General features: G+C 44.6%; 2 protein-coding genes across 3 annotated transcripts in view; both read right to left on the reverse strand.

Annotated features, from left to right (window-relative positions):
- Positions 1–328: 328 nt before the first annotated feature.
- Positions 329–49355, reverse strand: KAT2A (lysine acetyltransferase 2A). The gene is made up of 18 exons (XM_061589591.1): positions 49068–49355; positions 46045–46168; positions 43002–43147; positions 41586–41675; positions 38697–38878; positions 36932–37123; positions 34715–34821; positions 33289–33399; positions 26517–26653; positions 21866–22074; positions 20129–20255; positions 11435–11545; positions 10096–10239; positions 9776–9890; positions 6805–6841; positions 5947–6010; positions 4791–4875; positions 329–3753 (listed from the first exon to the last, which is right to left on the reverse strand). Exons 1-18 carry the CDS (start codon positions 49311–49313, stop codon positions 3560–3562), a joined length of 2421 nt encoding a protein of 806 aa, XP_061445575.1. The 5' UTR covers positions 49314–49355; the 3' UTR covers positions 329–3559.
- Positions 49356–54516: 5161 nt separating this feature from the next.
- The window catches only part of RAB5C (RAB5C, member RAS oncogene family), a 19422-nt gene continuing 1849 nt past the window's right edge, over positions 54517–72089 (reverse strand). For both annotated transcript variants that reach the window (XM_061589054.1, XM_061589055.1), the window contains exons 2-6: positions 66266–66496; positions 63180–63331; positions 60973–61095; positions 56559–56652; positions 54517–55931 (exon numbers count right to left, since the gene is read on the reverse strand). In XM_061589054.1, coding sequence (XP_061445038.1) covers positions 55816–55931; positions 56559–56652; positions 60973–61095; positions 63180–63331; positions 66266–66431 — 651 coding nt within the window. In that variant the 5' untranslated portion in view covers positions 66432–66496 and the 3' untranslated portion in view covers positions 54517–55815. The remainder of the gene's footprint in view (positions 55932–56558; positions 56653–60972; positions 61096–63179; positions 63332–66265; positions 66497–72089) is intronic.

Below are 72089 nucleotides of genomic sequence, written 5' to 3' on the forward strand. Positions count from 1 at the left end.
TTTCCCCTTGGCCCAGAGTGGGTGACCAAGTTTAAGGGGTGGTGGCAGTACCTTACAGGGTGGTTGTTGGCTTAACTCAACCCTGGTAAGTAAAGCACAGGTTGTGCCTGGCCAGGATCAAGTGCTCTGGGATTAGGAGTTGACCCCAGTGGGAACTTGAGAGTTCTTGACAGTATATGTGAGAGATAGTAAAATAATGGAACAGATAAAACTGGAAAAAACACAGCTTATGTAAACACAATTACTAAGCTACAAAAATATAGTATTGTTCCACAAAGTCTGCAATAGTTGGTCTGAAAGAAAGCAGCACATCTTTTCTATTTCAGACATATCATTTATTATTATTTTTCCCTTTATGTATTAAAAAATGGAATGGCAACATTATTGAAAGGCCCAGAGTGGTACAGTCAGGCCCTGCAATTGTACAGGTTAAGCACACAAATGTGGTGGACGTAAGGCAACCGTCACTTAAGAAAAGGCAAGTGGATCGTCACTCAAATGCTTCCCTTCCTCTCTCCGCTCACCTTTTGTAAGGTTTCTTGAAGGCATAAAGAACTCCCTTGTAATTGAGAGGAAAGGGAATGAGAGGATGAGCATGCACAAGGTTGGAAGAAAAGACTGGGCTGAAGTGGACAAAAGTGTCTGACCTACTTCCCACAGCAACTTTATTCTGGCTTTGCAGTGGAGGCAAAATGCTCAGCATTGACAAGAGCTGACAGATGGCTGAGAAGCAACAGGCTGTTACATTTTGCATTGGATAGTCCTTGCAAGGTGTTAAGCAGACACATGCAGCCCCAAATCAAATAATGATTTCTACAGCAAGTACTTAAAACACAGCATGTTCTGTTGGGCTGGTGACCAGTAGACATTACTGTCTCTAGTAGTTTTCCATGAAGCCTGCAAGTGTGAAGACGTAACTGTGGTTAAGGGGGAGGTATGTCTATGTCCTGTCTGGGAACGGACGGCCAGGGCCGTTGCTATGGTAGCCATCTGATAACAGCTGGGAAAGTTGTAACAGAGTCTATGTGAGTTGTTGCTCTTCTGAATTATGCCTCTGAGCTGAGAGGCTGTCTTTTGTGTTTATCTATGGAGAGAGATGTACCAGAAGGGGGGGTGACTGAAGAATCTCTACATGTATTTACTCTTAAGCCTCTGGCCTTAATGTCTTTCAATAAAGACTCTTAACATGCTCTGAAGAAGTTTCTTGCTCAACTTAACTCCAACGTAATGTATGCTGTTTCACACAACAACGCACACAAGCCAACATGTTCCACCTGGACAGACCATCTATGAGCGGGTTGGACAGCTGAGTGCCTGCCTGTTTCTCCCCACCCCCAAACCTACCAACCCTCCTTTCCCATCCCCTCATACCTACCAAACTGGCTTTCTGGAATCAAGGGAAAAGGAGCAAGAAGCTCTTCAGTTCCTGGCACTCATTTGCCCAAGCTGATAGATCAGGTGTGGGGAGCCTTTGGCCCTCCAGATGTTGCTGAACTACAACTCCCAACAACCACAGCAAGCACGGCCAATGGCCAGGGTGGATGGGAGTTGTAGTTCAGTAACATCTAGAGGGCCAAAGGTTCCCCACACCTGCGCTAGAAAGAAAAAAGGAGTGGGTGGGTATTTCACATACCCCGTTTAATACAAGCTACCAATAAAATGCCATTACCATCTAGCTGTTTCACACATTCATTTTTCTCATCACAAGGTCCCAGAAATTCTTGCTACAAAGACTTGTGATTCTTAGCGAAGGGATGAAGAGGCTCTCCAGGTGTTGTTCAACTGTAACTCCCATCATTCCTGACTTTTGGCTGTGCCGGCTGGGGCTGATGGATATTAAAAGTCCAAAGAAGTGTGGAGGGTCACAGGTTCCCATCACTGGCTTAGGGAGTTAATGTTCTTATAAATTTACTCCCATGTAATGCAAGAGAGAAAAACTGCTACAAGCCGTTGGTTTTTCAACAGGAAAACAATCGGGCTATACCTTTGTTATACCACGTGGTGGAGCAAATATTAACCACTACAAAAATTACAGGAATTTCAGGAGAGTGGCTGGGGTGTATGGATCTATATCAGCTTGGCAATTAACCGTAAGTCATCAGACAGCATGGCCATTTTAAAGTGCCTGGGTAATAGTAAAAGTGACTGCCCCTATATGGGGGGGGGGAAGGAAGCCTTCACATACCTGTCTAAATCAAGGCATGAGAAATAATCAGTACGGCAAACACTCACAGATAAGTGCATGTTGAGGACTTGGTGGTAAGATAGGGATACAATCACTGACACCACTTAAACAGTCAGAGCTGTATGCCTGATTGCTTTCACCACCAAAGATGAAAGGACCAGCTTGGCTAATCTTGACTTCTGTGCGCAAAAGTTGCAAGTGCGGAATTGATCAAACTCAGTTGCAGCTGACTAAATGCTGCTGACCAAATTTTGGGGGTGGGGTGTCCAGTAAGTGCAGAGGGGAAAATATTCAGGAATGGATCAGAAGTTGTAGAGAAGAACATACAGCCAGGCAGGGTGTCCGGCAGGGTGGGAAGGGGGCACAAACCTGCCAACTCTGGTCCGAAATCTGAGCCATTATGTCGGAGATTGTAATGTTCCAATCTGGTGTCAGGCTGTTTGTAGATTTGGAGTGGACAAAAGCTGGCACGTGAATAGCCCAGTGAGGAGGGAAAAAGAGCAAGGGGGGTTATCTTCCCTTCCTTCCTACCCACTGTTGGCTTGCCTGCCTCCTGCAACCAGATGTAATTTAGCCTGAGGCTCAAACGATTTCTTTCCTCTGCAGGAAAGGCCATCTGCATTCAAATAGTGGGCCAGCAAAGAGCTGTGAACTGCCCACCCACCCCAAAAAGGGGGGGGGGAAGAAAGGGGATTCAGGTATAAGCCCATCAAAGGCTCTTGGGAAAGAGCCAGGAAAAACTCTCTGTTGCTGAGTTTGTAATAAAGTCCCCACCCTCCCGGTCCTCTGGAAACAAACAAACCCTGTTCCTCTTTCACTCAAGTGCTCTTTTTCTACATTCACATGTCAAGAAGAAATGGCTAAATCTTAAAACAAGGATGGAGTGCAAGCAGGTGAAAACTCTCCCAAAATGTGGAAGTAAAGAAAACCCACAGACATAGAAGGAAAATGGGGTGGGGGGGTGGGGAGAGGGTTTAAACATGTGCCCTCATTACATCTTCAGATGCAAAACATGATGATTCATAATCTTTCCTGGGTAATCTCCCAGACTACTCCCACGTTACTTTCTTCCGTAAAGGAAGATCCAATGGATGGAGTGATGAGGCTCAGGAATTTAAGAGGGCTGATAGCAGTTCCAAGTCCGTTAAGGGGTAGAGAGGCGTGCAGCAGAGATGCTATCTGTGCAGCCATCCCCTCCACCACCCCCATCACACAAAAGGAAGCCTCTTATGTCCTGCCAACCCCACATCTGGTCTGTGCGTGAGACACGGCAAAAGGCAGCAGAGAAATGTCCAGCTGTTCACAAGCCAGAAGAGAGTTTCAACAAGATGGAAGGACGGAAGTGAAAGAGGCCCACGTGGCCGGCAGCTGCTCCTACTTGTCAATGAGCCCCCCTTCCTTCAGCTTGAAGTAGAAGAACTTCTCCAGAGTGTTGGCGCACTTGCAGTAATCGCTCTCAGGCGGGTTGTATTCGCGGCAGTTGGTGATGATGCGCTGCAAGTCGGCAATGAACAGCTTCTTGGTGACATAGTAGCGGTTCTTGAGCCGTTCTGTCATCGTCTTGAGGTCTGCCGAGACAGGGGAAGAGACAAGGGGATGGGGTGGGGGAAGAAGGGGACTTCAGTTGTGCAAAGCAACTTCAAAGGGGGGGAAGATTCCAGCATGAAAGTGCTTACTACAATTGGCCAGGAAATTCAATACTGTTGCCTATGGCATGAATCAAGATTGTGGGTGCTATTACACTACATGGCATCCATTAGCCTACCAGTATCAGGATGTTTGTGGTATCACCCACACTGTCTTGTCAATTATCACTGTAACCTTTTATGTATAATCATCACTGTTTAGGATTTTGGGTTGTTGAGTTTTTTTGCATCCCCCCCCTCTGATTTCACTCCTCAACACCACCAACCAGCCACATGTGTATATGTCTACCAGTTTTAGATTACAGTTCACTCATTTGATAAAGTGGACTCCGGTCCATGAAACTCTTAAGGGGCTAATGCCCCTACCACCATCTTGGTTGATGGCAGGCATGTGCATGCACGTAGCATACTGTGCATGCGTGCCATCAACCAAGGTGGTGGCGGGGGCATTAGCCCCTTAGAGAAGCCTCCGCCATCTTGGTTGATGGCAACCCTGCACTCACAGCAGCAGAACACAGGAGAGATGTAGGTGGCAGGAGCCGTGCGAACGGGCAGGCTAGTGCCCAAGGGCCCAGTCATGCCTTGTGCTGGCCCTGCATACACATAGTGCGTCTACAAGAATTTTTCTCCCTACTATTCCGGAAGTAAACTCTCTGAAGAATTTCTTTGAAAACTCTTAACCCTAAGGAGAATTATAACAGGATCAATAAATATGTAATGAACAATATTTTCCACCTCTCCTTGGCCACAGATAAACAAACGCAGCCAGAAAAGTGTCAGGAATATGAAAACCACATTCCTCAATCTCTACAGATTTTGATCCTGAGGTAAACTAGTCTCCATGAATTCAGCCATCTGAAATGTTTTCACATCCACCACATGGACTCCACCTTACCTCCCTCTTAAGATTTAGAAAAGCCAATCAATCCTCCAAGCAATGGCCAGACCCAGCTACCTACCGATGGGGAAACGGATAATCTCATAGTAGTCAGGGGCCTCAGATTTCTTCACTGGTTCCATGAACGGCCAGGCGCTGGGATGGGTCTGATCAAGGGGAGAAAGATAGCCAGTTAGCAAGTAAAGTAACACCACCTCTCCAAACAGGGAGGTTAAATAAGTTTATTAGAACAAAACAAGATTCACAACATGGTGTACAAGGCTTTTGAGTGACACAGAACTGTTCCTCTGGCTAGAAGTAAAAATAATAAATTAAATGTGGAAGATCATGTTGCTGGCAGAGGACAGGCCTCAAACAGACATTTTTACCTTTTTAAACATCCAGCCAGAGAAAGAGTTCTGTGTAATTCAAGATGTGCAGACATTATGAATCTTAGTCCTAACCAAGGTATAGCTTTACTCTCCACGTTTGGACTTTCTCACCTCTAATGGCTACCGGCTCACAATCTATTTTGGAAACAGTATTCACTCCATACTGTGTCACTGTTGCATAAAAAAAATTCTGTATGCTAAACAAGGTGCTAAACTCCTTAGGGCAGAGGGAGAGGAAAATCAGTAATAAGGGTGGGACTTGCAAATTCATCCAGTTTATGTTTGTTAACAAAACTCAGTACTTTTCTTAGTGCATCTTGGATACCTTGTAGGAGTTAAAAATAATCACCACTACCCAGAATCTGCCTCCATTCAGAACACCAGTGGTGAGGAATCCCCAGGACATGGGTCTAATTGGAGTCCAAATGGAGCATTTAACCCTTTGCAGCGGAAGTGGTTTTGATTCAAACACCTTCCTCCAAGTGGAACATTTTTTCCTTTGCAGACCCTGATTGGTGACCTCCTTTGAACTTTGACAGGTGTTAATCATCTGATGTCATGATAATGTTATGTGACTGGCAGGTGGGCAATCCCACCCATCTGTTAAAGTTGGCCTGTGGGGTAGGGGAGATTAGGGATCCGGCCTGCTGGCCAGATTCAGTTCTCCACCCCTTTTACACACAAACCAAATATATGCTGAAGATGGCTAACTTGCCCCACTGAGTCCGGCTTGGGAAATGCTGAGAAAGTAGAACCTCAATGTGACTTTTGCACTGCTATGCCAGCTGAAGAAATCTTTTTGTTTACTGCCCTCCCCCTTCAAAAATTATCACCCAGACACGTCACCTTGATCTGTGCTAGGAGGTTTTTCAAGGTTGTGTACAACTGGTCTGGATCCTTGAGCTCCTTCCTAGAAGAGAAATTTATAGTCCACAACATCAGCTGCTATGAAAGGTTTGCCATCTTGCATCCTGCTTGCATAAACGTTTACCCCGTTAGCTGCACCTCCGCACACGTACAATAAAATCTAAAGAGTTTTTTTTAAAAAGTGTGTGTGTGGGGAGAATATTGCCAATTGCCTTTTTAAAAAAATCCCCAATGTAGCCTACTAAGACAAATGTGGATGATCCAAAAAGTAGCAATAAATCATCATAATCAGAGATGGGCTTGTTGGGAGAGCTAGAAAGTAAAAATTAAGAGATGTTACACCTTTCACAATGCACCAAGGCCGCAGTATTTTAATAAACGGCTACCCTTTAAGGAAGACTTGGAAAGATCTTATTTTGATAAACTGGTGTGTCCTTCATTGAGGGTTTTCAGTCTTATTCCACTCCAGTTCTTTTAAATACCAAAAACGGTGTAACAACTTAGCACACATATAGTGTTTTAGAATGTTTAACTACCTTTCCATGCAGTAAGTAAGCCTCGCATACACCATACATTTAAAGTACATTCCCTGTCCCCCAAAAGAATCCTGGGAACTGTAGTTTGTGAAGGGTGCTGGGAATTATAGCTCTGTGAGGGGTAAACTACAGCTACCAGAATTATTTTGGGGAAACCGTGTGCTTTAAATGTATGGTGTGTATGTTGCCTTAGTCAATAATCCTCAGAATGACTCTCTTACGGTAAGACTCAAGATCTTGCTGCAGGCAGAGATGAAGTACTAGCAGTGGGAAAACATGAAATGCCACTCTACTGACTTACCCTTTCTCCTTTCCCAAGGGCTTCCATCCTGTCTCCCCTGGAAGAGAAAAAGAAGAGCCCTGTATCACTGCAAAAGAAACAAATGATCCCGTGCCAACTCAAAAGAAAAAGGCAGTTCTTGTAGTCTGGGTGCTGACTTGTAAAAAGAGAGGTGCTGGAGTTTGTATCTCTCTGTGCTTTACATCTTCTGACATGGGCATTCTTCCTCTCCTAACCCTAGATGAGTGGGCGCTAGTTGTGGTTTGCCTTGTTTTTGTTGTTGCAGTTTCACAGCTATTCCCTGGATGAACACACCTCTAGCACTGAGCCCTGACACCAAGAGAAGTTCTGGGACTTAGCTCACGACTAGATGAAGCTCAAGTAAACACAGAAAGAAAATCTAATCCCCCCTCCCATGTCCAAAGAGAAGTGGGGTGGGGTGGGGTTGGGAGAGGGCGAGAAGGTAGACCCAAGATGGCATGCAACTTTGGAGAAAAACAAACCAAGAAACCAGTCTGTTGTTCAAAAACATCAAGTAAAATTGAAGACGGTGTTAGAGCTCCTCAGAAGCCCTGCTACTACGGAGAAGGCAAGTCAGAAACTAGAGAGGGGCATGACTTCCCAGGAGGATCCCTCCGCCTGTGCAGCTCTGAGACGGGCTCCCGTCTTGGATGAAACTTTTTCAGCCTTAAATCCAGTCAGAAGGGTTTTTTTTGACTGGGGATAATTTATTCCGGATAAGGAAGAAACGTGAGATTTCCCACACAGCTTTGTTGTGGTTGTGGGAGACTGGAATTTGTCAGAATCGTCTGTGAAAGAAGGTCTTCCAGCAGCTCGGACAGAGCGAGGATTTATAGCCAGCTCAGCTGAATAAGTGACCCGTTTTTTTTTCCTTTTTTAAAAAAACGGACTAACAGGCAAGCATCCTCCTGTCTATGCTTATCACTTTCTTATCTATACAGCTAAAGAGATTTGTCAAAGGATCGGCAATTAAGAGAACCTGGGTGAGCCAAAACTTTCCTTCTTTTTTACTCACGGAACTAAAGAGGAGGAAAATAAAAATAGCCTATCTTTTTCCTATTGCAAAAAGCTGACATGGAAAATGGCACTGTAAAGATTACAACGGATGAGGGGTTTCTGATTGGAAGAGAAAAGAAAAATCTTTTTGATTTATAAGACTTTTGTGTAATATATGTCTGGAACTATTTTTTCTGATCTACTTTTTTTTTTTTTTTTTGACGAATCTGCTCATTCTCGTTGCTACTAGTCATTAGGACGCTGTGAACTAAAGCTGTTTTTGCACTTCTGGGCATATAAGAGATAAGGGCTGTCTAGAGTGTGACGCCAGTTGGTTTGAAAGATTAACTCCTTTATAACTGGATAAAGAAATAAACTGCTCTTTGCTTGGGACATTGAAAATTGAAGGAGTTTAGTTCCTTTGGCTTTAAGAATGACAATTAAGAAGATCATGGATGTACAAGAAGGGACTTTATCTTTAGACGTGTTTCAGAAAATAATGAATGGGATTAAGTCAATAAAACAAGAATTGAGAAATAATAGACAAGCGTGGAGAATTGAATTTGATGAAATGAGACAGGAGCTGAAAGAAATTCAGGATTCTATGAGAAAGGAGAATAAAGATAGATCTGGAAAATCAAAAAAGGATGAAAGAGAAATTAAAAGCAAGGTTCAAACTATGGAGATTGGATTAAATATGGACATGGAAAAAGATTTGGATTTCCTGGTTGTGATGGATCCTGGAGACAAATATTATGGTTTGGAAATCAGTGCTGTCCCTGAAGGAATTGAAGAGATTGGAGATAAAGATATTATCGGTTCAAAAAAATTCCTGGACTGGAAGGATTTGATGGAACTTCAAATGGAGAAAGTTAACAGAATTAATCCGTTTTGTGTTAATGGAAAAATCTTCAAGAGATGTGCTAGTGTATCATGTAAAAAAGAGGAACAGAGATGCGGCTTTGCAACAATACTTCAGTGATACGTTCGGAATTGATGGCAAGAAAATATCTGTGATAAAGGAAATTCCTATCAGACTTTTATTATATGACTATGACAGCAAGATTATTGGGTGCGTAAAGATGGAAGATGGAACCAATATGGATAATGGAAGAAGAGCGATTTGAAATTACTGGACTTAGTAGACTTGATGAGTTGGATTAATTGACATGTTTATTTAGAAAAAAAATTGATGGACATATATCTCAAAGATTGGAAACTTCTCTTTGACTTTTTGTGGAAGAATGAAATGATATGATGTTAATGAGATTTGAAACCAATTAAGATAACCGCTGGAGGAAGGTGATTTTATAATCTATTAAGAGACAGGCTTGTTATACATTATAGATTTATAGCTGAACTACGACAAATCGGAAGTCAATATTTTTATTTTTATTTTTTTTATTGTATTAGTTATTTGTGTTTTTTTTTCTTTTTGTATCGTTTTGGTTTTGAAAATCTGAATAAAAATTAATTGGAAAAAAAAAAAAGAAACTAGAGAGGGGCGTCAAGGACCAAGACTCTAAATCTGTTCTGCAAAATCCTTGCCTGTTCAAGCAAGTGGGAAGAGTTACCTACTCCAGGATACCATCCACCGCTGACAGAGAATAAAGAAACTTCACAGTGCATCCTAGCCATGTCTTCGCAGAAGTAAATCCTACTGAATTCAGACATTACATTTATCATTTGATTATCTATTCTGGGGTTGTTTTTCTTGAAAATAATAGCACTGGAGTGTGTGTGAGTGTGTGTGTGTGAGTGTAAGTGAGAGAGAGAGAGAGAGAGAGAGAGAGAGAGAGAGAGAGAGAGAGATCTGGAGTCCAAAACACCTGGAGGGCCACAGTTGGGGGGGAGCTGCCCAAGATCATGCAAGGTTTCTTCCATCCTGTGGCTGAAAGCGCTATTCATGTTTACTTGATACATTGCCTTTTGCTCTCCCCCAAAGACTGCCAAGCTACAGCCCTGCTACACTCACGGATGCCTGGTATGCTTTCGATAGGGATGTGGCGAACACCTTCCTTGAAGCAAGTGAGGCCAGGGTAGACTTTGCGGATCTGGGCTTGCTTCCTCTCTATCAATTTCTTGATAATCTGTGGAAAGAAAAGAGCAACTGATGTGACTTGCACTTCCATCTCCAACACACCCGAGCCCAACCACAGGTTCCCATTCCTGTACTAAGTTCCTTAACAACAACAAGATTGCCAAATTTGCCCACTGATGCATCTGGCTGACTGAAGAGCCATTGATGGGGGAGGTACAATTAATATTTCCTCCTCCTCTGTTCCCACCCCTCACCTCCTTCTGCTTCTTGATGATATGCGAGAGCTCCGTGTAGGGAATCCGGGGATTCAGTTCACACTCCATCAAGGTGGCCCCCTCGTAATCCTTGATATAGCCAAGGTACCGGCTCTTGGGGACTTTGATGTCTTTGGAGAAGCCCTAGAGGCCAGAGATGAGAGGCTCATTAATTTTCCAGAAACAAATAGTTCAAAATGTAGCAACGGGAAACATAACCTATTTGTGCTGTGTGATGGTGCCCTTCTCTCTCCCTCGAGGCTTTGACCCTGCTCTATCTCATTCTCCCCGTCACACTGAAGTATCTAGTCTCTATTAGAACCCGGCGAGGGAGGGGGCAGGAAGGAAGCATGCCCATTCAAAGCAAAGCTCCAGCATGCTCAATTAACTCTGTGTAAAACGATAGCTGTATTCTGCAATTCCCCACTGGAAAAGTCTCTCACACATGCTTTTTTATTTTAAATTATACACACACACTGTCTCTGACATTGAGAAAGTCACTGCCAGCCTGGTACATACTGAGCACATCAAAATGCCAAACTATTTGCAGGAGATCTGCAGGCTCAGAGTGAAGGACTTGCTTTTAAAAACTATTCAGTGCCCCCCCCCATCAACTGTCCTCTATCTGTCTTCAGGTATTACCAATCTTCATTCTGGTCTCATCCTTCTGTTCTAGGTTGAAAGTCCTCTGGGGAGCAACTCTGATCCTTCTACTTTTCTATATATCAGTGTGATCGCTCGGGGGGGGGGAAGGGTTCCCCAATCCCACAAGGCAGCCATGAAAGGCACAGGTGGGAATGTCTCATTTCATTTAATATTGTTCACCTGCTTCTCTTTCCCAAAAGGAAACCAAAAGCAAGTAATAGCAAAGACCATTAACGCAGCGTAGTCAGAACAGCCAACAGAATGATGGGCTGGATCCAGACTAAGTCAGTTGCACATTACTTTGGTGCTACTGAAATGGATGGGGCAAATTAGTCATGACTTAAGCCCCACTGATTTAAATGGAAACCAAAGGCAACTAATTAAGTCTGGATCCACCCCAATATATAAAACAATAAAAAATAAAAAATTAAGATAGCCATACCAAATGAGTATCAAAATAGTATCATACACCTACCAACATTTATGAGGAATCGCATAAACAGCAATTCAGTTCAGCAAAAGAACAAACAAGATTCCAACACTTGTTACAAATTCATCTTCTTCCCAAATCAAGGGCTGACATACTTTGCCAGCCCCCCAATGGATGGAGGAGACACTTCTGTGGCGCCCTGAATGCCATACACCTAAATGGAAAGTGTACTCTAGATAATCTTCAGCAGTGACAGGGCGGTACCTGCTTCTTGAAGTAGCCAATGGCATATTCATCAGCATAGGTGAGGAAGTAGAGGATGCTGTGTTTGATGTGGTATTCTTTCAGGTGATTCATCAGGTGGGTCCCATAGCCCTGCAAGGAGACATGAGCATGAGAGAGGAAAAAATGATTGTGGGGAATCCCCCTGAAAAAACCTCCCGATGACTGAGGATTCATGAAGGAAAATCCAGAATGCCATTAAGCATGAATAAAGTAAATGATATGCATTTGAAATTGATGCTGAGGTAAATAATGATCAGTAGAAAAAGTCTGAGGAAATCAATACACCAATCAGATGAATTTAAAAAAATAGTATTTAAAATAGTATTTTTTTAAAAAAGGGAGAGCATGAGCCACAAATGAGACCCTTCTCTAAAAAGATGCCCAGAGGAGTCCAAAATCACTTCCAGATGTCTCATGGCGTGCAAGAGGAATTGTGCCCTTTTACTTGTCTGTGTTGAGAAATGGGTGAGTGGATCACTTGTTCATCTACCTGTTCACTGTATAGGATTTGAAATTGTTTTTATATATGCAGTTGTTTAACTGTTTTTATAGATGCATATATATAGCTTTGAGATGCTTCATAGGAAACAATTCATAAATGAAATAAAAAAAGAATACTTTCCACACTTCTAGCACCATGCGCAGGAGGGGGAGGAACTTGTGCATCTCTTGAACTGTGAGTTATATGAACCACTTCCAAGATGTTTCATGGCTGGGAGGGAATGTGCAAGTTCCCACCTCCACCCTCCCCTTCCGTCTCACAACTCCACTGCTTTTCTCCCCTCCCCCAACATTTCTAATAATAGCCTTGCTGTAATGTTTGATTCCTCAACTTTGCTTTTCTCCGCACTCCCACTCTCTTGAAAAACCATCATCATCACACTTTTTTCTTTTAATTCATCCTTCTCTCTCCTCTGAGGCTACTAAAGCTCTCACCCATTCAGTTCTCCCTCACACATTAACTTCTGTAATGATTTTTCACCTCTTTAAACATTGACTCCATGGACAAGACTGCAAATTTTGAACATAACTGGTGAGCTTGCAAAGACATAAGGATGTTGTGGGCTAAGGGGACCTCTGCAACAGAAAACACCACTGGGTATAAATTACCAAGGAACCTTAAGGTCCTTTAATTGGGTAGGTTGGATGGACTTGATATCGCTTAAGAGCAGGGACAGTGGCCCTTCACATGTTGTTGGACTCCAATTCCCTCAGCCGCAGCTAGCATGGCCAATGGTCAGGAATGATGGGTACTGTAGTCCACAAGTTCCCCAACCCTGCCTAAGAGCTAAAAAGTAATGTTAGTTTCTGCTTGGATACTGGTGACTAAAAACTGGAAAAAAAATGAGAACTTCCATATTTAAGGGAACGGAAAAGTAACTTGTGGCTCAGAGTGTTAATTCATCAAATACTATATGAAGCTACAGGAGAAGGGTGTTAACAAAATGTTTCATTAGATCAGCAGGACACGTTTTGTCCCGCAGTGGAATTAGAAAACTAAATAGAATGTTGGAAATGACGTGTTCTGTTTCAAAACAGAAACAGATTACTATTGGGTTATATTAGTGATAATTAGAAGATGCTTGTCTATACTTTGATTATTAAAGTCAACTGATTTGATGTTTTTAACCCCTCTGCTTTGGATGTGCTCATTGCTGTTTTTAAAATCAGTCTAATAAAAATTATACTTTTTTTTTAAAAAAGCACACAAAAATTCACTTTGATTTCAAATTTCTTCCTATATCCTCTTCTTCTTGAAGTTCTTGTTTTTCTTTTAAATGTCTTCACTCTGTTGCTCATCTTCTTGTTTCTCTTCATGCATCCCCCTCCCCAGCCATGTCCTCTGGCTTTCGTCTGTTTTCTGGTAGCCCCCTTGGTACATTCCTTGTCCATAGACAAGTTAGAGCGGGTTCAGAAGAGGGCGGCGAGGACGATAGCCGGTATGGAGAACAAGTCTTATGAGGAAAGGTTGAAGGAACTTGGCATGTTCAGTCTGGTGAAGAGAAGGCTGAGGGGCGACATGATTGCACTCTTTAAGTACCTGAAGGGCTGTCACATAGAGGAGGGTACAGATTTGTTCACTGCTGCCCCAGAGGGTAGGACTAGGTCTAATGGTTTTAAGTTGCAGGAGCGTAGATTCAGATTGGACATTAGAAGGAACTTCTTGACAGTAAGGGCAGTTTGGCAATGGAACCGACTGCCTAGGGAGGTGGTGGGATCCCCTTCGCTGGATGTCTTCAAGCAGAGGCTGGACAGCTATCTGCGGGAGATGCTCTAGCTGTGGATTTCCTGCTGTGAGCAGGGGGTTGGACTCGATGGCCTACAAGGCCCCTTCCAACTCTATGATTCTATGATCCTCTTTCTCTCTCTTGTTGCTCCCTATCACTGGAACTCCCTGCCCGCCCCATGATGATGATGATGATTTCTTCCATTTATAGACCCCTTACCATCTAAAAGATCTCAAAGAGGTTTACAATAGAATACACAAGGTACAATAAAAATATCAAATTAATTTACAAAGCAAAATACATAAACAATATCCATATACATAAACACAGGATAAAAGTCAGAGTTCACCACGGGAAGCCCATAAGCTGCCCTCCCCATGTGATGTTCCTGTATTAATGTATATATGGTAAGTGCTGTTTGTATAGAAGATACATGGTAAGTGGAATGAAAGAGGAGGGGGGAGTAAATGAGCAGTAGAATGCTGGATGATAGGCTGAGTGTTTGGATGGCTGAGAGTATAAATGGAAGGATGACAGTTGAATCTGAGTGGACGTGAGTGGGTTGTTTTGGTGGAGTTTGGAGGTGGGTGTGAGTTGGTGTATGTCAGGAGAGTGTGGAGAAAGAGGGAGGTGGAGTTCGGATTAGTAATAAGTCAAATATCACAGTAATAGATGAAACCATAAGCTTGTAGATCATAATCAAAGTTATCTTGTTATTAATGTTATTTAATAAATACTATTTTGGTTTACCGAAGGCCTGATCCTTGGCTGGGGTTTCACAGACCAGAAGGGAGGGTAAGGTAATAACCAAGGCTGAAGGGAAACAGTAACAAATGGTGGCAGCAGTGAAGAGGAGAAGATAACATTATAAGTATCCAGAGCAACCCCGAGTTATGAGTTATCTGCATTGATACAAGGGGGTTGGGAACAGCATAGGCACGCAGTCACGAATGTAACTGGATAGAGAGACTCAGGCAAGGTCTCTGGGAACATTGGTTGTAGAACGTGACTGGTGGTGCTGCCTAGCAGGGGGATCTATTGAGATCTGTGCTAGAGCGGAGAGAGAAACCATAAAAAAGGACAGTCCGGACTGGTGGAGTCCCTGGTGGTGCCTAGTGAAAGGCAGTAGCCACGAGCAGGTAGGAACCTGACAGGGAGAGCCAGGGAAGGGCGTCACACCCCGCTCTATGAAGGTGTCAGAAAACTGAAATTATGTTAACCATGGAGTAGGGCGACAAGCAGGTAAAAGGTTATTGCTCCCCTGGTGCGGCTTGCCGCCATTTCTCTTGCCTCCCCTTCCTCCCGGGGGGTGGGAGCGCCCGGTGGCTGTGAGGTTCCAGGACTCAAGCCTCGGCGGGCCTGTCAGCAGGAGGCCTGCACAACCGCAGCATCCCCCCCCCAAGAGACTGAAGCGGATGTGGGCCCTGCTCTCGTTCTCTGCGATGGTGAAGCAGTTGAGCAGGTTGAAGTGGCCCATGCAGAAGCAATACGAGTCCTGGTGCTGGTTCACCAGCCACTCCCAATGGCCTGTCCTTTGTGCCTGAGTCCATCCTCCAGCACGTCCTGCATTTCCCAGTCGGGGAGCCCTGGCTGGGCAGAGGTGGGTCTTATTGGAAGAGCAGGGGATGGGGAGCTTCTCCACTGCTGGGCAGCCCGTGGAAGCTGTTGTGCAGCAGCCAAGCACGCAGCGAGAAGAAAAGACTATACTGGGCAGCAGCCCTGCTATGGGTGAATCCGAAGTAGTTGCCGGTGGCCATTTTGGCATCTTCCCCAGCCGGCTGAGCACATAGGTGTAAGAGACTACCGGGCATATGGGAACCATGAGTCTGGGCTTGGCCAGCAACTAGTCTTTAGCCAGAATAGCTGCAATGATTCTTGGCCCACTTTCTTCCTCATTTGAGGGCACATATCCTCCAAGCTAATTTTTGTCCCTACTTTAAGCCACAGGCTGGCTGAAGAGAAGGAAGTGGCTTCAGCCTAATGCCCAACTAGGACCAGCAGAGAGCTTATTCCTGTAAAATGGTCTGTGCTGCCAATGTCTGAAGGCAGTATCTTTCCTGCCAGTAGCAGCTGGTGGCTCCATGTCAGTGGGGCAGTGGAATCCGCTCCGGGTTTTAGTCAAACTTTCAAGGAGCTGTCCAAGCAGCACCTTAGACAGCTCCTTGAAATTTCAGACTATAAGCTGGAGCAGATTCTGCTACCTCACCAACATGGAACCACTAGTCACCACCGATTCCTTCTCTTTCCGATGTTCAGGCTGTGAGTGCTGTTGCTTATGTAGCCAAAATGGCACCATCTGCACAGCAGAGGGCGCTATCATAATAATAAATAATAATAATAAATTTAATTTATGTGTCACCTATCTGGCCAGTGGCCACTCTAGGCGATGTACATACAATAAATATGGCAGAATACAATATAAAAATACAGTGAAATATATAAATTGTAAGAGCAAACAATACATAATAGGAGGCATTTAAAACAGAAGAATATTAAGCCTCCCCAGAAGTCCCGAAAGCCTGCTGAAAAAGCCAGGTCTTTAAGGCCTTGCGGAACATATTCAGGGAAGAGATGTGCCGAAGATCTTGTGGGAGGGAGTTCCAGAGGGTGGGGGCCGCCACTGAAAAGGCCTTCTCTCTAGTGCCCGCCAACCAAAGCAGCTAGGTTGGCGGGACTGAGAGAAGGCCTTGTGTGGCCGATCTTGTCAGGCGGCATAATTGGTGGCGTTGTAGGCGCTCCTTTAGATAAACTGGGCCGAGACCGTGTAGGGATTTAAAGGTTAAAACCAACACCTTGAATTGGGCCCGGAAAACAACTGGAAGCCAGTGTAGATCGAACAACACTGGCGTGATGTGGTCCCGGCGACGACTGTTTGTGAGTAATCAAGCCGCCGCATTTTGAATAAGTTGTAGTTTCTGGACCGTTTTCAAGGGTAACCCCACGTAGAGCGCATTACAGTAATCTAATCGAGAGGTGACCAGGGCATGTACTACCAGTGGGAGCTGATGAACAGGAAGGTAGGGTTGCAGCCTACGTATAAGGCGTAGTTGGTACCAAGCTGCCCGGCTCACAGCCGAAATCTGAGCCTCCATGGACAGCTTGGAATCAAGTACAACCCCGAGGTTGCGGACCTGGTCCTTTAGGGGTAAACTCACCCCATTGAACTTCAGGTCAACGGTTCCCAACCTTCTCTTGTCCCCCACGAGCAGTACCTTGGTCTTGTCAGGGTTCAGTTTCAGCCTATTCCTTCCCATCCATCCACTCACGGACTCCAGGCACTTGGACACGGTCTCCACAGCCAACTCTGGTGAAGATTTAAATGAGAGATAGAGCTGAGTGTCATCTGCATATTGGTGACACTGCAGCCCAAATCTCCTGATGATTGCCCCCAGCGGCTTCATATAGATGTTAAATAGCATGGGAGAGAGGATAGAGCCCTGTGGCACACCACAATTGAGAGGCCAAGGGTCTGAAACCTCCTCCCCCAATGCCACCTGTTGGTACCTATCAGAGAGAAAGGAGTGGAACCACCGTAATACAGTGCCTCCTATTCCCAATCCCTCTAGGCGATATAAAAGGATACTGTGGTCGACAGTATCAAAAGCCGCTGAGAGATCGAGGAGGACAAGGAAGGTAAATTCTCCCCTATCTAATGCCCTCCTCATATCATCTACCAGAGCGACCAAGGCTGTTTCAGTTCCGTGACCAGTCCTGAAGCCCGATTGGTATGGATCTAAGTAATCCGTTTTATCCAAGTGTGTCGACAACTGATTGGCCACCACTCGCTCAATGACCTTGCCCAAGAATGGTAAATTCGAAATTGGGCGAAAGTTATTAAAAACTTGGGGATCCAAGGAGGGCTTCTTTAAGATGGGCTTTACAATTGCCTCCTTGAGGGCTGATGGCATCATACCCTCTTTCAAGGATGCGTTTACCACCGCCTTGATCTCCTCACCCAACTTCTCTCTGCATCTCATGATGAGCCACGATGGGCAAGGGTCAGTTAGACAGGTGGTAGGCCTTACAGTCGAGAGCACCTTGTCCACATCCTCAGAAGAGAGAGGCTGAAAATGATCCCAGCATACCGGCATGCAACCGGTCAACTCTGATTCATTCACTGTATCCATGGCGCACGGGATCGAGCTCCGTATGTGTTCGATTTTATCAGCAAAGTGCTTAGCCAAAGTATCACAGGAGGCTTTTGACTGTTCCAAGGGTTCCTGAGCAACTGGACCGACCAGGCTTCGGACCACTTGGAACAACCTCCTGGGACAGCACTCTGCAGACGCAATAGAGGCAGTAAAGAAAGCCTTCTTTTCTGTCCTTATTGCCACTTGGTAGGCAGTTACTGCTGCTCTAACTTGTGTCCGGACACCTTCGGAGCGGGATTTCCGCCACCGGCGTTCTAGTTGTCTCACCTCCTGTCTCAGAATACGCAGCCGTGGTGTATACCACGGTGCTAACTGAGTTCTATTCAGGGGGAGAGGACGTTTCGGAGCCACCCGGTCTAACGCCCCGGTGATCTTTCCATTCCACTCCATCACCAGGGTTTCAACCGGGCAACCTTCTGCAGGTTCCAGTTCCCCTAGCGCAGTCAGGAATCCATTAGGATCCATCAGGCGCCTGGGGCAGACCATTCTAATAGGTCCATCACCCCTGCGGAGAGGGTGTGGCAGCGTGAAGTCCATGTTTACCAGGTGGTGATCTGACCATGACACAGGAGTGGAAAGAACCACTCCCAACTTCAGAGCACTTTTCTCCTCTCCCAGGACAAGCACAAGGTCGAGAGCATGACCGGCTACATGGGTGGGCCCAGTATTACTGAGGTGCAGTTCCCAGGAAGCCATGGTTTCCAGGAAATCCCGAGGGGCTCCAGTGAGAGTGGTCCCGGCGTGCACGTTGAAGTCACCCAGCACTAACAATTCTGGGGACAACGCCCGTACAGCTGAGACCACCTCCAGCACCTCGGCCAGGGAGTCTGCTGTGCAGCGGGGTGGGCGGTACACCAGCAGGATCCCTAAACTGCCCTTCGGGCCCAACCTCCAGTACATGCAGTCAACAAACTTGGTCTTATGGAGAGGAGATCTGGCAAAAACCAAGGACTCCCGGTAAATGACTGCCACACCCCCTCCCCGCCTGCCCACCCTCGGCTGCTGTGCGCAGCGGAAACCCGGCGGACACATGGCCTCGAGAATGGGTGCAGAGGCCTCATCCAGCCAAGTCTCCGTAATACATGCCAGGTCTGCACACTCATCCAAGATCATGTCGTGGATGAGTGAAGTTTTTTGTACCACAGACCTGGCATTGCACAACAGCAGACGAAGGTCGGTAGGAACCTTGCGTCCCCCAGTTATCGTCTGGTTTTGGGCAGACCCGGAACAGGGGATGGGTATAATGCATCTACCCCCTCTTCCTCTATGCTGGCGTGGTCTGCCTACAGCACCTTTCCAGCGCCTGCCGCCCAGTCTTTCAGCAGGTTTAAGCAAATCCAAAGGTTTAAAGAAATACAGGGGCGGAGGAACAAAACCCTAATGGAGGAGGGACCACAAAACAGTTCAATGTGGACTGAGTGGCGTTAGAGGCCATGGAACACTGTCTGATTATTGGGGGGAAATAAACAGAAAACGAGGAACGGAGAAGGAGTGGAATCCTGAACAGCAGAATGCCACACTGCAATATTAAGCTGCAGGTCCCACTTGTAAAGGTATGCAAGGGCAGCATCCATACATGTGTAGTCTGGCTTGCACCATCACCACAGACACAGCATTTTTCTTTATATTTCAGGGATCCCCTAGTAAGTAGGAACCCATTTCTGGCCTGTCCTTTACCGCATTTCCAGCATGTCTATTTAGTGGAGGCTGGTCCATTAGGGTGAGCAGGGCATGCCCCCACCAACCTCAGCTAAGCCCCACCCGCCTAGCTTCCCCCTTACAACTGGTCCAGGGGTGGCTATATCTGTCGGCTTCCTCCTGCATCTTAGTCTCAGAGCTGCCCTTGTAGAAGAGGACGGGGACAAAACCAGAATTAGTCATTGGCTCTGGCTCCACCTACTGTCTGGGCTCCCAGCCTTCCGCCACAGCAGTCCCAACGGGCACCAGCCACCACTGTGTCCATCCATGTTCAGAGCACCCGTGTTATCAGCAGAGGGTTGTACTCAATGTACAGCTAAGCAAATCATTCTTGAGTAACCAGAATGTTCTCTCCCCCCCCCCCCCCGGCAAATCTGTCCTGGGAGAGGAGGGGAAGTCTCATTGCGCTAGAGCTAATCCTTATGCTAGGGCAATTATTTTGTTGAATACAGCCCAGAAGCAGGAATATATTTAGAAGAATCCCAAATGTTAAGTTTAGAGCTCAATTCTCTCTCTTGGCGATCACCCTTCCAGTCCAGATACCGTCTCACACGCAAGTCCTACATGATAACACAAACAACCGCCAACCACCCCACCTTGACTTGCTCATTGGATGTCACAGCACAGAAGACAATCTCCGTGAACCCCTGTGTCGGGAACATTCGAAAGCAGATGCCTCCAATCACTCGGCCATCCTTGATCAGCGCCAGAGTCTTGTGTTTGCTGTGAAGGAGACAAACAAAATGAAGTGTTGGGACTGGAGAAGGGTGGAGCATCTGCACTGCATGCAGAAGGTCCCAGGTTCAATCCCTGGGAGCTCCAGGCAGGGCTGGGAGAGACTCCTGCCTGAAATGCTGGAGAGCTGCTGCCAATCAGTGTGAACAATACTGAGCTACATGGACTAATGTTCTGACTCAGTATAAGGCAGCTTCCTATTATCATTGTTGTTATTCAATTTATATCCCACCCAGGGCGGCAAATACACTAACAACAAAACCTTTTAACTGCAACAACCTATGTTCCTATGAGAGTCGGGAGAGGAACATTAAACATCATATTCTTGTCCCGCTCTCTACTTTTTTTGGACTGAGTTAAACAGATGAATACAACAGTGACTGCTCCCATCTACACTACAAACATGCATTTTTGTTTGTTTGTCTGATAGCATTTTTAGAGGTCAGTGCTTCCCCCTTAGAATCCTGGAAACTTTTGAGGATTTTTAGTTTAGTTACGTTAGAAATCCCTGCTCCCTCACAAATGCACAATTTCCAGAGTTCCCTGGGAAGAAATGATTACATCAACTTAGGCCCCTACGTGGATAAACCCTCTGTACTTCAATTAGAATCAACAGGAGATGCACTACTAGGCAAGCTACCTCCACCTAAAACCCATTAGTTGAGCTGCTGCAGAATGTCCACAAACACTCTAACACAGGGATGGGAAACCTGTGACCCTCCAGAAGGTTTTTGAGTACAACTCCCAGCAACTCTCTATACTCAAAGAGAGTTTCTGGGAGCAACTCTCTACTTAGCTACTCTCTCTGATCACTGGCCAGACTGATTCCCCATCCCTGCCCTAATATCTGAGGACACCTAGAAATAGAGGGTTGTTTTTTTAAAAAAAAAAACACAACACTAATGACAGGTATTACGCTATATTGCCCCAAACACTAGAATAAAGGAACTGTGTACTATTTTCTCTTCTGTTCAAGCATTAGTTTCTTCTGTCAATCAGGTAACTTTGAAGCTAGAAGGGACAATCATAGAATACTGTGGCAGTGTGGCCTCTGTGAAAGGTCAATATAGTTACAAAAGATACTGCATAGTTGGGGGGGAAGAGACTATGTTCTTGATCAGATGTTGTATGGGGGCTCAGTTTCATATACTAATATGGTTGAACATCTTTTGTTGGTAATTTGTTCAGGAAATAAGCCCTTCAGTTCATATTCACGAGCTTTTACTTGATAAATCTGCACTGATTTGCAAGTTTCCCAATTTCAGTGACTCAGGATTTGGGGTTTATTTATTTATTTATTTGATTTACATCCCACCCTTCCTCCCAGCAGGAGCCCAGGGCAGCAAACAAAAGCACTAAAAACACTTTAAAACATCATAAAAACATATATTAACATACATTAAAACAAAACAACTTTAAAAACATTTTTGTAAAAAGCTCTGAAGATTTTTTTTAAAAAAAGGTTAAAAAACATATTGGGTTTTTTTTTTAAAGGCTAGCACTATGGTCTTAATGCAGCTCCTCCTTTATGGGCATGCCCATTTCTATCACTACCCTTTATGATCCAGGATGGGCCACAGAACCACTCCTCAACCTACGGATCAAAAACCAGGCGGGTGATATACTCCTTGGGCATTCGAGGCAGCTGGTGTGAAAAAACATTCTGCAGCCCAACCAGCCACATGAGAATCTTCTTGTTTGATTTCTGCGACAGGGAGTTGCCGATGACGTGGAATTCGATGATACCACGGCGCTCCTCTAGGCGGGCCGTCTCATCCCGGGCTGCATTGGCTGAGAGCAGACTGGTCTGCAGGTGAAGGAAAACAAAACTCCGGTGGAACTCATTAATGTTAACGTGCAAGGTTTGGAGTGGTATGTTGTGAAGGAAATGGAATGTTATAAAAAAATTAAAATCCTTGATGTGGTCTTTTTGGGGATTATGGGGTTAACTTGTGGCCAGACTCATGGCTTTGTCTATCTGGAAAAAATAACTTGGAAGGTGTCACAAATTAATTAAGGGAAGATAAGCTTTGCCTACCATAGGTTAGGAGAGTTCAGAGTTGTACGACACACACAATAAGAACACGGAATGTAAGAAGCATGAACCAGGGAAAGTTAGAAATTGTCAAGAAAGAAATGGAATGCATCAACATTACAATACTTGGCGTGAGTGAATTAAAATGGACGGGAATGGGACATTTTCGATCAGGCAACTACAAAATATTTTATGCAGGAAGTGAGAAAATAAGAAGAAATGGGGTTGCTTTAATAGTGAGAAGTGATGTAACAAAAGCAATTAGGAGCTACAATGCAAGGTCTGAGAGAGTGATATCAATGAGATTAAATGGGAAACCTATTAACATAACCATCATCCAAGTCTATGCTCCAACGGCAAACACAGTAAAAGAGGAATTGGAAAGATTTTACACAGAAGTACAGGAGGAAATTGATCACACACCAAAACAAGATGTGCTGATAATCATGGGGGACTGGAGTGCAAAAGTAGGGAACAGAAGAGAACTAGAAGGTGTGAGGAAATGGGGCTTAGGAGACAGAAACGAAGCAGGAGAAAGACTTATTGAATTCTGTGAAGCCAATAATTTGTTTCTTGCAAACACATTTTTTGAGCAACCGAAAAGATGACTGTACATGTGGACATCACCAAATGGTCAGTATAGGAATCTAATTGATTATATAACTGGTAGCAGAAGATGGAGAAGTTCCATACTTTCTGCAAAAACAAGACCAGGAGCAGACTGCGGTACAGATCATGAACTGGTCGTATCGGAAATCAGAGTAAAGCTAAAGAAGAACAAAGCAATCATAATGCCAAAATACAATTTAAATAACATCCCAGAAGAATATAAAGATAAAATAAGGAACAGATTTGAGGCTTTAAACGTAGTTGACACAGAACCAGAAGAACTATGGACTGAAGTCAGAGACATTATCAGGGAAGAATGTAAAAAGACAATACCTCTCGTTAAAAAGAAAGACCTCAAAGGGTGACTGAAGAAACTCTTAAAATGGTTAAAGAGAGAAGGAAAGCAAAAGCAAGAGGAGATAGAAACACAGTCAGAACCCTAAATGCAACAATACAGCGACTAGTATGTAGGGACAAAGAGAACTATTACAATAGTTATTGTATAGAAATACAAGAGGTCAACAAAAAGGGAAGAACAAGAGCCCTATTCCAAAAGATTAGAGAAATGAAAGGGAAATTTAAACCAAGAGTAGGGATGTTGAATAATCAACAGGGGACATTGACTGACCAAGATGAAATAAAAGATGGAAGCAATACATTGAAGAACTCTATAAAAGAGATGCAAGGATGATAGATTCATTCATGGAGGAGCTGTATGATGAAGAACCAGAAATTTTAGAATGTGAGGTGAATGCTGCTCTTAAAATACTTGGAAGAAACAATTCACCAGGAACAGATGGCATACCAAAAGAGTTGCTACAAGTTACTGAGACTGAATCTGTCCAAATTTTGACAAAAATTTGTCAAGAAATATGGAAAACTAAACAATGGCCCACAGACTAGAAGCATTCAATATATATCCCAATTCCAAAGAAAGGGGATCCCAGTGAATGCAGTAATTATCAAACTATTGCCTTAATATCCCATGCAAGTAAAGTAATGCTCAAGATTCTACAACAAAGGCTCTTACCATATATGGAGCGAGAAATGCCGGATGTCCAAGATGGATTTAGAAAAGGAAGAGGCACCAGAGATCATATCGCAAACATATGTTGGATAATGGAACAGACCAAGGAATTTCAGAAGAAAATCATCCTGTGCTTTATAGATTACAGCAAAGCCTTTGACTGTGTGGATCATGAAAAACTATGGAATGCTTTAAAAGAAATGTGGGTGCCACAGCATCTGATTGTGCTGATCTGGCAACCTATACTCTGGACAAGAGGCTACTGTAAGAACAGAATATGGAGAAACCGATTGGTCCCCAATCTGACAGGGTATGAGACAGGGGTGTATTTTATCACCCTATTTGTTTAATCTATATGCAGAACGTATCATACGACAAGCGGGATTGGACCAAGATGAAGGAGGAGTGAAAACTGGAGGGAAAAATATCAATAATTTAAGATATGCAGACGATACCATACTACTAGCAGAAACCAGTAATGATTTGAAATGAATGCTGATGAAAGTTCAAGAGGAAAGCACAAAAGCAGGACTACAGCTGAACGTCAAAACGACTAAAGTAATGACAACAGAAGATTTATGTAACTTTAAAGTTGGCACTGAGGACATTGAACTTGTCAAGGATTATCAATACCTTGGCACAATCATTAACCAAAAGGGAGACAATAGTCAAGAAATCAGAAGAAGGCTAGGACTGGGGAGGGCAGCTATGGGAGAACTAGAAAAGGTCCTCAAATGCAACAATGTATCACTGAACACTAAAGTCAGGATCATTCAGACCATGGTATTCCCAATCTCTATGTATGGATGTCAAGTTGGACAGTGAAAAAGGCGGATAAGAGAAAAATCAACTCATTTGAAATGTGGTATTGGAGGAGAGCTTTGAGCATACCATCGACTGCGAAAAAGACAAATAATTGGGTGTTAGAACAAATTAAACCAGAACTGTCACTAGAAACTAAAATGATGAAACTGAGGGTATAGTTTGGACACATAATGAGAAGACATGATTCACTAGAAAAGGCAATAATGCTGGGGAAAAACAGAAGGGAGTAGAAAGAGGAAGGCCAAACAAGAGATGGATTGATTCCATAAAGGAAGCCACAGACCTGAACTTACAAGATCTGAACAGGCTGGTTCATGACAGATGCTCTTGGAGGTTGCTGATTCATAGTGTCGCCATAAGTCGTAATCAACTTGAAGGCACATAACCACCACCACCACCATAGGTTAGAGGCAATTGTTTTCTTTGACGCCTTTGAAATGTATGTGGATTAGAATGCAAATCAAAGGTAACTCAAGGATATGAGCTAGGGACTTCTTTTGTCACTGAGATCAAGGAAGGATCTCACAAATTGGGTTGAGAAAGAGATCTAGTAAGTTTTTAATGGGTAGAGACCATTTAGTTTGAGAGAACCCTTTTATCCTGCTTTTATGTTGCTGTATTCTGTGTGGTGTAGTGGTTAAGGTGTTGGACTACGAGCTGGGAGATCAGGGTTCGAATCCCCAGACAGCCATGAAGCTCACTGGGTGACTTTGGGCCAGTCACTGCCTCTCAGCCTCAGAGGAAGGCAATGGTAAACCCCCTCTGAATACTGCTTACCATGAAAACCCTATTCATAGGGTCACCATAAGACGGAATCAACTTGAAGGCAGTCCATTCTGCTCCATTTGGGATTGCTTTGTGTGCATGTAACCATTCTTACATTTAAACCATTTCACTAAGAACAATCTTTTTGAAAATGTAAATGCCTTCAAGTAGATTCTGACTTATGGCGACCCCATGAATAGGGTTTTCATGAGGCTGAGAGGCAGTGACTGGCCCAAGGTCACCCAATGAGCTTCATGGCTGTGTGGGGATTCGAACCCTGGTCTCCCAGGCCGTAGTCCCAACACCTTAACCACTACTGGCTCTCCTTTTTGAGAGAGCTTTTTGAAAACCTTTTGAACCTTTTAGTAAACTTTTAATCTTGTTTCATAAAAGCTTCGTGGTCTCCATTAATCAATATACCACCCCATGTCTAAGTGCCATGTTCTCGCGGAGACATAACAAAGTTTTTGGCTATTTGATGAAAGGCAGGCTGGGAATAAATACAATCGTTCAAAGGCAGCAGTGAGAGTCTAACAGGAAGGTTGGGAAAACAGAGGGAGAGGCTGTTTGGCCGTATCTCCCTTCCCCTCAGTCTGGGATCCATGACAAACCTAAAGGTTATGGGGCCCAAATGTTGCTCTCCAGGCCTTCTTATCAGGACTCTCCTTAGGCCACACCCCTTGCTGGCCCTGCTTGTGCCCTTGTTGACTGTTTTCGCCTGACTGGAATGTGTTACTGAGTGCCTCTCGCTTGCCTGGATGGAGGGCAGAGATGGTTGCATGAGTATGACTAGAAACTAGCCAACTGTATAAAGGTTAAATTGACGTTCATTGCTCTGCTCACTTTTGCCTCTGGTCCTGCCCACCACTGGCCTGTGGCCTCTGGAATGTTGCTCTGAAGGCAGCCAGGCCCTCGATCTGAAAAAGGATTCCCCCACTGCTAAAGATGGAGAAGCAGCGCTCAGTTATGCCCCTCCTGCTTACCATACCTCAGGCCCCAGCATGGCTGCTGGATCTGTGATAGTCAACATCACTTCATTGACAAGCTCCATCGGGATGTCGCCCAGCACACGGATCCGCTTGGCATCCTCAAGCGTCAAGCTCTCTGGAAGCTTCCTCTTTTCACCTGTGTGTGAAAGAAAAGGAAAGAGGCCTAAGGTTCAATATCTATGCCAAATCTTTTGTGCTACCGAAACTAGGCTAAAGTGATGGATGTAACTCCCAGAGACATAAGCTTTTCTCACTTTTGGGATATAAAATATACATAATCCAATTCTGGATTTTACTTCTACATGACAGGCGACTTTGAACTTTAGGTTCAGGCGCAAAGTTAAGATGCAGTTAAATATTGCTTATGAATTAATTGTCAGTGAAACAACACCTTTGCAGGTGGGATTCCCAACCTAGCCCCCATGGGCACCATTGCTGTCTCAGACACCCCCACTGGTTCTCGCCAAGCTCCCCCCCCCAACGTTTAATTTAAAGAGATTCTTTTGGTTGGTTGGCTGTGGGGGTTTCATGTTGCCTGCCTTTTGGGGGGTGACTTTTATTCATTTGGGGTGTGTTGGTATTTTGCCTGTTGTTGGAGGAGGGGTAGGTTCTGAGCATCACCAGTTTTTCTTCTGTGAAATAGGAATTTCATTGTATCTATGACTAGCCATGATGGTTATTGTTCTCCCTCCCCTGTCAGAGTCAGTATGTGTCAGGATGTATGGTTGGGATTCTGATGTTTCTGAGAATGAGCTAGGAGAGGGGAGCAGTTGGGCTGAGTCGTCTGGAGGGGAGGAGGAGGCTTCCCAGATAGAGGGGGAAAACCTTGAACAGGCAACAGAATCGTTTCCCACGTACTCCCCCCCTAGGAATGTGAAGGAGTTACAGACAGAGGGGGAGGAGGAGGGAGACCAAGGCCCTTCGGCTGCAGAGAAGGGTAGAGAGAAATCGCCTGAAGTGTCGGGCCAACCCCCACCACTCCCTACCATCCTTTCCGAATCAGAAGGGGAGGAGGTAGCTGCCCCCCCATCGCCCCGCACCCGAAGACAGTTAAAAAGGCGCCAAAGAAAAGAGGAGGGAAGGGGCGTAGATGTGGGCAATTTGAGGCGGAGCGAGAGAATTCGCGCCCGAAAGACCCCTTGATAAGGGACAGGGAATGTTTGATACTCTGTTCTATCAACTCTCTTCCGTGTTGCGGGTTTTGGTTCATGTTAAGAGTTCATGAGGCGGAGAAGCCTATGTCTGGAAATTACTCTAATAAAAACTGATTTGCTTTCATCAAGTGATTCTGTTCTTGAGTCCCAACCCGGGCACAACAGTTTGATAGAACCAACTACTCAACCCTCCTTGCTCCCGCCACTTGAACGTGACAAGATGGAAAAGGGAGCTGCTGGGGGGATAAACCCCACTTCTGAGACGGAAGAAGTGAAGCTACTGAGGTCGAGCGTGGCAGACCTACAGTCGGACGTTCAAAGCCTGTTAGCAACTGTGAGAACCTTGAAATTGGACAATCAGAGCCTGAAATCCACAATAGATCGAATGCAGGCAGCCCCTGCAGCCGCCGTGGCCAAGATCCCAGTTGGACTACCACCCAAGTATGTGGGACAGAGCGACCAGCTCTCCACTTTCGTGGCCCAATGTGAGATGTACCTGGACATTAAGGATGCAGAATTCCCCAATGATGCTGCCAAAGTGGCCTTTGTGATCAGTCTATTGGAAGGGGAAGCTGCGAAGTGGGTCACCCCCTATCTAATCAGAAAGGATGCCATCCTGGGCAGGTATGGAGGATTTATACAAGCCCTGACCGAAATGTTTCAGGATCCCCAAAGAGCCGAGACGGTGGCTAGGCAATTGAGTGCCCTGAAGCAGGGAAAAGGAGCTGTGCTGGAATATACCAATGCCTTTAAGATCTTATCTCAAGAGACTGGATACAATGACTCAGCACTGATGTTTATGTACCGAAGTGGACTGAATGCTGAGATATTGGATGAGCTGGCCAGAGTTGCACCTCCAACTGATTTGTCTGGACTAATCCAGCTGTGCCTACAAACTGATCACCAACTGGAAGGAAGACATTTAGAGAGAAAACAAGAGGTGCAAAAATACTCAGCCTCAGTATCCCGCAGTAAAATCCCTTTGACCCCCGGGACGTCAGGCAACGTGGGGGACGGCTCTGGAGGGGCCCGGACGAAGCTGTCGGAGGAGGAAAGAGACAGACGTCGCAGAGAACGTCTCTGCTTTATTTGTTCCAAGCCAGGCCATCTGGCTAGGGACTGTGAACTGAAAGGAGACAGAACAGGGTCGTCGGGAAACGGAAGCACCCAGTCCTAGTGCAGGCCGGAGGACTGGGGGCAGCGCTGTGCAAAGGGCCTCCGTTAACTCATCCCCCCCTAAAAGGGGTTCTGGTATTACCCATTAGGATTACAACTTCCACAGGAGTGCAGTTCAACTCAACAGCGTTGATCGACAGTGGAGCCTCTACAAACTTCATTGATACCGCCCTAGTCAAACGCCACCACATCCCGCATCAGAAACTAGAAGCCCCCTTATCAGTGGAGACGATAGATGGCAGACCACTAAAGTCCGGGGAGGTCACTAGAGCCACTGAGGATTTGAAGCTAGAAATCCTGGGGCACGAAGAGTTCATTTCCTTGTGTGTATCGGACCTGTCTAATTTTGAGGTGATTCTGGGAATGCCATGGTTGATAAAGCATGACGCAAAAATAGCCTGGAGAGAAGCAGTCGTGTGGTTTACGTCCCAGTATTGTCACAAAAATTGTCAGCCAGAGAAAGCAATAAAAGCCCTAGCAGGAGCTGTGCAGGAGGTCAAGGAGGTGACCCTCCCCTCGAAATACCTGGACTTTGAGGATGTGTTTAGTGAAACTGAAGCTGAGACTGTACCCCCCCCATCGGCCGTATGACTGCGCTATCAATTTGGTGCCAGGAGCGAGCATTCCAGCAGGCAAAATCTACTCCCTCACAGAACAAGAGAGAGTAGCTCTGAAAGAATTTTTGGAAAAGAACTTGAAGCAGGGATTTATTCGTCCCTCGCAGTCGCCTGCAGGAGCCCCCCTACTCTTCGTGAAGAAAAAAGGAGGTGAGCTATGACCTTGAAATGATTATCGAGCCCTCAACCAAATTACCATCCCGAACAGCTACCCCCTGCCCCTAATTCCAGAGTTATTAGATCGACTGCGTTCTGCCACGATTTTCACAAAGTTGGATCTGCGGGGGGCATATAATTTGGTCCGAATGAAGGAGGGACATGAATGGAAGACGAGTTTCAACACCTCTTATGGTCAATTTGAGTACCTGGTCATGCCATTCGGATTAAGTGGCAGTGCAGGGGTGTTCCAGAAGTTCATGAACGAAGTGTTTAGGGACCTCTTGGACCAGTACGTGGTTTGTTATCTGGATGACATTCTGATATTTTCAAGGAGTCAGTCAGAGCATGACCAACACGTGAGAACTGTGCTGAGAAGGCTGAGAGAGAATCACCTATATGCCAAGCTGGAAAAGTGTGGCTTTGACCTGTCTTCCCTGGACTTCCTTGGATACCGAATTTCAGCAGGGGGAGTGGATATGGATCCCAGAAAGGTGAGCTGTGTGTTAGATTGGGGACAACTGACCACCAAGAAAGACGTGCAACGTTTCTTGGGCTTCGCCAACTACTACAGAAAATTCATCCCGGGCTTCTCCAAACTAACCGCCCCCCTCACAGACTGTTTAAGGGGAAAAGGGAAGTTTCAATGGACAGACCAGGCAACAAGAGCGTTTGAAGACCTGAAAGAGAAATTCGCCTCCGAACCTATCCTATGCTTTGCTGACCCGACCCGGCCTTTCGTCGTGGAAGCTGACGCCTCGGACCGGGCGATCGGGGGGGTTCTCTTGCAGCCTGACAGGGGTGGGAAGGAACTACACCCGTGTGCATACTACTCTAGAAAGCTCAAAGATGCTGAAAAAAACTATACTGTGTGGGAAAATGAGCTTTTAGCTATCAAAGACGCATTCGAAAACTGGAGGCAATATTTGGAGGGGGCTCAACATCAGATAGAAGTACGATCCGATCATAAGAACCTCGAGAGCCTACAGACTGCTCGGAAATTGAACCAGAGACAGATACGCTGGTCACAGTTTTTTGCCAGGTTTAACTTCAAAATAAAGTACCACTCCCATACAAAAAATCAGAGGGCGGATGCCCTATCCAGACAACCCCAATACAAAGACGAAAAGGCTGACACCCCCCTCCAACACATCATCCCACTGAAAAAACTCACGTTAGGAGCCTGTCAGCCGTCCTGGGAAGAAGAGCTCAAGAGGGCCCAGCAGGGGGATCCAGACATACAACATTACATCCAGGAAATGGAGCAGAGCACGGACTCAGAAGTAAGTTTCCACTGGAGGGATGGGTTGTTGTGGTTTAAAACTGCCAGATATGTGCCAAAAGGGGACTTCAGACTCAGAGTATTGCGTCAATGCCATGACAATGTCACAGCTGGACACTTCGGCATTTTTAAAACCATTCAAAATGCAGCTAAGGATTTTTGGTGGCCTCAAATGCGCAGAGATGTTGAGAACTATGTAAAATCCTGCGCCGTGTGTTTAAGGGCAAAGGCAAGCACAGGGAGGCCTGCAGGGTTGTTGGAACCTCTAGCCACTCCGAAGGGGCCGTGGCAGGATCTCTCCATGGATTTTATAACCGATCTACCAAGGTCACAAGGAATGACTGCTATTTTGGTGATTGTGGATTCATTGACTAAAATGGCCCACTTCCTCCCTTGCTCTGGTGCCTTGGACGCCAAAGAAACGGCAAAGGTGTTCATCAAAGAGATTTACAGATTGCATGGGTTGCCAGACAGCCTCGTCTCAGATAGAGGCACCCACTTCACAGCTAAATTTTGGAAGGCTGTTTGGAAGCAGTTGAAAATGGAGCTAAGGCTCTCCTCCTCTCACCACCCTCAGACTGATGGGCAAACTGAGAAACTTAACGCAGTTTTAGAGAGGTACCTGCGTTGTTACGTATCTTACCAGCAAAATGACTGGATTTCCTATTTACATGTTGCAGAATTCGCCTACAATAACTCCGTGCACACCAGCACTGGGCAAACACCCTTCTTTGCTAATTATGGATTTCATCCCAAAGCTTTTCCCAGCAGCACAGGTGGCGGGCCTGTGCCAGCGGCAGAGGAATTCCTACAGGAATTACAGGCAGCACAGAAAGTGTTGAAACAACAATTAGACAAAGCCAAAAGGGAATACAAAAGAGTTGCTGATCAACGTCGGTGTGAGGGGGTCCCCCTCCAGGTGGGCGATCAAGTATGGCTGTCAACCCGCTTTTTTAACATGCCGGGTAAGTGGAGGAAGTTGCAGGATAGGAGAGTGGGACCCTTCGAGATCCAGGCTCAAATAAATCCAGTGGCTTTTCGTTCAAAGTTGCCAGAGACTTTTAAAATGCACCCAGTATTCCATCGTTCCTTGCTAACGAAGGCCGCCCCCCCCAGTGAGTTGAGGCCGATAGAATCTCCAGGGGCACCGATATTGGTGGGGGAACAAACAAAGTTTGAAGTGGAACAGATCCTGGACTCCAGGAGAAGGAGAAATCAGCTGCAATATCTAATTCATTGGAAGAATTATGGGCCAGTCGACAGATCCTGGGAAAAAGCAGAAAACGTTCACGTCCCCATTTTAGTGAGAGACTTTCATGAGAAATTCCCTCATCGCCCCAAACCAACAGGGTGGGAGGGAGCACAGCATGGAGAAGGGGATGATGTCAGGATGTATGGTTGGGATTCTGATGTTTCTGAGAATGACCTAGGACAGGGGGGCAGTTGGGCTGAGTCGTCTGGAGGGGAGGAGGAGGCTTCCCAGATAGAAGGGGAAAACCTTGAACAGGCAACAGACTCGTTTCCCACGCACTCCCTCCCCAGGAATGTGAAGCAGTTACAGACAGAGGGGGAGGAGAAGGGAGACCAAGGCCCTTCGGCTGCAGAGAAGGGTAGAGAGAAATCGCCTGAAGTGTCGGGCCAACCCCCACCACTCCCTACCATCCTTTCCGAATCAGAAGGGGAGGAGGTAGCCGCCCCCCCATCGCCCCGCACCCGAAGACAGTTAAAAAGGCGCCAAAGAAAAGAGGAGGGAAGGGGCGTAGATGTGGGCAATTTGAGGCGGAGCGAGAGAATTCGCGCCCGAAAGACCCCTTGATAAGGGACAGGGAATGTTTGATACTCTGTTCTATCAACTCTCTTCCGTGTTGCGGGTTTTGGTTCATGTTAAGAGTTCATGAGGCGGAGAAGCCTATGTCTGGAAATTACTCTAATAAAAACTGATTTGCTTTCATCAAGTGATTCTGTTCTTGAGTCCCAACCCGGGCACGACAGTATGCCTCTGAATGCCTGCTGTTGGGAATCACAAGTGGACAGAGTGCTGTTGCACTCATGTCCTGTTTTGGGGCTTCCTATAGGCATCTGGTTGGCCACTGTGAGAACAGGAAGCTAGACAAGATGGGCCTTTGGCCTGATCCAGCAGGAGCTCTTTTTATGTTCTTGTGTTTCTTGGATTTCCAAATGTGGTCCCAGGCCCAAAAAGTTTGGGGACTAACCAATTGTTTTCAGTTCAGTACACAGTTTTTTGAGTTTCACAAACCTCTTGGCTGTTCAAAAAGAAACACTTTTGAAAGGAGAAAAACAGATGTCTCTCTGTAAGGGCTGCATATTAAGCCCTTTGCTGCAGATGTTTTGGTCTGACATTCCCCGTTTCCCCTATGGACCTTACCTGGCACAGAATCCAGTGAGCTACCATCCAGGTTAATAGAAGCCAAGGAGGAGCTGCAGCTCAGAGATTTGCTGAAGAGTGGTGTGCTGGTTGCAGGAACAGTGCTGATAGCTGCATGGGTGGGGTGGGGGAAAACCACAACAATATGTAACCCTGTTAAAATGTAAAGCACCAGCAACAGAAAATGCAGGAGGAATCATACGAGACACTGCCACAACTAGCAACCAATGTACACCTTAATATTTTTAACCTGCTTTTTTCCATTTTAAGAAGCTCAGGATGGCATGCATGGGCTTCTCCCATTTTACCGCTGTTTAGTTATTGCCTACCCACGAGTGATGAACAGCAACTATCTTCAATTACAGCACCTCCTGGAGTCTATTTATGAACCATCACCTTTGAGTGCTTCGGGAGCCCCTATACTGCTGGAGGGAACAACTGGATCTTTACAGAAAACTAAAACCATAATGGTGGTTTCTATTGGAATGCTGTAAAGTGGATGCTCAGGATCTTAAGAGTGTTCCATACAACGCAATAAATGGAAAGTTGCCTTAGAATCTATATGTAATGTTTCTTCCAATTTAAAATGGAGATTGATTCAACAAAAATTAATGTTTTTAGTATATGCTTTGCCACCATGGGCTTCTTTTAGGAGGAAGGGTGGAACAGAAATTCAATCAATCAATCAAAATTAATGTTTTGAGTATATGCTTTGCCACCATGGGCTTCTTTTAGGAGGAAGGGTGGAACAGAAATTCAATCAATCAATGAACCACACACACACTTCTCCTTCCTGTATTCAGACAAGCAGTTCGAGGACTCATTCCAGCCAAGTATGGAGCATGAGAGATATGGCTTGGGGAGAGTCCTGAGGTCCGGACAGCAAAGCCTTGGAGGGCCACATACGACCCCTGGGCCTGAGGTTCCCCACTCCTGGTATATGCAGAAGAATCTACACTGAATCTACACTGTAATAAAATGGCTAATGGGGAAACTTGCTCATATTCGGGCACTTACTGATGACCTTAGTTAGGGCTGGGAGGGCTCTCCCCTGTCCTGGACTCATGATAGCTAAAGAAGCTGGCTTTGCCTAGGTGGGGAGAGGTATTTTCCCTGTAGTAAGTGGTTTATAGTTTGCTCACCTGCAGGCATCTTCCTGAAATACATCTGCTCTCTGCTGCCACCACAACCACCCCTTAATAAGACATGACAGCTGGATATCCCAAGCAGCACTTAAAAGGATCTTGGGTAGCAGGAGTGGATAAGAACTCTGCCTGTCACTCTGGAGAGCTGCTGCAAGTCAGAGCAAGGTGTACTGGGCCACATGAGCCAGCAATCCAACCCAGTATAAAGCCGTGTCATAGACTGATGCACTCTGGACCCTGAGTACAGACGGCTGCCAAATGGGCTTCCAAGAGATACTTACCTGGCCGAGGAACAAGCGGGGCTCCTTCCGTCGCTGGCATAGTGAAGTCGGCTTCCCATATTGGGGAGCTCTCCCCATATATTTCTTCCTCGAGCATTGACAGAAACCTGGGCAAGGAGAAACAGGGAGGAATCAGCAGGGCAGGACAGAAACAGGGGAGTCCCATGAACCCCAGTGTCAATGCAGTGGGCTAGAGTCTTAAGACTTTGCCCTGGGATCAAATCCCACTTCAGAAAGCCCATTGGGTGACCTTCGGCAAGTCTCTCTCAGCCTTCATTACCTCCGTTTAAAATTTTTATTTTATTTTATTATTTATTTATTTATTAGATTTATATCCCACCCTTCCTCCCAGTAGGATCCCAGGGCGGCAATGGAGACAACAACAATGCCCAACCTTACACAGCTGTTGGCAATGCTGTCTCAAGCCTTCATCCACCCTTTCTGAACATGGGGCAAGAAGGGTTGCTGGGAAAAACCAATTTAGTGGGTCCTGGAATGGCCCCACTTGCATAAGAACATAAGAAGATCACTGGGATCAGCCCAGTGGCCCATCTAGTCCAGCATCTTGTCCTCACAGAGGCCAACCAGTTGTCCATGGGACACTGGAAAGCAGGGCCTGAGCGCAACAGCACTCTCCCCACCTTCAGTTTCCAGCAACTGGTATTCAGAAGCCCATTGCGTGCAACAGTGGAGGTAGAGCGTAACCATCAGCTTTAGTAGCCATTAATTGCCTTATTCTCCATGAATTTGTTGAATCCTCTTTTAAAGCCACCAGCTAGCTCTGGAGGGCTCAGTAGACTGCTAGCCTAGTTGCACTGTAAACAAGCCTTTCCCAACCTTTGGGTCTCCGCATGTTTATTTATTATTTATTGATTTATTGCACTTGTATACCGCCCCATAGCCGAAGCTCTCTGGGCGGTTTACAGCAATCAAAAACATTAAAACAAATATACAATTTAAAACACATATTTTAAAAACAATTTAAAACACAATTTTGCAGGAGTACAACTCCCATCAGCCCCAGCCAGCATGGCCAATAGTCAGGAATTATGGGAACTGTAGTCCAGCAACATCTGAGAACCCAAAGTTGGGAAAAGCTGCCCTAAATCACCAAAGAATAATCCCTTGGATTAGCTGAAGCCAAAGCATGGCGATTCTTATCACGAAAGTAACCGAGGAACCACGGGGAGAATTCCAGAGAAACTGTGCAATCCTACACCAGATTCAAACCTTCCTGTGGTGATAAACCTGTGCCTGGCTATATCACCCTACTGGAGGTGGGGACTCACATCACAGAAAGCTTCTCTGTCTGAAAAAAAAGAAAAGAATCCTGCATGCTGAACTTTTACACTGCAGGGAGAAGGCTAGACTGGACTTCATTTAAGAAACACTTCATATGAAACATCCAGAAGCAATTTAACCATAAAAACATGTCGGGATGTATCCAAACGCTAGGTATACTTAACAGTAGACCCACTGAAATTAAGGAAAATGACTATCTTAGACCCATTAATTTCAATGGATCTACTCTGAGAAGAACTTGGGTGGATACAACCCACATAAAACCATTTTTAAAAACACAATTAAAAACACTTCCATATGTAAAAATTATTTCAGGTCCAAAACAGATACAGACTGGGATAAAAATCTCAAAAGGCTTGTCAGAAAAGGAAGGTCTCCAGTAGGTGCCGAAAAGACAACAGAGACGGCGCCGGTCTGATGCGCCAAGGGGGGAGTTCAAAAAGGTTGGTGCTGCCATGCTAAAGGCCCAAATGTGACATCGTAAGGAAGAGGTGGCATCTGCAGGAGGCCCTCTCCTGCACAGAACAGTGATCAGTTGGGCATATAAGGTGAGAAGATTTAGATCCCTCCTCTCTAACATGCTAGTCTTCTATTTAGGAGAAGTTATTTGTGTGGAAGAATATTCATTCGCGCAAATCCCTCCTGGGAGGTCTAAAGAGGTCAGCCCAGAAGGCACGGGTTCATCATCTTAGTGAGAACTAGGCCGCCCATTCCTCAGAAAAGCCATTTTGCACCCACTGGTGAGTAAATTAAGTTTTATTCAGCACATTCAGACCCATTGAAATCAATGGACCTCCATTAGTCATGTTCCTTCATTTCAATGGATCTTCTTCAAGTAGGGATTAACCCCGGTTGTAACCCACTGTACTCTCCCCCCACCCCCGGAAGCTCATTGCTTCAGAGAACCGGCCTTACTTGGGGAAGTGGGTGAGGATGAGGGTCCGCTTCTCTGGGACAAGCTTGTCTTTCTCCACGCGGAACTTCTCCAGCAGCTGCCGGCGAGTCACCGTGAAAGTGGACTTGAGGAGGTTGCGCCCAAAGACCTGGGTGGTTTCGTAGCGTGGGAGGCTGTCGCAGCTCTGGGGGACGTGGCAATAGCACAGCCACCTACGGTGGGGCAAGGGAAGGTGAGAGAGGCATGGCAGGCAGCAAGGACTGATGGCTAGACTTCCAGAAAGCCTCGGGCCCGCTGGCACCTCAACCAAGGAAGCCGCCTTACACCGAGTTGGGCCATAGGTCCATCTAGCTCAGCACTGTCAACTCTGACTGGCAGTGGCTCTCCAGGATTTCAGAGGGATCTCTCCCAGCCCTACCTGGAGATGCCAAGGATTGAACCTGGGACCTTCTGCATGCAAAGTAGGGACTCTCCCACTAAGCGACAGCCCTTACTGATAACAAAGCAAATCCAAGCGTGAGGGTTAGGAAACCAAGCTGGGAAGAGGAAGGGGAACCGCTGGGCCGAGATGCGAATAAGGGGAAAGGCTACAGGCAATATCCCAACACTGCACAGCCGGAAATCCTCTTGCATGACAGGACCTGCCCTTCTTTGCCATCCTCTGCACCTTCCCCAAATCTGCTTTGGAGGCTCCATCAACCCCTTAGAGCAATCATTGGGGGTGTGCAGGGGGGAAGGAGAGGAACGGGTCCCAGGGTAGCCAATGTGGTGCCCTACAGAAGATTTGGATGTCAACTCCCATCCCCCCTGGCCGAGACTTCCAGGCTGAGATTCACAGCAGTTGGAGGCCAACAACATCTGGCGGGCTTCAGGTTGGCTATCCCTGCCCCATATAATAATTGCTTATACTTATGAGATGGTTTCTAATTTTTTCCCTTTGCTTGTTTATTCTTGGCCTGCCTGCACTCCAGGGATAGGATAGGCTACAAATTGAGATGAAATAATAAAGGGATCTGTAAGAGAGCAAAAGAGGACTGCAGACAGATATATCTGTCAATAAACAGAGTTTGTTTGCTTGTTTTAAAAAAAAGCAAACAGGCTTTTTAGAGCAACAGGGAATAAAAGGGATTGTTAGGGCCACAGCAGTGTTTCTCAACAGTGCCTTTCTTTTGGAGCTTGGGCCTCCTCCGAAATGCCCATGTCTTCAGGTGAACAGGCAGAATCCTTGTGAACAGCTGCAGGCAGGCAGTCCACCACTCACTCTCTCCCTGTGTAAGGATCTGTGGATTTCGGGGACCAATCCAGCACCAGTACTGGCAGAAAATCAGAACAGGCCATCTCAGATGCTCTCATAAAATCAGCCGGCCAGGGAGGAAGCAAGAGGGGACAGCTACGGCCAGAACCTTCCACATGCTCCCTACTTCTCTGCCGCTTTCGTGGTTATCTTAGCACAGTTTTTTTGGGGGGAGGGGGGAATGCTGCTGTGACTTCTTCCACTGATGAGTGGGAAGTGATTCTGCTTGCTGCAGGATCAGCTCCCTTCCTTGGAACTCTGCATCACCCTGGGGGAGGCTCCTTCCCTCTGCTCCCCCCCATCTGAGAAGCACAAAGTGTTTTTGCTGCGGTTACTCAGGAGAGAGGGAAATGCCCAGAGGTATTCATCTTTATCAGTATGTCACACATTCCAGGGCAAACCACTCTCGACATTGGAAACAAGGTGCTGGGGAGGAGCCCGAGTAAGCCTTGGCTTTGCCTACTTCTGTCCCATCCCTCCTGGAGGCTCACCGGGTGTAGTTGACCTTGTACGTCGCCACGTCATCATTTTGCGAGCGCTGGCGGAACTGGGATGGTGTTTCCAGCTTCCAGTAGTTTAGGCACAGAAGGAACATCTTGGAGAGCTCAAACATGGTCTGTCGCTCCTTGGGGGGCAGGTGACTAAATTTGTACTGGACAAAGTTTAAGACGCCCTGGGGGTGAGAAAAGGAGGCGGCCAGGGTGAGCTTTAGCAGCAGTTTTAGAGCAGGCATGCAAAGAGCCAAAGATCTATCCAGTCTCCAACATATTGGGTTGCCATCTATGAACCCTACCCCCAAATTATTATTATTCATGATTTATGAAGCACCCAAAATTGATCAAGCTCTGTACACCAATTTAGAACAAGCCAGTCCCTGCTGTTAGGATTGCAATTTAAAAGACACGACACAAAAGGGAAAAGGGATTAGGAGGGAAGAGGAAACCAAGCAAACACAGGCATCAATTATTCAAAGTAATTTTTATCATGACTAGCTTGAACATGAACAGTTCAGGGAGGTGAGGAGCCAAATGGCAACTGGCTTCTCATCTGAGACAAGGCAGTGAGTTCTACTGTCCCAATCTTTCTCTGCTGCAGGTGGAATGACCTGGGACAGGGGCCTATTGAACTTGCTTCTCTGTTGGAAGTTTTTCTCCCTCTTTTGCAATGCTAGAGTCCAGGGTCATCCAATGAAGCTGAACGGCAGGAGATTCAGGACAGATAAAAGCAAGTACTTTTTCACACAGTGCATAGTTAAGCTATGGAATTCACTGCCACAAGATGTGGTAATAGCATCCTACTTGGATGGCTTTAAAAGAGGACCAATTAATGGAGAATAAGGCTTTCAATGGCTACTAGTTATGATGGCTACATACTAACTCCAGTATCAGAGGCATTAGTGCTTCTGAATACCAGTTGCTGAGAAACAATTATGAGAGAGGGCTGTTGCACACATGCCCTGCTTGTGGGCTTCCCAAAAGGATCTGGTTGGCCACTGTGGGAAACTGAATGGACTAAATAGGCCTCAAGTATGATCCCGCAGGGCTCTTCTTAATGCTCCTGTCTATCACTGTGCAGCTCCTTGCTAACATTCTTAAGGGCTTCAAGAATTACACATTCTGAAAATACAGCAGGATACCTGGGGGCCTGATCTGAATTCCGCCCCTCTAGTAGAGGGAGATGCAGCCATCCTTTTCTTTTTCCCTCTCTGTGTGTCCTGTCTATGATGCCTTCTAGCTTAAATGGGAGTCCAGTAATATCAGAAGGGCCACAGTCTCCACCCCTGCTTTGGATTGCAACATGGGCATTTTTTTTCCAGTTGGAGTTTTTTCCAACTCATTATTCTGTGCAGATGGTATTATTTGCAAGTTGTGTACTCATGCCACAGAATGGTAGGTTCGGTTGTACAGACTCCATGTGTCAATTCCAGTGAACAAATCTGTGACTTAGGTCCACCATTCTGCCACCGACAGGCATCCAGTTCCAAAGTAGTGGTGAAGCTAGTATTAATCACAGGACAGGATAGCATACCATATCAATATTGCCTAAATGATATTAAGGACATTGTCCTTAACAGCTGTAATTTCCTGAAATTTAGGAGCTTTGACATGGAAATTCAGCTGTAGTCCTGTTTTTGTGCTTTCTTCTTTAACTTTTTGTAGACTAGATTGATTTGAGATTTCAGCCTGTTTTATGATATTTTGTGGTATTGATGCTGTTGTAGTTTTTATTATTATTATGTTCTGAATTGTTTTTATCATTATTTTGTTCTTGCTATGGAAGCTGCTTTGAGGTCACCTGGTGATGAAAAGCGACATACAAAGATACTAAACAAACAAACAAATAAATAAATAAATAAATGTGCTTTCACTTAGTTTCGACTTCTGGCAATGCAAATGAAGAATAAATGCTATTTTCTTCAGTGTTCCCTTAAGGTAAAGGTAAAGGTGTCCCCGCACTTGTAGTGCGAGTCGTTTCCGACTCTTAGGGTGACGTCTTGTGACGTTTACAAGGCAGACCGTATATATGGGGTGGGATTGCCAGTTCCGTCCCCGGCCTTTTTTTACCCCCCAGCATATGCTGGGTGCTCATTTTACTGACCACAGATGGATGGAAGGCTGAGTGGACCTCGACCCCTTTTACCAGAGATTCGACTTCCTCCTTTTGTTGGAATCGAACTCTGGCCATGAGCAGAGCTTCGGCTGCGTTACCGCCGCTTACCACTCTGTGCCACGGAGGATCTTCCCTTAAGGGGCACACAAATACTTTCAGCCAATAGGTCTGCATGGTACAAAACAAAGACTAAAGTGCCATCTTCTCCAACAACTCAGAAAAGTGCTCTCCTCCAATAACTCAACATAGTGCAAATCAAATACCACCACAGTCATGAAGCAGTCAAGGAAACAAACATGGGCACATAAAGAGAAGTTTTCAAATACAGGCATACCCTGCTTAACGTTGCCTCGCTATAACGTACATACTCCATTCGTCCCCATACCCAGCTTAACGTTCGCGCACTTCGCAATAATGTATACTTTATTGGCATGACGCCGCTGCCATCTACTGGTGATTGCGTGCAGTACAAGTGAAGACAATTGCTTCACTTAAAGGTTATTTTCGCTTAAAGTATACTCTCCGGTCCCATTGCATACGTTAAAGCAGGGTATGCCTGTAAATTAGTCATTGACTGACTCATTGCAAGCTGCCCATTTGCACTTGTCTTCTGCTGCTAGCTGTGTTTGCTTTCGTGTGTGTGTGTGTTGCAAGTCAATGAGAATGCAAAGCTAGGAACCTTCTCCCAGACATCTATTTCTCCAAGGCACAGAGAGCCAGACTTGGTTTTAGGTGCACCCTGGCATGTCTGTCAAGGCGCACCATCTTACCTGTTCAATGTTTGGTTTTTCAAAAGGGGGGCTTCCGAGGGAGCCCTCAACAACTGGGCGGCTCATCTGTAGGATGCATTTCCTCAGAAGCTGCAGAGAGAAAAGCATTATTCCAACCTCAAAAATGCAAACACACACACTACTTCCTTGTGCTTGTTTTACTAGGTCCATCTGAGACTTTCCAAGATTTGCAGAATTACATCCAGGATCTGTTCAGAATGGCTTCCACTGAAGCTGTGCAACATGCCGATATTGACCTGAACCCAACATTCAGAATTGTTAAGGTTCCTTAAGCCAGGGCTCATAATCAAAACCTATGCTGTCAAGGGGCTCTTAGCTCAGGAGCAGAGCATCTGCTTTGCATGTAGGAGGACACATGTTCACCCCTGCATTTCCAGACAGGCTGGGAAAGACAGGAGAGCCGCTGCTGATCAACATAGACCAGGGCTAAGGAACCTGCAGACCTCCAGATGTTGTTGGACTCCAACTCCCATCAGCCCCAGCCAGCATGCCCAATGGTCAGGGATGATGGGAGCTGCAGTCCAACGACATCTGGAGAACCACCCTCAGCCCTGGTGTAGGCAATGCTGAACTAAAGGAGACTCAGCATGTCAGCTTCTTACGTTCCACCCACCCTCGCTGCTGCTCTCCAGATATCTCTGGGTTAGTATTTCAGAACCAGCTATTGCCTGGATTAAGCAGACAAGGAAAGAGGGGAATTACAGTGAAAAAGGACGGAGCAAAGAGCAGCAAGAAAAAAGAAAGCAGAGGAGTTGAAGACATACAATCCTGAGCAAATGGAACATGGTATCAGACACAAAGCTCATGCAAACCTGTTTGCAAGTCCACACCCTCTGAAATAAAGCCATGCTGACTTGCAGAATTACATGGAGATATATCGCAAGGGTTGCTGTTGGTCTCGTTTCTACAGTCTCTGGATTCCGGAACAGAACACTTGGGTTATTCCATTGCATCCGCTCCCCTTCCCTGACTCTTTTCTTGTGTGCGTGTGTGGCTTTACTTCCCTGCCTTTTCATCACTTCATATTTTCTTGCTGGAGATGGAAGCATTGGGGCAAACTTTGGAATGAACCACCCTTTGAAAGCTGTTTTTTACTGCTTTTATCAACAATCAATTATTACAGCGACGTAATCAGAACAAATTACAACAGTCCACCAAAATCTGCAAATGTCTTATTAACAATATTGCTTAGACGATCTTGAGCATCTTCTTGTAGTCAGCAGTTTCTGCTCCCCCAAAACAAACAAACAATAGTGCTGATGAGAAATGTCTGCTTAGAAGATCTTGAGCACATCCTTGTTGTCAGCAGAGTTTCTGTTGCCAAAAAACAAACACCCCCCCAAAAAACCCATTATGTACTGCAATGAGCTCTCCCTTTTCCCCATTTGGGCTCACCTTAAACAGGTAGAAATAAACTTGCTTGGTGTCTGTGTCCTCTTCCTTGTGCACCGACATGAAGAGGTTCTCCACATCCACCACCATCCCCAGAAGCCGATTGATCTCTTCCTCAGAGACATTCTCCAGGTGAGACACATGGTCAGCTATGGGCAGGTGAGAGAAGCTGGGTCATGCTTTGAAGCCAAATGGGACAGGACACAACTGAGACTCATCATCCATCCATTTCCCCGCCTTGGCAGTCCAGAGACACTATGTATCTAGCAACTGGTGTGGCTATCTGTGTTACACAGGTTTGCTGTGTGCAAGAGCTTGGGCAACAGGGAAGGGGGACATGCAGCACTCGACATTGCTGGACTACAAAACCTTTTTGTCTCTCCCCCCCCCAATTCCGTTTTTTCTTCATGTGTCATGTCTTTTTAGATCAGGAGTGGAGAACCTTTTCCACCTGAGGGCCACATGCCCTTGTGGACAACATTCTGGGGGCCGCATGCCATTGGTAGGCGTAACCAGAAAGGCAAATGAGAGCTGAGCAATGGATGCAACTCTTACCTTTGTACAGTAGACCAAAGGCCCCCCTCCCCCTCCCCCCTCTCTCACACTCACTCACTCACACACATACACACATCTCCAGTCTCGATCCAGGCAAGCAAGAGCCATGCTTGCAGTTCAAGGACACATCCCAGGAAACCAAAGGACCCAAGGAGAGTATGGAGCAGGGCTGATGAGGGGTGTGGCCTGGGGAGAGAGGGCATGACCCAGGGAAGAGTCCCAAGAGCCAGACAGAGATGCCTGGAGGGCCACATTTGGCTCTTGGGACTGAGGTTCCCGACCCCTGTGTAAACTGAGAGCAGGGCACGGACCATTTGTCAGCTGCTATGAGAGCCTTTTTTTGGCCAAAGGGCAGGATACAAATGCCATAAACAGAGAACCAATAAACACAAACAAGAGGAGCACCCATTGGCTACCTCTGTGGTACAGTATAGTGGACAGGGACAGAGTGCTGAAATAGGACTGGTGGGGGAGCCAGTTCAGCCAGAAAACTCACTGGGTGACTTTGGGCCAGTCTCTGTCTCTCAGTCTAAACCTACTTCATAGGGTTGTTGAGAAGATAAAATGGAAGGGGGAAGCCACATACACTCGCCTGAGTTTGCTGGGACAAAAATGAAATAAATAGCTAAAAACAAAAAAAAGCAAACACCATCTGATATCCAACATGGAATTTGGCAGCCGGAGAACCGGAACTTACTTTCTTTATAGCTTTTTACAACCAGTAATATTACCTGCCCCTGGCTTCCCCGTTACATTTTTTCTCCTGGTAGTTAGTGCCTGGCGGCAGCATTTACATTTCCCACAATTCCCCTAAAGCAGCATTACTCTGGGGCATTGTGGGAAATTGAAAGGGCTGCTTCCCTGCACCAGTTAGAGGAGCACCACCACAGCTGGCTGAGCCAGCTGGTGTAGCAGGGGGCTCACGAGCCTGAAGGCCCCCTCAAGTTTGGAGGTTTGGGGAAGGCCATAGCTCAGTGATAGAGCATCTGCATTACATGCGGAATCCCTAGCATTTCCAGGTAGGGCTGGGAGGGAATCCTGCCTGAAATACTGGAGAGCTGCTGCCAGTCAGTGTAGACAGTACCTAGCTAGATGGGCCAATGGTCTCGCTCAGTATATGGCAGCTTCGTAGGAGCCAGCCATGAGTGAAATGTTTGGCATGGTGCGGGCAGTGCCAAATCAAGACTTCAAAAGTTTGGGACTGAGGTTCAGCACACACCCATCATATAATTCCCTACCAGTCCCCAGAGTGAGTGGTTTGTATTCAACTAAGTCCTACTCAGAGTAGACCCACTGAAAATTAATAAACCTGAGTTAGTCATGTCTATTACTTTCAATGGATCTCCTCTGAGTAGGACTAGCACTGAATGCCACCTACTATTTTGCCTAAGTATTCCCCTTCTTATGTAGCTATGCTTTATGGTGCCATACCTAGTGCTAAGTGAACCCACACCAAGCTTCAATGTAAGATGAGATTTTTTAAAATTACTTACTACATTCATATCTGCCTTTCCTCAGGCAGCTCAAGATGGCATACCATTTTATCCTCAGAATGACCTTGTGAGGTAGATTGGACTGACAGATGGTGACTGGCCCAAGGTCACATCTCATGAGCATCAGCTAAGTTGAGATCTGAATCCAAGTCTCTCTGGTCCTAGTCCAACACTCTAACCCAGCCTTTCCCAACCAGTGTGCCTCCAGATGTTGTTGGACCACAATTCCCATCTTTCCTGACCATTGGCAATGCTGGCTGAGGCTGATGGGAGTTGCGGTCCAACAACATCTGGAGGCACACTGGTTGGGAAAGGCTGCTAACCACTACACCACACTGGCTCCAGCAAGTGGAAACCTCCAGAAAATATCTCGTGCCACAGACAATATGATGACAAACTGCTGGCTAAACTTGAGAGGTTGCCCCTAATTTCAATACAAAAACAACATAGAAACAATAAATGGCATCATAAAAACGATCAAACTGCACTGGAAGTTCAACAGGGAGGACGCTGTCCGACCTCCCTTACAGCTGAGGTCAGACAGGCTCCCTCTTTGTTGAACGTCTGGCACCTACTGAAGACTTTAAAAAAAAATTCCAACAGGAATTTTAACTGAATTTTGATTTTACAGTTTTAATAACTGATTTTAATTTTCAGTTTGCTCAGTTACTTGGACACTAGTTAGAGACGACTGTAATTAAGCAGTATATAAATTGTCAAAATAAGTAATGAAATAGGAACAGGCAAAAACAGAAATTCAAAAGCAACAGAATCCAACCTTATTGGTCAGGGAAAACATGTCTTCACAAGACATTTGAAGCAATTGATAGATGGTTCTTCATGTATGGCCGAGGGAAAAGGCATTGCATAGTGCAGTGTTACTTTTGCTTGATTAAGAGCCCCTCTCTACCAACGTCAACCCTCAAGTGCCTTCCCTGAATGTGTGTGTGGGGAGGGCAAGACCAGCCTGCAAGAAAAAAGATGCCTCCCAGAGTTACCTAGTGTGTGCCCACAACTACGGCAGGGCTCGCTGAGGTTGGTGACCGTCTGCTGCAGATCCATACGGGGGGCTGTGGGAGGGTTTGGGTTCTTCCAGCCATTGCATTTGCAAGAGTCATTAGCCTGGAGGAGTGGGCAGAAAAAGAGAGTGTGAGACATTGCACTGTTTAGTGTGTAGAAAAACTGAGCCAAGGCTCCCCTCAAGGAGCATGACACCTAACATGTGACACATAAAAAGTCACTTTAACAAAAGGAGAGGCTTGATGAATTTTCCCTCTCAAACATGTTCAAGGCAAAAATGAAGAACATGCTTTCAAGGGATGCAAAAAGTACTGGGGGTGGAGTGGGGAACAAGCCTTTCACTTTTTTTGCAGTTTTTCCTGCCTTTTTGCAGTCATTGCACTTCTGATCTGCTTCTGCAGCATTTTTTAAAAAACAAACTTTTAACAGAACTGCTTTTTTCCCTTCACTATATGATCCCATCCAATCAGAAATTATGTGGTGACCATAACAACATCATGGAGCTAATCAGATTTAGCTACTTGATGACATCATTGAGAGCAAAGAAAGCTGCATGGGTATCTTTGAGAAGCATACAGCTCCAGTTGTGCCAGAATGTGCTTTGCAGAGTGCACTGAAGCACACACTCCACTAAGAGCAATGCAACACAACACAGACAGACAGCATTCATACTTGAATGGGCATCCAAGCTGGCATGCCCTGTTTCAATGTGTGGAACTGCCAAAGCACAGAGCAGGGTTGACCCAGGTGCCAAGGCAATGGAAATGCACTCCCTCCCTCTTCCTGTGACCATTTCGACTCCCCATGAAATCACCATCACCAAAAGAAATAGGGGTGTGTGTGGATTTCTAGGGGTGCAAAATGTTCATGCAACTTAGCTTTTCCCGATTGGCTCAGCTGTACCTTAAAACATTCCATGTAGCAGCTGATACTGAATGCGCAGCATGATCCCATACATATCCGTACATGTACCATCACCATGCTACTGCAAATGTCTGCAAAAAGCTTGCAGTGATATGGTAGGAATTCCTAGATCCACCTGGTGAGCTATTAAACATTAATATGTTAACATGCAGCACATGGGAGAGATTTAAAGCAGCTTTGTAAAATAAATCTCTCAAGTTATTTGGCTATATAGCCAGTCTCCAGGCACACGCCTATGTCAAAACAACAGAGTCTTCTGGCTCCTTAAGCTAATGCATGTAATAATAATATTAAATTTGCTAGTCTTTAAAGTATCCAGTAATAAATGTATTATTGTTATTATTATTAACAATGATGTTTATTAATAAATATATTTATTAATTCATTTTCCAGAATCAAACTCAAGCCAACTTACAAAGGAATCTCAAAGCCAGATACAAAATAAGGGTCAAACACAATACAAAAATATCAACACAATATACCAGGCAGAACTCAAAAAACGATACAAGTAGTAAATAAATCACAAAACAGTATACAAGTCAAAATACAAGTTGAATACAGTACAACACAGTAACATACAACTGGGAGTCATCTTACGGGCAAAGTCAGTAATTTAATAAACTCAGTAGTGTAGATAGAAATAGTTAGACAAAGGGACCATCCTCATGGATACTCTCCTTATTCTTTTTATCTGGACTTCAAAACCTACATCCGTCTTCCTTTATAGGTTTCAAGAGACTTATTTGATTTCAAACTCTCACAAGAATTTCCTTTCCCCATTAAGGTGCCACAAGACTCATTATTGTTTATGCTGCAATGGACCGACTACCTTTCTAGGGGAAAAAATCCCTATTTTAATCATTTGTAACCTAACAGGAAGAAAAGAAAACCTAACTTTTGCAGTTTCCTTTCCTGGTCACATGGAAGTGACTAACTTACCACAGCACAGGCCATCATAAGAGTGACTACAAGCCTGGCTTATAAGTGCCTGTGTGGTGCAAACTGGCCCTGTGACAGGTGTGCATGTATATGACTATTTGAAACCCATGAAGCAGACACCACACATCAAGCTATCTTCCTCTTCCCCTTTTCAGGAAGGTGCACTAGAGACAAGGAGCGCCAAAAAAAGGGGCAGCAGGAATCCTTGGACAAGGCACAAGTACTGGAAGTGGCAAACTGAGGGGAAAAAAGCCAGGTTCCATTTTGTCGTTTACAAATGCCAAGCGTCAGATAGTTATACTTTGTTTGATTTATCTACACATTTAGTTCAATCCATCCTGAAGGCAAATAAGACATAGTTTAGAAATCAAAATATGAAACCAGGCATAATGTGCTCTAATTATTTCACTCACTTACCTTCACTTCTTGTAGGAATGGATTTCATAATTAGCATTAAAATGTCTGACAAATGGCATGCCTCCTGCCTTCATGCTCCTCTTTTAGTAGGGACAGATATAAAGACTGTATTCAATTAAGTCCTACCCAGAGTAGACCAATGACAGCAATGGACCATCATGTCCATTAACTTCAGTGGGTATGCTCCGAGCACAACTAGTGTTGAATACCACCGTAAGTCTTTAGAGGCATTACGTATTTAGAGGCATTACGTATTTTAATTTAAGTTTTTTAAAAGAGGAGTTAGCTCAAGAAAAGAGCACATGTGGAAGATTCCACGTTCAATTTCTGACATAACTTGTCAATGGATTTCACGTAGGCATTAATCAGATAGGCAGGTTGCAAAAGACTCTGCCTCAAACCAGGAGAGCCACTGCCAGATCACAGTACTGTAGGTAGACAGTACCGGCCATATGGTTTGTAATGAGGCTTTTTACATCCAAAACATTTTATAACCAACTGTTGCCATTTACCCATAGAATTCCGGGATATAGGTGATTAAAAACATAAACAAACATCCTGAACAAACAAATACTACTGCCCAAACCTGGCAGTGAAGTGCCATGCAGTATGGCTTCCAGGTTTACAACATCGTTTTTTGTCCAGAAAAGGATGCAGCGATGGCAGGACCACGCACTTGAAAGGATTCCCACACTCTTTTGACCACTTTAGGCCCCCGTACCTTGCAGGCTGAAAATACCCCAAGCTTTTCCAGCTTTTTTGCCCGCGGGAAGCTCCGCGCATGCGCCTTTCGCTGGCTCGCTCGCTGTTGCTGGCTTAATCCCGGGCGGACCGGATCGCTGCTGCTCCCTCCAGTTCCACCTCCCCCTGCTACCGGCGTAGCTGTTACTGCAGACACGGCGGCGACGGAGGGAGCGCTAGCCTGTGGGGTCCGTGCAGCCTGCGACGAGACCTCCTGCTCCGCCATGATGCTTGGGACCCCTCCGAGACGGCGTGGGCGCACGGACGCCACTGCGCATGAGCAGAAGATAGGGCTTTTTCTGCCTATTGGTTGAACGCCGCTGCGCATGCCTGCTGCCCCCAGTTGCCTGCTGGGTGATGTAGTTCCACAGGTATCGGCCACTTCAAGGGGAGATACAGATGTAGTGGAAAAGGGGAAACCGTAACTTGTACAGCTCCTACTAAGCCATAAGGATGCATGGTATTTACTTATGTAGAAATATGGGCTAGGATAACAAAAGTGAATACACGTAAAATAATTTTGTTTAAAATAGGTACAGCGATGTTTGTATATTACAGGTTGCTTTAAGGAACTCTATTTACTTCCAAGATGGATACGTTTAGAAAGACTGATATATTCTAATGTGGAATTGAGAATAAGAAAGGATTTGTTATTGAAATAGGTGCTTTTTGTGGCAGGGCTAGGAGCCTGTAGCCTTTTACATGTTGTCAGACTACAACTCCGGTTACCCCAGCATTGGCAATAATGGTTGGGGCTGATAGGAGTTGAAGTCCCAAGAATAGATTTGCCACTTTAATGGCAAATCTAATTGGCATCATTCTTTATTATTATATTTGTATCCCATCATTCCTCCAAGAAGCTCAAGGCAGCCAACATTTTATCCTTCTTCATTTTATACCCCCAGAAACCTGTGAGGTTGGTTAGGCTGAGAGACTGTGACCCTATCAGTATCCTAAATTAAAGGAATGTTTATTTTGTTATGTTTTATATGATTTTATAAGTTTTATTCTAAGAAAGCCACAAGATAATATATGAACATGTCCATGAAAATAGAATGCGTATGGAATGACAATCCTCATGAGTTTTGGGGATGGCTCTGAACATGCACAGGGTACCCCCATATTTTTTTAATTAGTTACTTACAAAGGCAAAGTCCCTCAGAATACATATCAAATGCTGTTTCATATGAATAGAACATAATTAGATTTGTTAGTCACTTGTTACCTGAAGGTCTCCAAGCAACTTACAACACTGCTACAAACACAAATATATTATAGCATAAAAACAACCACTATAACAGCCACATGAAGCTTTGTAAGTATATATTGAGCAAACTGAACCACTCCCATTCGGCTCTTAAAAATCCAAATTTATCTTGAATGCTGAAGAATGGGACTTCTGTTCTCATACAGGACTAGCTGCAGAAGTACAAAATTGGACAGCAAAGAGGTCAGACAGCATACTTCACAACATTACCCACACTGATTTTCTGGAACTCCTGCTTTTCCTACCAAGATAATGAGACTTGTTTTTCCTCTCTTTCACAGCTTAGCTGAGATTTTGGCTAAGTTCTAGCAGCTGGTTACAGATTTGGGGCAGTGGCAACACTGTTCAAGTAAGGCATATGAAGCTGCCTTGTACTAATTCACCCCTAGCCCAATGTTGTCAGTTCTGACTGGCAGCAGCTCTCAGGTCTTTTGCTGTCAGGCTATTAGAAAACATTTTAGTAAGAGACCAGAACTGAGCTTTTAGAGCAGGTATAGGAAACTGTTGGCCCTCCAGATATTGCTGACCTACAACCTCCATCATACCTGGCTATTGGCTATGCTTGCTGGAGCTGATGGGAGCTGTAGTTCAGCAACATCTGCAAAGCTAAAGGTATGCCACACCTGCTTTTACTTACCTCAGTGAAACATAAGATTTAATATGGAGCAAATACCAACCCTAGGGACACGGTAGAACCATCTGAGGCCCGCTGTAACGAATTTGCTAAGCACTTCCAGAAAAAAATCTTCTGCATCCGCCAGGACTTGGACTCCAATGTTATAGCAGTTGAATCAAAGGAGGTATCCAGAGCACAGCCTTGTCCTGATTGTTTGGATGAGTTTCAGTTGGTGCAGCTCGAGGACGTTGACAAGGTGCTTGGACAGGTGCACGCAACCACTTCTGTTCTGGACCCTTGCCCCTCATAGCTAATAAAAGCTAGCAGGGATGGAACAGCCGGTTGGGCCAGGGAGGTGATTAATGCCTCATTGCGAGAGGGAGTGGTTTCTGGCTGCCTAAAAGAGGTGGTAGTGAGACCACTTCTGCAAAAATCTTCCCTAGACCCAGAAGATCTTAATAACTATAGACCAGTGGCAAATGTCCCATTCCTGGGTAAGGTCCTAGAGCGAGTGGTTGCTAGCCAGACACTCTTGGATGAGACCGATTATCTGGATCCATTTCAGTCGGGTTTCAGGCCTGGTTTTGGCATGGAGACAGCCTTGGTCGCCCTGTATGATGACCTTTGTCGGGAGAAAGACAGGGGGAGTGTGACTCTGCTGATTCTCCTTGATCTCTCAGCGGCTTTTGATACCATCGACCATGGTATCCTTCTGGGGAGACTCGCTGATCTGGGAGTAGGAGGCACTGCTTGGTGGTGGTTCTGCTCCTACTTGGCGGGTCGTCTCCAGAAGGTAGTGCTTGGGGAACACTGTTCGGCACCCTGGGTTCTCCAGTATGGAGTGCCGCAGGGGTCAGTTCTGTCCCCCATGCTTTTTAACATCTACATGAAGCCATTGTGTACGGTCATCAGGAGCTTTGGAGTTCGTTGCCATCAGTATGCTGATGACACACAGCTTTATTTCTCCTTTTCATCTTCTTCAGGTGAGGCTGTCAATGTGCTGAACCGTTGCCTGGCTGAGACAATGGACTGGATGAGAGCTAATAAACTGAGGCTTAATCCAGACAAGACTGAGATGCTGCTAGTGGGAGGTTCCTCTGACCGGATGGTGGATGTTCAACCTGTTCTGGATGGGGTCGCACTCCCCCTGAAGGAGCAGGTTCGCAGCCTGGGAGTTTTCCTAGATTCATCCCTGTCACTTGAGGCTCAGGTAGCCTCGGTGGCCCGGAATGCTTTCTACCAACTTTGGTTGGTGGCTCAGCTGCGCCCCTATGTGGACAGGGAAAATCTCACTGCAGTTGTCCATGCTCTGGTAACCTCCAAATTGGATTACTGCAATGCGCTCTACGTGGGGCTGCCTTTGAAGACGGTTCGGAAATTGCAGCTCGTGCAAAATGCAGCGGCCAGACTGTTGACAGGGACAAGGCGGTCTGATCATATAACACCGATTCTGGCCCGCTTGCATTGGCTGCCTATATGTTTCCGGGCTCGATTCAAAGTGTTGGTTTTAACCTATAAAGCCTTACATGGCTTGGGACCACACGACCTGATGGAACGCCTCTCCTGATATGAACCAACCCGTACACTGCGCTCAACATCGAAGGCCCTCCTCCGGGTGCCTCCTCAGAGGGAGGCTCGGAGGATGACAACAAGAAAGAGGGCCTTCTCAGTGGTGGCCCCCGAATTGTGGAACGATCTTCCTGATGAGGCACGCCTGGCGCCAACATTACTATCCTTTCGGCGCCAGGTTAAAACTTTCCTCTTCTCCCAGGCATTTTAGTATTTTAATGTGTGTTTTGTCTGTTTTAAACTGTTTGAAATTTTGAGGTTTTGGATGTTGTTTTAAAATTGTTTAAATATGTGTTTTAATTGTAGATGGAGGTTTTTAGCTTGTGCACTGCCCAGAGAGCTTTGGCTATGGGGTGGTATAGAAATTTAATAAAATAAATAAAATAAAAATAAATAAATAAACCCACATTTTTGTCCCATAGACATGACATGCCAATGTCAAGCCAGATTAACTGGCATGGGTGTAATCTGGGAATAGTCTTATGAATCCACATTTGAATTATCTTATACCAGCAAAAAATGAGTTCTGGACACCTAACAGTTAAATCCCAAATCTGTCAATTTGTAAACAATGCTTTTTCTTTAATCTCTGCCCCCAACACTTATTTCCACTACATCAGGGGTTCCCAGATAGCGCTCTCTAAGGTTCATTCTAGTGGTCCATGGTATGTCTGTGGGCTTGTGATTGAGGACAGGAGACTGCACCTCTATTGCATTAAGTATTCATATTGATCTTTAATTTTTGCCTCTTGTTTCTTATACTGTATTGTTATTTTATTGTAATATAATAAAATACAAGAAATAAAAGCATCAAAATAAAATTAAAAATCATACAGCATCTTGCACAGTGCATTACAATTGCTACAACAAGCAGAAATATCCAAGTGCCAAGACTCTCAGCAATTTTAAAGTGGCCCATGGGAAAAAAGTTTGGAAACCACTGCACTGTAAGAGGCATCCAACTCCAGCAGGGAGACCCTTCCTCAAAAATTCCTGTTGGATGTTTTAAGAATGGATAGCCTATCTTTGGAGAACAGTTTGAGTCCTTTTAAATATATTATTATTTGTCGCTTTGCTCATGGAAATAACCCAAAGCAACTTACATTATAACCAATACAAACATAACCAGTGAAAACCTAAAAACACAAGTGGGACAAGTAGACTAATGATTGTGGATTCCTTGTGGAGTCAAAGTCTGCCCCTCCCTCCAAAAGGTCATTTGTTTAGCTCAGATGAACAATTACTGGTTCTCCACCCCAAATGACCTCTTGTAGCTGGGTTTTTGAAGAGACCAGAACCTCCTTTGCCCTTCTGTTCATTTCCTAAGAGTATAACACAGGTGTTGCTGTCTTTGGAACCTTTGTGAGGGACTTCCCCTGGCTTTCCTCTTTGAGGTTACTCTTCTCTCTTCCTCTACCATCTTTCTCCTTCAGCTCCCCATCTTCTGTCTCCCTCACACAATGTTTCCCAAAAACCCCTTTTGCCCTTTTTTCTAACATCAAACAGTTCCTCAGCATTATGTGAAGATTCTGTACCACACAAATTGGCCTTTTACTTCTCTAACTGAAACAGCACTATTGACATTATCTTAAGGAAAGCTTTCTTCTGCGCAGTTTGGATATTTAAGAACATTCCATGACATCATAGCAGCTCCACCTACAAGTCAAGGGTATCTGCAGGCAATACACTATGTTTTACCTACCCACCCACAGAGTATTCCTCATTTCCTTTTCCAGATAAACTTTCATTCTTCGAAGAATATTTGTAATCCGAGTATGGAAGTACCCCAATATTTGGAAAACCAGAAGTGTTCGAAATTTAGACCCAACAGTTAGATATGTAACATCATTCAGTGCAATTTGTGCAATGTACCCCACATTTCAATTAGTAAAGAATTCCCTTACTCCCAGTTAGTGAACATGCCAGCCATTATTTGGCTTATTTATACAAAACAGAAGTAACTATTCTGGTCACATGTGATTTATAAAATTTTTATTTTTTTTAAATCATACACAACTGGAGCTTTGCATTGAAGAGACTGACAAGACTCTTCCTCTTAAATACCGATATGAGTAAGACAAAATTGCCTCAGGCACTAGATCAGAAACAAAATTTGTGATCTCCCTTCTGCAGTTTTATTTAGTGGAATTACCAATATGTTGTCCGTATGTGAATACATATTATTGCTCTCCCCACATCTTATGTCCATTCTCCCCAAACCCCCTGCATCTATACACCCACCAATGTTATACTATAAGGTTATTAACAATGGCATCACATTGCTCATCAAAAAAGTGATAATTTTAATACAATGTTTCTTCACCAGGCTGAATTAGCTTTCTTCAACAGGCTGAATTAGTGCATTATATCCAAAATGTAAATAGAAAAAAATTAATGCAGGGTTGGTATACCCAAAGCCCAATGCAAACTTAGGTGGGTGCAAGGCTAGTTGGTATATGTAATTAAAGAGATACTGATTGGTTATATGTTGAAAATTAGAATACAAAATACAGAAGAAAATCAGCTCCCTGCCCCCCCCATACTCATAATTGTGATTTGGTCAAAACAAGGCTTAAAGGCCAGAGGTTTTTCTTCAGTCTAGCATTAATGCTACAATTTCATTTAGTGGTTACCAGCGTGTTCTGTTACTTGCTTTTTAAAGGGCAAGTCTATGCCATATCTAAACCAGGCTCCCTACCAAGGAACCCTGGGAATTGCAGTTCTGCCATCTTACAACTCTCAGCATCTTCCCCAGTCTACAACTACCACAATTCTTTAGGATTAAGCTCTACTGGTGGAAGTAGCTTAGAATCACCAAGCAGATATTCCAAAAGCCACATCCTGTCTAAGCAAGATGGCTCTCTCTTTCAAGCAGCTGTGAGCAAATACAAGGCTGTAAAACCCTCCAGAAAATAAAAGGCAGAGAAAAGGAGAGACCAAAGCTCTGGAAATGCACATCACCTATCTATGAAGAGTGGTTAGAGGAGTGCCACAGTTCATGTGTGTGTGTTGTTTTTTTTTTAAAAAGGTGACTAAGACTTTTTAAAAAGATGAATTCATCATTGGTACAGCAAAGGAGCAGATAGTTTATGCTCCCTCCATTCTATGACCAGAAGAATAGGGGAGTGGTGGGGAAAGGACACAGCAGCAAAGGAGGAGGATTTGGGGGCCGGGGGAGAGGAAGAAGAGGGATCCCGGCAGCTGTTCTTCTGTAAGTGCGATTGGTTCAGGTGCATTCCAGTTGGGGCTGCCCAGAGAAGCAGGCACTGTGATCCCTCAATTGCTGCAGCACGGCCCCTTGCTGGGTTGGCTACTCTCCTGAAGGTCAACACCTCGATTCCTGCCTGCTGCCCCTGTTGCACACTGTGGTTCATTTTTGGGGAGCTTCTTAGCTGAGGGGAGAGAGGAGGCAGCACATTCAGGAGTCTATCTAGTGAAATGGTTCTTAAAACTCACCCCATGAGGGGCAATTAAGATTATACTCATCCTGCTTCCTAGCAGTTAGCGCCCTTCAAAATTCCTACTGGTATTAAATTGGTGACTTGCACCACAAGATTCAGATGGTCAGTCAAGATGGGTATATTCAGCTTCTCTGTCCCAAGGCTCCTGTGCCTTCCTACTCTGGGCCCCCCAGACTATTGCTTTCCCACTACATCCTACCCCCGTGCAGGACTCCCCCCCCTTCATTCACCTCTCTTCCTCATCCATTTCTCATTACATTGCCTGCTCTGTACACCCTTCTTTCAGCTGCCCTCCTCTGGGGTCTCCTCATCCTATTCCATCTTCCTTAGCCTGCATTCCTGTCAGGCACTACTGTCAACAGCACACAGCCCTTCCCATGCTTAGGCTTGAGATTTCCCTCAAGTTTGACACTGTCCAATTCTGTGGCTAACTCTTGCCCCTCCCCCAAGGGAACAGTTCAGGAACCCAAGATGGCGATATACTTCTGTTTTAGTCCCCAACATACGACGGTGTGGAGGGTTGTTTATCACTCTGCCTCTCCCTACCAATATACTAACCTATTGCCATGAAAGTCTCATTCACATTCATTGCAGTCTTTGCGGATGTCTCCATAAACAGCAAGCTGTTGTCGTCTGCATACGCCTGGGCGTCCTGCAAGGGAATGAATGCATCAACAAGGTTAGCATCTGTGCACAGACTCAGCTGCCTTTCTGCAGCTTGACTGGTGTTTCTTAAAATCACTACTTGCTAAGTGTCAGTAACAGAAATGAAGAATGTGGCAGAGTGCTACCTCTCCCTCCAGCATAAATATTGTTTGCCTTGTAATCCTCTAATTGCTGAAGATTTACAAGCAGAGAAGTGGTAAAGAGATGCTGATCAAACTCAGCAGCACATGGGTAGCCATTAACCGAGGCTAACACTTCAAGTCAAGATTGCACTTACAGCACCTTGAACTTTGCTCAGGTTTGGCCACCATATAACAGTTTGCTGCCAAGATGGGAAAGAAAAGTGGATTCCAAATTAATGCAGATAGAGGCTCATGGAAGACTGGTCAGCATGAGAAAGAGCTATGATTAGAGCAGGCCTGGCAGGAGATATCATGTTCTTAGGTGTCCAAGCAGTGTCTGGCAAAACAGGATTTGCCAGAGAAGGAATGATGTCAGCCTCTGCCACAAGCATCATCTCAGTGGGTGGCATGGTGGAGATACTCCAGTCTGCCAGGGCAGCATGATTTTCAGTGGTAACTGAACTGGGGCAGCCAGCCATGCCTTCAAGCAAGCAAGCAACCCCCCTCAACACTTAAAATCTACTCATGGGGCTCTTCTCCAGACTCCATCTTATTGAGGGACTATTCGCCTCAACCAGAATCTTTTCGACAGGAGTCCCAATACCAACAGAGCTCCCCTCTGAGAGAAATTCTAACAGCCTGTTCTCTGCTTTTTGCAGTCAAGTGAAAACATGTTTCAGTTGGTCTTTGGAAATTCATTACTACTCTGCCCCATTCTATTCTGAATACTGCACTGTTTTCAGTTTGTATTATATTTTTGTTGTTGCTTTTATTGTTATTTTAATTGTTTCAACATACTATGGAACTCCACTGAATGGCAGTCTGAGAAGACACTATCTGCCCTGTGGGAAAAAAAATCTGATGCTGGCTCCTGCTTCAGTGAAGGTAGTTGTTTTCTAAGTATGTGGTTCTTAGTGGTTACGTTTTATACATGTCGTCAGCCACTTTGATCCTAGTAGAAAAGTGGAATATTAATATTTTAAAAAATAAATAAGTAATTTAAATAAATGGTAGCCTGTTACTATACAAGATACTTCGTAATTCCCAGGATTTTGCTAACACTTTCATGATCGCTTAACATTTATTGCACTTTTTTATACATTCAAAACACTTTACATAGAGGACAGTTGGATTATCCAGTGAATATAAGGTATACAGTATTACATATATAGCAGACAGGCAGAAGAGACAAGCTATTTTAATAAGTTCATGACCATAGCATCATGTGAACCAAAACTTCAGTTTACATTTAGCCAATGAGCTGCACCAGAAATGATGTGGAATGCCCTTTGCTCAACTGTTTTGCATGGCAGGCTGTCTTGGGTTTTGATTTGAAATCAGGCCTGTAAGAATTCTAGATACTACTATGAGAGTGTTCAAAGCACTTAGTACATTATCTTGTAATCCTCATAACTCACCCAGTTAAGTAGGTCAGAATTACCCCAATACTAAGAGAAGACCCAAGGCTAATACAATCACTTAAAAACAAAGTTTGTGTCTCATGCCTCAGGAATTGTCTTAAATTATCAGGTAACAATTTTCAGAGTGAACTTTATTCAGTGCTTGGATATTTATCATAAAAAGGTCATTGTGAAGGCAATATTTTCCATTTATATATCAGATACTATTGTAAACTCTAGCATCCACCCATTTGCCCAATATTAATGCAAACCATCATGAGAACCATTATAGTTGAAAAGCAGTACACCATATTTTTTTTAACAAGTGGCTTGCCTTGAAATTCACAACAGCAAAAGTGGAAACTGAACAAGATACTATCTGATTCACAGCAAAGTCTTAACTGCTGCAGCAGAGTTGTCACTAAGCAACATTCTTTCAAATTAATTTGGTACAGTATCTTATCTCCTCTTTGTGCTAAGCCACAAAACCTGAAAGGAATCAAATCAGTGTGCAGTGATTATAGAATCTCAGAGCTCGAAGGGGCCTTGGAGGTGATCCAGTCCAACCCTGTCACCTGCTCAACGCAGAATCTACAATACAGGATGCAATTACAGCATCCTTGACAGATGGCTGCCCAGCTTCTGCATAAATGCCTCCAAGAGGAGGACCCAGCAGCCTCCCAAGACAATATATTCCACTGTCAAACTCTTACAATGTATAAGCTTATCTTAATACTTAGGTGAACTAACTGTCTCTGCATTTCTCACTAATTGGTTCTAGTCATTATCTATCTTTAGGCACCAGGCAAAATGCCTTCTTTCAGGCATTCGACTTGATTTTTTTGAGAGCTTTTGATGTTGCAGCCTCTTTTAGGAGGTGGTCCATGTATTATTTTTTTTACTTTTTATTTGTGTTAGTTTTATATTGGTTTAAGTCTTTTTATTGCATTTCGCTTTGGGTTCAATTTTATGAAAAAAGCAACAAATACATTTAATAAATAAATCAATAGTCCTGCCCTCTAGAGCAACAGAGAACAAGTTTGCCAAATCCTCTGCATGGCAGCGCTTTGGGTACATAAAGGATGCCATTATTCCAACCACCCTAATGCTTCTTCAGACTCACTCTTTTAACCATTTTTTGTATGTCTTGGTTTCTAGACCCCTGACCAGGCTGATCACCTTCTCTAGATATGCTCCAGTCAGTCAGTGTCTTTATAATTGGGGGCAGCCATCAGGAAATTTGGGGCGAGGTTTCAGCAGTGCACTGATACCCAGTTATATTTCTCTGTAACATCTGAATCGGGAGAGGCTGTGTAAATCCTGGACCAGTGCCTGGACTCGGTGGTGGGCTGGATGAGGGCCAATAAACTGAGTCTGAGACAGGCGCTGTGGGTTGGTGGTTCCCAAGTTTGGATAATTGATTAGTTGCTGGCTTTGGATAGGGTCATACTCCCTCTGAAAGAGCAGGTTCATAGTATGGGAGTGCTCCTGGATCCATCTTTGTCGCTAGAGGCCCGGGTGACGACAGTGGCTAGGAGTGCCTTTTACCAGCTTTGGCTGATAAGACAGCTGTGGCTTTTCTGGACCAGGATAACCTGACTACTGTTGTCCATGTACTGGTGACCTCCAAGTTAGATTACTGTAATGCACTCTATGTGGGGCTGACCTTGAGGTTTGTCTGGAAGCTTCAGCTGGTGCAAAATGCGTCAGCATGACTGCTCACTGGTGCAGGGTATTGCCAACATGTAACCCCTCTGCTGAAAGAATTGCACTGGCTGCCCATTAGCTACCGGGCTAAATTCAAGGTTCTGGATTTGGTGTACAAAGCCCTATACAGTTTGGGACCAGGATACCTGAAAGATCGTCTTACCCCTTATATAGCCAGTCGACCAGGTGAGGGCCTCCTGCAGATACCATCTTATCAGGAGGTCTGTTCCGCACAACATAGGAAGCAGACTTTAGTGTAATGGCACCTACCCTTTGGAATTCCCTCCCCTTAAATATTAGACAGGCGCCATCTCTGTTACGTTTTCAGCGCCTACTTAAGACCTTCCTCTTTCAACAAGCCTTTTAAGTGGAGACCTTATCCTAGTCTGCGTCTGTGCTGGAATTGCTTTTTAAGATGTTTTTAAAGATATTTTGCTTTAATATATTTTAATGTTTGTTTTTATGATGTTTTATGGGTTTTTAGTGTTTTTGTTTGCCTCCCTGGGCTCCTACTGGGAGGAAGGGCGGGATATAAATTTAATTAACAAAAACTACTATCACCACCACCGCTACTACTACTAGGTCCCCAGAACTGGATATAGGACTCCAGATGCAGCCTGATCAATGCAGAACAATTATTACTCCCCATGATCTGGACACTAACCTGTTCATGCTGCAGAACGTGTTTCGAAATAACACTTAATGTTCTTAGGATTAATACTATTCATACAAGCAAGGAGGTTTCCTTCACAGTAGGGCCACAGTCATACCATACATTTATTCCACTATTATTCCACTTTAAACAGTCATGGCATCCCCCAAAGTATCCTGGGAAGTTTGTGAAGGGTTATTCTCCTCACAGAACTACAATTGCCAGAGTGGTTTAACAGTCAGACCCTCTTTCCAGAGAATTCTGAGAATTATAGTTCTGTAAGGGGAATAGTCTCTAAATAACTCTCAGCACCCTTCACAAACTACTCTTCCCAGGATTCTTTGGTGGAAGCCACAACTGTCCAAAGTGAAATAATAGTGAAATAAATGTATGGTGTGAATGTGGTCTCGATGAACCCCACTCACCTGGAAGTCAACAGCTCGCTTGTTGGCCAGGTCAGCCTTGTTCCCTGCCAGGGCAATGACTATATTAGAGCTAGCTTGCCTCTGCAGTTCCTTCACCCAGTTCTTGGCTCGCACAAAGGTATCCTATGAAAAGGAAGCAGGCAAGTAAGGAGAGAGTTCTGGAGCCATTTCAGTGCAAGGAAGAATGCGGTGCTTACTGTTCTGATGTCAATTTCATTTCCTTATACATATACAAGGTATGTGACTAGTGCCAAAAATAATTCTGTGAGTACCCTTACTTTCGCCAAATCCTAGCATTTTGAAATCTTGGTATTAAACTGGATGTTGGGGGAAACTTCTAAAAACTAACCATAGATATTAAAACCAGTGTGGTGAGGAACCAGCAGCCCATGGGCTGATGTAGCCCAAGAGGCCTCCCTATCCTGCCCACAATATCCCTCCAGTGCAGGTTTTAAGCTTGGGGGGGAAAGTTTCTTATTGGAGCACAATTGTATTTGAAAAAAGGCTATTGATTCCAGTAAGAAATTGGGGCAGGGGAGCTGCAGGTGGGGAGGAATACATCAAGCATCTCCCTGTGCTGCAACCACCTCGCTGAAAATGCCCTCTCTACTACAACTAGGTTTGAAAACAGCTTTCTGCTGGCACCACTAGAAGACCGTCTTCAAGTCTAATTGGCGAAAGGATGGGCAGGGGAGATCAGCAGCTGGGTTGACCTTTCCCTCTCCAGTTACAGTCTCCATGAAGATCAGTGACCCCATTGGCAATTTGGCTTGAAAAAAGCTAAAGTGCTTCAATCAAGCCTAACAGCTGTGGAGAGGGAGTGTGCACATGCATGCACTGTGTGGCGGGGTTGGGGGTGGCCATGTCCACCGTGGCCCCATTTACCACTGGCATGCAAGCTCTGGAAAGTTGGCCAGGAGGGAGTACAGCCTTTGGGCTGAAAAGGCCCCCACCTCTGATTAAAAAGTCCCACAAAAATAGGTAGGCATGTTGGTCCCTCTAGAACAAAACTGACACGGACAACAGAACGTCTGTTGGGAACCAACCAAAATTGTCAAGCATGTGAGCTTACGTTCTCAACCTGGATTTTCAAAAACAAAAAAAATCCAGGATACTCCTTCAACAGCAATCTTTGGAAGAGTTCTGTGTAACTCTAAAGCTCACATGCCACATTTTGAACTTTGGTCCTAAGAAGTAGCAGTTTAGCATCCCTGTCTAATGTTTGGTAAGCATTAACTTGTCAAATTCACTCTTTTAAATCCAACAGCTTGCATAACTGTGAGTGTCATAAATCTTTTGTCTTTTTACAAGCAGGTTATGCTTCTCTTCCCCTTGCCCCCCACATCTTTACCCAGCCTTGGATATGCAAAACCAAGATGAAAAGAACACCACTGTAAGCACCAAATAACGGTTGTTGTGAATGTTAAGACTGGTCCATAAGCGTTCATTGGAAACAGTGTCGTCTTACAGTAGCTTGGCATCCCATTCAGGTTTGTGGTGGTCCCACAACTAGGATTATACATTACATGGGCTCTCAGATGTCATTCTGCCTTTTAGGAAGTGTGTGTCTGTTGCCATTCCAGTGGGCAAGAACTGGTATTCCAAAGTAAGGCAGTAAATGTGTCTGCAGAACCACTATAGGCTGCAGGAGGGGACTTCTAGCCTCACTTTCTCCCCAGCATATTACTACTCTATGTGCAGAGAATTATTGTGTAGACAAATGTTGCAACAGGCAGATTATGACATCTGAAGTAGCACAGCCCAGACACCGATTTACAACCTCACTGAGAACTAGACCCAACATTAAGTCCAAAACTGGTAATGTGTAATTTGATTCCCTCTTAAAATTGTTTTATTATTTTTAACAATTTTTAATTTTTAAAAAATATATTTTTAATTGTATTTTTATTATAGGTGTTTGCTGCCCTAGGATCCTTTGGGAGGAACGATGGGATATAAATCTAATAAATAAAATGCAATTAAAATCTATAGATCCCAGCCTATTTTCCTACTACCAAGGAAAACCAAAGCTTCTAAGACTTAAAGCAAGTCTAAGCAGCTTGGTTTTCCTTGGTAGCTACACCAGGGACATCAGGCATTCAATACATGGGTTCATACATGCCTAGGACATCAGGCATTCAAGATTATTGGAACAAGAGAAGAGGCACTTTTGAGTCTAAGCTGATAAGACACATGCAAATCCTCACCATGTTGGTGATATCATAGACAACAATTGCTGCTTGTGCACCCCGGTAATACATGGGGGCCAGACTGTGGTAGCGCTCCTGTCCAGCTGTATCCCAGATCTCAAACTTGACCGTTGTGTCATCTAGGCAAATGGTCTGTGTGAGGAAAGCAGCTGGAACAGAAGAATTAGGGCAGAGTTACAGCAAGGAGGAGTGAAACCTGGGTGTGAACTCTGTACATACTCCATTTCCTAGAGACCCTCCTTTTACATGCAGATGTTGAACCCTAACACCAAGACAACAAGCCTTGACTGCAGTCTGCCTTTCTGGCGCATGATCATCCCAGCACCTCCCATTGGTATTTGCTTGAACTACATTTCCCCATGGCGACCTAGCTTACAGGTGCTGCAGTTTTATTTATTTAACAAAATTTATATACCGCTTGATTGTAAAAATCTCTAAGCAGTTTACAAAGACAGTAAAATGATCAATAAAACAGTTAAAAACAAGTAATTAAAAACATGTTTAAAACAATTAAACCAACAACAAACTAAAAGATTAAAACAAATTTACATCTGTGTGTCTGGATAGGCTTGCCTAAACAAAAAAGTTTTAAGTAGGCACTGAAAGGAATACAGCGAAGGTGCCTGCCTGATGTCAATAGGCAGGGGGTTCCAAAGAGTAGATGCTGCCACACTAAAAGAACAATTTCTTACAAGTGCAGAACAAGTACTATGCAGCACCTGTAACAGGGCCCGTTCCACAGATCAAAGTGCTCTGGTGGGCACCCATGGGATAAAGCAGTCCTGCAAATAAACTGGTCCCAAGTTGTTAAGGGGTTTTATATACCAGTAGTAGCACCTTAAACTTGGCCCAGTAGCAAACTGGCAACCAGTGCATATCTTTGAGCAGAAGTGTTAAATGCTGACAGCTGTTTCTGAGTCAAGTACAAGGAAAGCCCCAGAGTGCATTGCAATAATCCAGTTTTGGCTTGCTGAGGTCAGAGAGTTCCTCCTCCAGCTGCATGCGCCCATACAGAAGCATGAATTGCCCCTTTCCTTTATTTTGCAGCAGCAAGCACTGATCTAACCAAAAAAGGCTATTCAGTAGTACAGCACTGTATCCCAAAGAAGACTTCCTTTGAGAGAACTCAATGGATGGATCCAATTGCCAAGGTTTTTTCTAGATCATGCAGGCCCGGAATCCCCGTTTGTATTGTCTTCCCCTGCATTGTGTGATTTGGCTCTCTCACAAACACAGATATCAGGAGCTATTTGTCCTGCAGTAACGTTTCTGCAGTATAACTTCCGGGCTGTTCAATATACTTTGGTCATGAAGTAATCAGTTAGCTCTTGAAGCAAATACAAGTGGAACCTATGGAAGGTCATGGCACAGTAAGGTGGTTAGCCAGGGGTTGCCAACCTATGGCCCTCCAGATACTACTGGACTACAACTCTCATCAGTCCCAGACAGGATGGGCAAAGGTCAAGTGTGATGGGAGTTGTAGTTCAAACAAACATCTGAAGTGCCACATGTTAGCCACCCCATTGTAATAGTTTAACATATTATGGGGCTCTGCTGCAAAAAGAGCAATTGTACCTATTTGAAGGGGATATATCTTGTTATGCAGAAGTCCTCCTTTTGTTCAGACTTTGGACAGAAGATCAGTTCACACATGATACTGACTTCCATGCAGGACGTAGGTTTGGGGCTCATGTGAATCACCACACCATATACAGATGTGCATGCCATGTTCAAACAGAACCGGCACATAACAACTGCCTCCATATTTGTGCAAGTCCCTTCTAGATGAGGTGGGGGGAATTGCATACGTTTCTGAACTACAACACCCATCAGCCCTAGCAACCATGGCCAGTGGTCAGGGTTAATGGGAGTTGTAGTTCAGAAACATCTGGAGGACCAAAGGTTTCCTACACAGGTTCTAGATGCCAAATTCGGAACCCAAAATACTTTCTGGAAAAATTGCAAGACTTTGCTGTTTTGGACTGGCATTCAACGGCCAGGATAGAGCCAACTGTGAGTTAGCCAGTAGAGTATTTTGCTGTGGCGCCTGCATTTTGCTTCATTATTATTTTTTTAAGCCCTGTTTTCACTTACCTCAAATCTACAGAAGCGGCAAATCAGAACATGAATTAAAGAAGAATGTTCGGGTGAACCAGGTCTATATTTGCAAGCAAGTAGTCTCTACCTATCAACACCTTTTTGTGGCATGACATGAGCAGAAGACATTGTGCCCCACAGGGCAGGGGCCAGGTTAGTTCACAGCTCAGTTCTCACCACATATATACAACATACATGTAGCAGGTTGTGGGCAAACCAGCTTTTAATCAGTCTCTGCTCTCTTCAGATTCTGCAGTTTGATTAAATAAAATAGGACTTAACACCCCTGACACAGCCAAGCCAGAAGTCTTTGTTTTGCAAACCTTCTGCCAGAACTGCCAAGGTTTATTATCTGTGCCCAGCACTTGACAGAGGAATATTGTAAGAAGTACAGCAAGAACTGCTACCGTCCTTGGCATCAGGCTGGCTAATCTGCTCAGGGCAAAGAAGCAACTTTTGCCAAACTGACATTTCTGCATGGACAGGCAAATGCACAGCCTGCCGCTTTGTCAGGAGGTTTCACCCAGAAGTGGCATCGCAGCTCTAAGAAAGAGTCTAGAAGGAACTGTTGAAAAAGATTAACCCTAATACTCCCTAGAGACAACTACCTCCTTCTGCCAAGTTGCCTCTGCCTGAAAATATTGCTGAAAATGTAAGAGGACACTTTCGGAAGAACTGTGAGAATTTGCAATGGCAGAAAAGCTTCTTTGAAGACAGCTTGCACTACCAACTTTCTCCAGTAGTGTACAGCTGAAAGCAATTGTTGGATGTGGAGGGAACAAATGTCCTATGGAGGAAGAACAGTGATGACCAATAGGGTTGGTGAGTGCGCCACTTTGAAATAGAATATGCACGACTCACATGGAATTCTGCGCAACACGTCAGTATAAAAAAAGTTCCCTAATGGCAGAAAGCTTGCAAGCCACCAAGCTAGACAAACTCCTGCAAGGATCCAAGACTCTTTAATAGCTCCCACCATCACTCACCTCCAATTGTGCTCTCCTGGTACTCATGGAACTGTCCTTTCACAAAGCGCAAGACAAGGCTGGACTTCCCAACGGCAGACTCTCCCAGGAGAACCAATTTGAACTGGCAGATCTTGTTTCCAGCAGCCGGTCCGTTTGGCCGTGTAGCTCCACCACGGCCCGCCATGGCCTGTTCGAAGGGCGCGTGCTCCAATGAGGCGGGACTGCTGGCGAGGAAAAACAAATCTCCAACTGAAAGAGAGAAGACATTTCAGCAAGATGAAAACTGCTTTCAATCTAGCACTGGGATGGGGAACCAGTGGCTCTCAGATAATATAATAATAATAATAATAATATAATTTATTTATACCCCACCTTTTGTCCCAAGGCCCTCAAGGCAGCTTACAGAAGACACAAATATCAAAATACAATATAAGAATACATCAATAAAATAATAAAGCAATACAATAAAGCAATACGATTTACAAAACACAATTTACAAGAGTTAAATAACAATAACCATCACAATCTACATTTCCAACTTAACACTTGCAGCACTAAAATTGGCCCCAAGGTACCGTCTAAAAGCACATAAGTCCATGAGTCCACTACCTAGCTGGAACTAAGCAGGTCTGGATATGTCAGGCCTGGATGGATATCTGCAAAGAAACCTCACGTACGCTGCCTTGAGTCCCATGATGGAAGGAGGCTTGGTGCCTATGGTAGGCCCTTCCCAGTAGCTAACTCGCTCCTTGAAGAGGCTCAGGAAGACAAAAGTTAGATTAGTCCCAAAGGAACGTGCAGGCAAGGCTCCTGAAGAAACGGACCTGCTGCTGTTGCTGTCGCCTCCTCCTCCTTCACTGAGCTGGCGCGACCGCCTCTGCTTAATATAAGCCTGCGTGCTTGAGGCCAAGCCAAGGCAGCTGCAGGACTGGCATGAGGAAGGGCCGTGCTGCACGGGGAAGAGTCTTGGCGGACCTGCTGGTGTTGGCAGCGCTACTGATGGCACTGGCGGCAGGGCTCTTGCTGCTGCTTAAAGCTCTACTACCGGGCCCCGGCTCCCACTACCGGCTCCCCCTGCGCGCTCTCCTTCACTCTCCAATGGCTGCTCCGCCTCGGCTCCAGCTTGGCAAACTCAGGCGGAGACAGGGAAGAGCGGGGGCTGGGGGCCCAAACAGCATGGATGCTGTTGGGACTGATGGAAGTTGGAGTCTCAACTAGCACAGGTTCCCAGCTCCTGATCTAGCTACTAAAATGCTGAAGTTAGAACTTGGGACCCTTTGCTGGAAGCACCATCTCTGCTGCAGGCTCTCCTGGATGGTCTTAGGTAAACTGCTCTCCTGTTATTTAAAATACAGTGTCTTACTTCAAGAGGTTTGTTACAAGGACAAAGAGATAGTAAAGCACTTTGCAAATCAGTAGCGCAAGCACAGGATTCTTAGCATTTACCATTAGGAGTTAATCCTCAGCATCAAAATTTCTAACACACTCAACTAGGTTTTAGCAGGGTGGCTACACCATCAAGCTACAAATCAGAAAGTCTCAGTCTTACATCTACCATAACTCACTAGGTGGCCTTATGAAAACCATTTATTCTCAGTCTTTTCCTCCATACAACTCCCAGCAGGGAGCTAATACTGATATACCTTACAGGGCTGTAGTAAGGATTATAACAAGATATGAAATGATATACAAGATTCTTGAGGTACCTAACTTTTCACTTCAGTATTAGCCATCTACATTACACTTTTCCCTGCCCCAAAGTTCTCTGCCGGAGGATGTTAACTATTAGAACCAGCAGACCTTTAGACATGACATTCAGTATTTTATAGCTGACACAACTTGTTTTCATAACAACAGCTCAGAAGTGAAAGAGAAACAGGTTAGCATTGATCAGTAGCCCCTGATATATCTGGAAATGATCAGTCTGACTTAGTTTCTGCATTTATAAGTTCAGCAATTGAAGCTAGAGCCTTCTTTTTGGCAGGGAATGCTGTTACATGTTTAAAGGATAACCCGATAGAAGTTTAATACAAGAAGATGACCCTGCCAGGTAATTTTATGTATTGGCTGCATGTCTTTGTAATGGTAATCTTATTTGATGTTGACTGTGCTGTGTGTGTGTTTTTAAACAGGCACTGTGAAGGCTAATCACTGAATAAATATAATCTGAAACGGTTACCAGCAGCCTTTCAGGTTACAACCAATGGTTACAGCACAATAACAAGAAAGGGGAAAACCTCCACTCATGACCCAGCCTGGACATGGATTGTCAAAAAGTTATTTAGTTTTTTACAGCCATACAAAATTATTCTTGAGGTACCACAGTTGGTGGACGTGACCTAACTTCAAGAGTCACATACATTCCACTTCATTTTGCCCTAAACTTCTCTGTCAGAGGAACTTTTCTGGTGTTTTGCTATAATGCTGACACAGTGCCCATCTCAGCAACGCATACAGAGCTTGTGGATTTCAAGAATCTCATGGGGATGCAACACCCCAAATTGCATCAGGAATGGGAAACTTGTGACACTCCAGACGTTGTTGGACTACAACTCCTTTTATCCTTGACCATCGGCCATGCTGGCTGGGGCTGATGGGAATTGTAGTCCAACAGCTTTCCCATTCTTGTCCTCCTTATCAGTGATGGTAATGGGCCATCCATGGCAGTGGGTGAGGAGAGGGTAGGCTTTGCCCTGATAAGAGCGGTAGCTCAGTGACACAGCATCTGCTTTGTGTGCAGTAGGTCCCAGGTTCCATCCAGTTCGAAATGATTCCCCACCTGAAACCCTGGAGAAATGCTGCCTAAGTTAATGTAGACAATACTGGACCAAGGATCTGACTGGGTATAAGGCATCTTCCTATGTTCCCTCACTATAGCAGTGTCCCTAAGAACAGCACTTTACTCATTTCCATAAAAGTAAATGCCCACCATTCACTTACATGGGAGAAAGAAGATGTGCATTCCAATTCCATGAAGGTGACAGACTAATTTACTCCCATGGCAACTCCAGTATTAAGCATTAAGCCTGCTCCCATCAGCATTGTGTATCCCAAGAGGGGTTTTTCCCCCTATCATGCTAGAATATGACAAGCTCGGTTTTCTAGGTAGCTCCTCCCACACCCAAGAGTCCATCTAGTGATGTAGTAGGGTAGAAGTAAAAAGAAAACAGAACAGACTTATCTATAGTCTGCAAAATTGTCAAAGCAATTACACTAAGCATTGCTTATGTGAACTGTGGTAGAACCAATATTTAACAAGCATTTAGAATAGGTGTGAGGAAAACTTTGGCCCCCAGATGTTGCTGAGCTACAACTCTCATCATCTCTGGCCACCGGGCATGCTGGCTGTAGTTCAGCTAAATCTGGAAGACCAAAGGGTTCCCCCTAAATCTTTAGCCACAAGCAACACAGAACATTCAAGCAACACTGTCGGTGCACACAAGCTTAGAGAAGTTTCAACAGATAAGAGGTGATGGGGCAGGGGGACAGTGGTAATCAGGGACTAAAATTAAATGGGGTTGGAGAGAAGTCCAATGGCAAAAGGTGGGGCAAGAAAGATAATACAACAACTGTTTTAAAGGTGTTTCCTTTAGTAGCTAGTTCTTGTGTATTTTTATAGAAACTTTCCTTTTAGTTCACTTCATGTACAATCCATCAGTATTCTTACAGGCTTACAGAGGGAGACCAGTGTTATGATCCTTATATATATTCGGGGGGGGGGGAGAGAAAAATAGCAGCTTGCTAAGTAGCACCCAATGGGTTCATGGAAGAGTGGAGATTTGAGCCAAGAACTTCCACTCATACCTCACTCTCTTAACTCACTAGCTTTGAAGGAGACCTCTTTCAAGAAAAATTCAGCCACGGAAGATAATGGTGGTAAAATCAGGGATTTGCCATAATAAACTATTGGTTATTATCATGTTAGTTTTGTTTGATGAAGAAAGCATTGGTTAAATTCAGAGGAGGCTATAAAAAGTCCAGAAGTTATTGACTCCCAAGATGGCTCCTTGAAAAAAGCCCAGCCTGTAACCAAGTCATTTTCATGACAGTCTTGCAACTTTAGGACAGCAAGCTTACTGTTTTAAATGTAGCTTGCATATGCAGCAAATATGAACACAGATGGGACACGTATACTCATAGTCCAAAGCAGATCATGTACAGTAGGACATATATACAGTCAGAGAACTCACTCTACAGAAGCCACACCCTAAGGCAGTGGTTCTCTTTTTTTTTTTTCAATAATTTTTATTCAGATTTTCATAAAACATACAAGACGAAATCATAAAACATTCAAAGACAAAAAACAAAATCAAAAATAGTTAAACAAAAAGAAAAAAAGAAAAAAAAAACAAAAATAAAAAATAAAGAGTAAAATATTGACTTCCCATTTGTCAAAGATCAAATCAGTTATAAGTCTATAATATATAACAATCCTGTCTCTTAAGTCATATTATAAAATCACTTTCCTCCAGTAGTTATCTTACTTAATCATCAAATCTCATAAACATTACTTTATTCTTTCCACAAAAAGTCAAAGAGAGGTTTCAATTCTTTAAGAAATATATCTATCAATTTTTTTTTCCAGATAAGCATATCGATTAATCCATCTCATTACTAATTATGATAATCTTATTGTCATAACCATAGTCAAAATAAACATTTCAATTAATCCATCACATCAGAATCTGTTAGGTTCAGTAATTTCAGTAGCCATTGTTCTATTATCCCTATTAGTTCCATTTTCCATCTTCCATCTTCAGTAGTCTTGTTAAGTCCAGTAATTTCAGTATCCAATCTTCCATTATCAGTATTCCATAATAATCTTGCTGTCAAAGCCATAGTCATATAGTAAGAGTCTGATGGGAATTACCTCTATCCCAAATATTTTCTTGCCATCCATTCTGAATAGGTTGCTGAAATACTGCTGTAAAATCATATCTCTGTTCTTTTTTTCAAAATACACTGGGTCATCTCTTGAAAGTTTTTCCATTGTCACATGGCTGCAGTTAATTCCATAGATTTTCTCTATATTGGGCTCCATCACATCATTCCAGTCCAGAAGATTATCCATGCCATTGATAACTTTATCTCTAGAATCTTCATTAATTTCTTCAGAGATAACATTGAGTTCCAAACAATAGATTTTATTTCTAAAGTCCATAGACTCCAAATCTTGTTCCTGTTCCACGTTTGTTCCAATCTCCGGGATCTCCTCTCTCACAGGGACCCCTGTTCCAGTCTCCAGGGTCTCCTCTCTCACAGGGACCCCTGTTCCAGTCTCCAGGGTCTCCTCTCTCACAAGGACCCCTATGTCTTTAATCTCCTGTGTCTCCAAACAATAGATTTTGTTTCTAAAGTCCATAGACTCCAAATCTTTTTCCTGTTCCACGTTTGTTCCAATCTCCGGGGTCTCCTCTCTCACAGGGACCCCTTCCAGGGTCACCTCTCTCACAGGGACCCCTATATCTTTAATCTCCTGCTTCATTTTACTCAATTCAATTTTCAGCTCCTTACAACCCTGTCGCAGGTTTTGTTTCGTTATCTCAATCTCATCCATTATTTTCTGAAACATAGTTATTTCCAGATTCTCAGCCACTTTCTTAATTGCCATTTTAAAAGAAAAATATAGGAAAACCACTTCTTATTTCAGCAACAATTGGGTTAATACTCCAAACTTGGTGACATCACAGTATAAACAGAGCAGACAGCCTTATCTCTCCATGCTTAAGTAAACAAAATGCAGTTCCCAGGATCGAAACAATTAATGGCGGTCGTCAGGAAACAGATTCGTCAAAATAAAATAGACCAAAAAGAGAGTAGTCTCAGACAATATAATATTCTT

This window comes from Rhineura floridana, chromosome 11, assembly GCF_030035675.1.
Source record: "Rhineura floridana isolate rRhiFlo1 chromosome 11, rRhiFlo1.hap2, whole genome shotgun sequence".
Taxonomy (NCBI): domain Eukaryota; kingdom Metazoa; phylum Chordata; class Lepidosauria; order Squamata; family Rhineuridae; genus Rhineura; species Rhineura floridana.

Bases quoted from the DNA above. Each gene is read 5' to 3' on its own strand.
- KAT2A (XM_061589591.1), bottom strand. From the start codon at position 49,313: ATGGCGGAGCAGGAGGTCTCGTCGCAGGCTGCACGGACCCCACAGGCT. The intron at 33,400-34,714 runs GTAAGTATCTCT...CCACCCATGCAG, and splicing joins CCCGCTTGTTCCTCGGCCAG to CTATCAGCACTGTTCCTGCA. The intron at 10,240-11,434 runs GTACCGCCCTGT...TCTGGCCTCTAG, and splicing joins TTGGCTACTTCAAGAAGCAG to GGCTTCTCCAAAGACATCAA.